A 72,089-nucleotide genomic window follows, 5' to 3' on the forward strand; every position below is an offset into this window, starting at 1 on the left:
CTAATTTGAATGTTCTTGAGTCTCATTTTTCATTATATCCTCAATCTTCCTTCTTTCTGGAATTTCTGTATGCAGATTCTTTCTATCTCTTAAATAAATAAGGATCACTTCAACTTTATTGAACATCAGGGCCAAGCCCACTTGAAACTGTAAAATAGATGATATTTATCTCTGGGGCCCTTTTATTTTTCTCTAGATAACTCACCCATCTAGTGTATCTTCATACTCTCTTCCCCTCACTCTTTCAAAATCTATTTTCAGCAAAGTTTTGATCTTTCCTGTAAAGTTTAAATGGCTTCTCTCTGTTAATACTTGATTGCTTCTTCCAGAGTTGTGTGCACTTTAATTTGGAAAAAAGCTTTAAACCAAAGGATAAATCCCTTACTACTCAATTCTAGGTAACAATAAACAGAAGAAACAGTATTTCTTGGGAATGATTATCCTCACTATTGTCCCTAAAGTTATGCTATATAAACAGTTATTTTTTCTGCCTATTATTCATGGACATATAATTTTAGAACTAAAATGGATCTGAAACTGTCATACTGAGTTTAAGTATATTATAAACTTCTACATTGTATTCATATGCTACTTTTGTTGAGCAAATTTCCCTCCTTTCCTGTTGTGGGTGCCTTTTCTAGTAGTCAAATTAGGATTATTGATTTAAACATTTTATTAGGTAGTTATAGTTCTCTCTTTAATATATGGGTAATCATACTCAGAAAATCTGAATAATTCCCTGACAAAATATGTGTTTAGAAAGGTACATTTTAATATCAAGCAAAACAAAATAAAAAAACAGTAAAATGGCCAACCTAAAGAACAGAGAAACCTTTAAAAAAAAAAAAAGGATAGAATCCTAATCTAACTAAAATGAAATTATTCTCAGGATTATGGCAAGAAATGTGGAATGAAACAAATAGGGGGAAGGATAATAGATGAGAATAGATAAATTAGAAAAACATCCTGAGCAGGTATTACCTAAAGGTTAAAAAGATATGCCTCATCTATATTTTGGGGGGCCAAAAAAAAGTGAAGAATAAAGACCACAACTAGTTGAATTATCTGTTCCTACAGGAAAGGGATAGGGAATATGCCAGGTTCATTTACAAGATAATGACCTCCTCATTTTCCAGATAATGAAACTGGAACCTAGAGGGATTAAAAAAATTTCCTCTACATCTAGTTGAGTTCAAAATTTGTCCACAGAAATATGGACCAAAGGAAATCAAGTAATCAGTAGTACAGTAAGAGTAAGTAGCAGATTGGTACCCAAGTTCCATGACTTCAAAGGCAAATAGGTGGTCAGCAGTCAATCTGGGGTTTGAACTTAGATTTCCTATCATTCCAAATCCACTATTCTTTTTATTATACAATATTACTTCTTCACATCAGCTGGTTAATAGGTAGTTAAAGAATTTTTTAAAAAGCTCAGAAAAAGAAGGAATGATTCAAGCAAAATATCTAGGTCCAGGGAGCTAAGAAAATTAGCAATAGGCAGTCACAACTTCAAAGATAAAAATTCATGAAATAATATATCCAAGGGGATTGGGCAGAAAAATGTGTTTTAAGTAGATCCAAATCTGAGAGTTAGGGGGACAGAAACAGAGACAGAGGTGTGTGTGTGTGTGTGTGTGTGTGTGTGTGTGAGTGAAGTGGGGGTCAACACAATAGTATAAAAAAAAAAGTGAAACACAGGGGGAGCACAAGGCATCAACTAAAGACAAATTATTTCAGGTAAAGAATTAGACTGAGGAAACACATTGTATTAGGAGAGCCCTATATGTAACACATTTAATATATATGGGATTGCCTTCAGATAGGGGAGGGAGTACAGGGAGGGAGGGGAAAATTTGGAAAAGTGAATACAAGGGATAATGTTATAAAAAAAATTACCCATGCATATGTACTGTCAAAAAAAATTATAATTAAAAAATTAATAAATTATTTAAAAAAAAAAAAAAAAAAAAGGAGAGCCAATCCCCTCTTACCCAAAATTCTGCTAAAGGTGACCAAAGTGTGAATGCTGACATTCTAGTTCCTCCTCGGATGTCTCTCTGTAACTCATGCTTGCTGACGGATTTTGCTGATGGAAAGCTTCTAACAGTTACCAGATGGCGGGCATCAGCATTGCCTCTTCCACCAACCTTCTTTCAATATTATTGATTTCTCCTTTTAATTTTTGTATTTCAAGTTTGATTTTTGTTTGGGGATTTTTAATTTGGTCTTTTTCTAGCTTTTTAAGTTGCAGGCCCAATTTGTTAATCTTCTCTTTCTCTATTTTGTTCAAATATTCCACCAACCTTCTTACACAGACAGGAGAACAAACTGACCCCAACACTTATGAATTGTACCTGCAAGAGATTTCATTCCTTCTCTACTTCAGAGTTTTGGCCAGTGCACCCCACTCTTTGACAATCTCCCATTCAATTTCAATTAACAACAGAGAAAAGCCAGAAAACAGCTATAATATATTTTATTAGATGTCAAAGGAAAATTGAGTTTCATCTTAGAACCTACTACCCAAATAATTCAAGAATAATATTTTAAGGTAGAAAATATGTTTTTGGTTTTCCACAATTTTTCCATGATTACTACAGGAAAATGTCAGCCTTACTCTGAGGCTTTGATATGCAAGCCTTCCCAGAAACAAAATTTCAGGTAATTCTTAGAGACTTAGCCCATAGGGGCCTTTAATATGCAAATCAGTGAAGATCTTCAGGAAAGCCTGGCTGGATAAGCTTCCAAATTCTGAATCTATAATGGGATGTTCATGTAAATCCTGTACTGGGCTGGCAAAACAACAGTAGGTTATCTTAATTTGAAATTGTCTCAAATCTGTAAGTCAGGATCATTCTGTATGTAGGGGGGAATTTCAGTGTTGTACAGGACTAGCAAAACACCAGCAAAGCTGTTATTATCTGCAATAGTCTCAAGAGGTATATATAAATTCAAGAAGAAACATTAGAAACACAAATGTTGATGTGAATCCTATATTAGACAAGACTTTAACTGGATTAATAAATACCCAGTAGCAAAGCTATTTTGATTGACAACAAATGTCACAAATAAGCTTGTGTTGAGTGGGAAATAGTTTAAAATTTCTATACTAGGTAATGCAACACAACAAAGAAAGGATGATCAAAAAGAAGAATTACTTGAACATTGATGTCACAAATAATAACTAAAGAAGGCAACGACAATGAGTAATCTCAGAAACATTCCTCTTAAATGTCAGGAAAGATTAAAACATCAAAGACCTTATTGAGATAACAGAAAGAACAAGAACAGTGATGAGTGCTACAGACAGGTGTCAGAATAGGTGCCTGCATATTTAAAATACTACTAGTAGAATTCTCTTTAGTGTTATGGATCTGGGTCTCAGTGAACATCTGTGTTTAAAACTAGAATTAAATTAACTGTGAAGAAATGAGGCAGATCATAGTTTTAAAGGACAAAACAAATAGACAAATGATAGATGAATATGATGAGGAAAAATTTTTAAATGATTATGGTCTAGAATTTCCACTAATAAAAGGAAATATGATAAAGTTTGGATAAATTGACAAGACTGAACAATATGCTATCTATAAAAACATACCTAATATAGAAGAGCCTATAGAGGTTTGAAATGGGAGATTGGGGGTGGAGAGGAAGTGTTATGCAACACCTGACTCCAGAAAATCAGAAGTCAAAGGCATGATTTCAGACAAAATTGAAATTAAATTAGAAGGAATAACAGCTGACAACTATATTAGCACTAAAAGTTCTACTGATGACTTAAGTATACCAATATTTAAAATATAAATAAATGGGAAATAGCAACTTAATTTTATAGGACTATATATATATTCAATTGTCCATACTTTAAGCAATTATGAAAAAGATAAATCAACTATAAGGGATATTGGAAAGAGCAGAGAAATGAAGCAGGTGGAATTAACTCAGAAAGTCTTCCTGAAATAAGTCTGGAGTGGCACTTGAGAAAAAATATCACGTCTGTCAGGACATGGGTGGATGGTTCTCTAGCAGGAGAGTAGGGAGAAAATCAAGCAAAAAGGCCTGAAGGTCTGGAGAAAAGTTGTCTCTGGAAACAAGAAGCAGATTAGCTTTTACTAATAGGTTGATTAAAGTTTTTCTCCTCCATAGAACTCCTAACTTCAATGTAAGCTCTTCAGGGATAGACAATGTTGATTGACTCTGATACTTGTATTGGTTTTTTTTTTTTTTAATTCCAATACATATAAGGCAGCATATAAGTAAACTGCTATTCAATAGATCATTTAAACTTGCTTATTATAAGTAGCTTCTTATTATAGTTTTTTTTGGTATCTGATGAAAATGATTGACTTACAAAATGTGCTCAGAAGTTTTAACCAATAAAATTAGAGAAGTTAATGCAGATAGATTCAACTATTCACGGAGTATGAGATTGTGGACATCACATAATCTTTAACAAACCTCTGAATTACATTACAAATATTTATTGTTATTGTTACATTCAATCCTTCTGTTGCTCTATATTTCCAGAGTACTTCACCATTCTAATGCTATTATTCCTTACAGGTTTGGAATAAAAAGGTTTTTTTCTAGGGCAATATACAAAAAGGTAATTTTAAGTAAAACATTTTAAATTACATTATTTGCAAAATAAAAACCCAAACACCATTATTTACACATTCCTAGTCTACTCACAGTTTTCCTTTTCAGTCAGATTCCATTTATTTTCCCACAACCTATTTCAGCAAAAACAAATATGAAAATCACTATCAATAAATATTCTTTTACCTACTTCTTCACTTTCTTTGTTCTTTGTTTTTCCTCCTATTTTTTCTTGGTGAGATTTGCTTTTCCTCTTTTCTTCCTGATAGCCTCAGGTCCATAATTAGTCCTCTGTGACAGTTCTTTTATCATGTCTGTCTCATTGCTAAATTATTCATTATCGTAACTATGTTGTGCCTTAATTCCAAAATATATCGATTCTCCTTTCCATTATTTTGTAGTTTCTATAATTTTTCCATATGTATAAAACCTTAGATGTTTCTTAGCTTTGTGCCCAGGAGGGTATTGCCTGAGTGTGTCTTAACAATCAATTATTTCTGTTTTTTCCCCACATCAACATTTCTTCATTCTTGGTCACTTGCCTTTAATCATTCAATTGTTTTTCCCTGGAAAGACTTCCTTCCTTGTCATTCTCCAAGCACACCTTGAACTTACTTTCAGAAAAAAAAAAATGGTTATGATTCAAGACTTCTCTATTTTTATTCTGCTTCTCATATTTTCTGTGTTTTTTTCTACTTAAAACTTACACAATTATTATGTCATGCTGTTGTTTGTAATTTTCTTTTATTGTTTTAGGTGGGGTCTTCAAATTTTATTTTATTTTCCATTGGGCCTTTCAAATATCCATTATATATTGAACAATTTCCTCTCATTTAAGATTTCTTCTTCTCATGGTATTTCTATCTTGTGGCATTCTTCACTCACTAAGACCTGACTCACTCCCATACTACATTGTATTTATTCCTGGCTGTCCTTTCCAGTAATGAATGTGCCCTAACACACTGATGTAGTAGAGTCAATATACTTCTTGCTTCCCATTTCCACTTCCAGACCTTCTTTCTTATATCATCGATCAACAATCTTTCTTCTACTGAAGTTCATTCTTTCCAAATATCTGACCAACAGTTTTCCTTTGTACCTCAAACCTCAAACTTTATACAAGGTATTACCAAGCTATATTTTTCCCTAATCCTTTCTTAGCTTCTTCAGTTCCCTTGACCAACTCCTTCACCACATTACAGCCACATATAGACTGTCACATTCTTGATCATTCACAAATGCTCTATTTCCATTATCAAGAATCTAAAATATTTTCAAAAAACTACTCAAACATACTACCATTTCATCTTCCCATTGCCTTACTTTTCCTAAAACTTCTTTGTTCTCACTTTGAATTTTAGTCTATCTACCCTCAATCTTCTCCCAGACCATCCCTCTGCTTTTGCTTCACTTCTTTCCCTTCTCAATTTTGACACTTGAGTTAACCAGTACAGCATTACTCTATCCTCTACTCTTGAATACCTGACCTCTCTTGTCCTTTGGACAATAATATCTTGCTAAACTTTAACTAATGTTATACCATCCATCCAAATCTTATATTTCAAATGTGCTGCTGAATAAACCTAGAGGAAATTACAATAAATTATAAAGAATCACATAATTTTCAAAATGTTACACTTTAACTTAGCTATTGGTATTCTAAATGTAAGATCCTTGTTCAATGAACAATAAATATACACATTTTTGAAAGGCTGCAGTATGTCAGTCCTGACACATATAAGTGACACCAGGAAACAAAAGAACATTGTAGGTAAAATAGATGGTTCACATTTTCTCCTTGGATCAAGAAATATAGTATTTGGGGCAATTGGTTACATTCATTGTGTGCCCCAAAGCAAAAAACAAATATGTAATTTCATGAGTCATTTTTGTCTCCTAATATGATGCTCAAAAGAAGTATTTGAAAAAAGAAAATAATTGCAATTTATGCATCAATATTTATGACTGTGAATTCTCAGAAAAATCTATAAACACCTTTCAAATGTAATGAATATATTATTTGATATTCAGTATCTTTAATGCAAAAGTGTGAACAGGTTAGGATAATGAAAAATATAGATCAGAAAAAAAGAAATAATCAAGTTTTCTGTGTTTTACAAAAACTTCATGCCTATACATTATGAATAATTTCTTTAAGAAAAGAATCAAAGACACTGGACATAATGAGTACTGAATATTATGTCAAAAATGAAATTGATTCTATTTTACCAGTCAAGAGATTATTCTTTATTAATGTTAAGAATTAATTCTGAATCAGCTCACTATTTATATTCATACAACTTTCTAGGGAAAAGATAAAAATTAGTACAAAGCTAGAATAAAAATAAGAAATATGGCATAAAATTAAAACAAATCTATACTGATGTATTTTTAAGTTATTTAGGATTAAAAAAAGGACACGGACAGAAGACATAACCAGAGACTGGAATAATTTCACATATTAGTTAAACCAATTTGTAACAATTACCATGACAAGAAAGCCAAAGTAAACTAAAATCACATTAGTGAGCAAAAACGTGATGTTTGTCAAATAGAGAGATATAGATGAATCCATACAAGGTATAGAAAAAAGTATTAATACATAAAAGTAATTGAGAGAACAAGAACTCTCAAACTATATTCATAAATATATATACATTATATATATATATATACATATATATATATACATATAAAATTTTTAGGAAAAGACTCTATACATGAGTGAAGAACATCCTTAATGAGGCATTAGTACAAAATAGGTAATTTTACCCAAGTGATATTCCATAAAAGAGCAAAGCTTTAGCATTCCACAGTTTATTAAAAGATACATACAATACAAGAAATGCTTACCATCAAGACAAGAACAAAAAATAAGACTGGGTGGTCTTGCAGTGAGAGTGAAGAAGGAAACTGTGTTCCAGTTTTCTTAATCTGTAAACTAAAGATACTGAACTCAATTGATATTTGAGATTCCTTCTAGCACTAATTCCAGGATCCCATGAATGAAAAAACAAACAAAACAAACCTCAAAAATTGTTACATTCTAGAAACATTTAAAACATAAAAACAAATTCTGAGTGAAAATGAAGGATTGGAATCACTTTCCTATGTTTTAAGCAATTTCCAAAAAAATTTTGCAAAACAAAATTCCAGGAGTTGAGATAATAGTTTCTAAGAGGGCAACAGTAAAGTATAACAATATCAAGAGTGAAATAACTATAAAGTACATTATGCCTTTAAAGGCACCATAGCCAGTGAAATAATATCATCAAGCATTTATGCATCATGCCATAGATCTCAATTCTCAAAATCAAAACTAAGAAAATTACAAAAAAGAAAGAAACCTAATAGTAACAACACAATAAATGTAGAGGTTTTAATATTCTTCTTCAATGATGGATAAATCTAATCAAAAACAAGGCAGAAAAAAAAAGAATTAAACATATTGTTGGAAATTTTTAAAACTAAATTTGATATATAAATAATCAAATATAAACATTTACTAAATATGAATAATAAAATAAAAAACAAACTTCTGAAGGACAAAAGAATCGCTTAAGAGAAGGAAGCATCAGACCTGAGTGAAAGGAAACTTTAAAATCAACTGGGCTAATTCTCTTCCCCCGTTTATATAATATAGGAATCAAATTCCTGCACACTCCAACATCCCCTTAACAAAATTTGAGCATCTACATCATACCAAGAAATTGAGCCATACACTAGGTATATATATATTTTTTCTTTTTTTAATAGTTTTTTATTTACCAGATACATGCATGGGCAATTTTACAACACTGTCAATTGCCAAACCTTTTGTTCTAATTTTTCCCCTTCTTCCCCCCCCCCCAGATGGCAGGTTGACCAATATATGTTAAATATGTTAGAGTCACTAGGTATATTCTTTTTTTTTTTTAATTTTTTATTTTATTTTATAATTATAACATTTTTTGACAGTACATATGCATGGGTAATTTTTTACAACATTATCCCTTGCACTTACTTCTATTCAGATTTTTTCCCTTCCTCCCCCAACCCCCTCCCCCAGATGGCAAGCAGTCTTATATATGTTAAATATATTACAGTATAATTTAGATACAATATATGTGTGTAGAACCAAATTTTTTGTTGCACAGGAAGAATTGGATTCAGAAGGTAAAAATAACAGTTTACATTCATTTCCCAGTGTTCCTTTTCTGGATGTAGCTGGTTCTGTCCATCATTAATCAATTGGAATTGGATTAGCTCTTCTCTATGTTGAAGAAATCCACTTCCATCAGCATACATCCTCGTACAGTATCATTGTTGAAGTGTATAATGATCTTTTGGTTCTGCTCGTTTCACTCAGCATCAGTTGATGTAAGTCTCTCCAAGCCTCTCTGTATTTCTCCTGTTGGTCATTTCTTATAGAACAATAATATTCCATAACATTCATATACCATAGTTTACCCAACCATTCTCCAATTGATGGACATCCATTCATCTTCCAGCTTCTAGCCACTATGAAAATGGCTGCCACAAACATTTTGGCACATACAGGACCCTTTCCCTTCTCTAGTAGTTCCTTGGGGTATAAGCCCAGTAGTAGTATGGCTGGTTCAAAGGGTATGCACATTTTGATAACTTTTTGGGCATAATTCCAGATTGCTCTCCAGAATGGTTGGATTCTTTCACAACTCCACCAACAATGCATCAGTGTCCCAGTTTTCCCACAGCCCCTCCAACATTCATCGTTATTTGTTCCTGTCATCTTAGCCAATCTGACAGGTGTGTAATGATACCTCAGAGTTGTCTTAATTTGCATTTCTCTGATCAATAGTGATTTGGAACACTCTTTCATATGAGTGGAAATAGTTTTAATTTCATCATCTGATCACTAGGTATATTCTTAAACAAACAAGGCATTGGAATGGCCAGAACATGTGAAAAGATTCTGAGATAATCAATTTTAGACAGGCTACCAAACACCCACCCCCACTCCCAGAAAGACTAGCACACTGTTGGTACCATTGTGAATTGTCCTAACTAGTAAGGAAAATAATTTGAAATTATGTTAGGAAAAAGTGACTAAAATGTATATATCATTTTATCCAGAGATTTTGCTGATAGGTTTATGTACCAAGGAGATGCAAGGCAGAAAGAAAGGCTTAATAATCAAGTTTTGTGGTACCAATTTTTATGACAGCAAAGAATGATTAAGGTATGAGCACAAAAATGTACATAACATAATGAATTATTATTTCACTGTAACTGACAAATATGAAGAACACAGAGAAACATCAGAATATTTAAATGAATTAACATAGAATGAAGGGAAACAGGAAAACAATATACAAAATGATTAAAACAATGACACTAGAAAGAATTGGAAGAAAAAAAAACCCCGAAGGTTCTATAATTATAATGCTCAAAATTGGACACATGATTTTTTTTTAAACAATGAATAAAATACACCTCCTCTTTTCTTTCTAGAAACATAAGACTTGGGGTATAAACACGAAATATATTATTAAATTCATCTAGTGTTTTAGTTTTGCTGAATTGTTTTTAATTTGCTTATTTCCCCCCACCTTCTTTGTTACAAGAAGTGGCTTGTTGGGTAAGAAGTATATAGTCAGAAATTAAAGAGATGTAGAAACAAAACATCTCAATATTTTTTAAGTTTTAAAGAATACATTTCTCAAAATACAAACACCAAAAGAAAAGCAAATTTTAAACAACCACATTTTGAAAATTTTATCTCAACCTCTAATTATAAGAGAAATGCAAATTAGGATAACTCTGAGTTTTCATCTCACAGCTAGCAAAATGGCAAAAAATAACAAAAGACAGAAATACTTAATGTTGTGAAGACCCTGGAACACAGGCGTGCTAATACATTGCTATGGAGATATGATTTAATTTAATTGCTACTGATACAATTTGGAATTGTCAGATAAATGTGACCAAACTATTTTAACCTTTTGAATAAGTCATCATATGAATGGGTTTTTACCTTTAAAAAGATCAAAGACAGAAAAAAATGTCAAATATACCAAAATATTATAGTTCTCATGTATGTGGGAGCAAATATCTAGAAACAAAGAGGATGCCACTGGGAAATCATTTTGTATACACATACACATGGAATCATTTATACATACATATATAGAGGGAAAGAGGGAGCTGTATATGAATATAATTAAATAAAATAATGCTATAAGAAATCATGAACATATGCAATTCAGAGAAACATGAAAAAATATGTATGAATTAATGTTGGTTGTTGTCCATTGTTCTCAAAGAGAATCAAAATGAAATCACTATTTTAGTTGAGTTATAGTGTATCCAACTGTGGCTGATCAGACTGGAACAAGCTCAAAATGTTCTGTCACAAGCTTGATATGAACAGTTTCTATGAATATTTGGGGTGGACTCTTTAACTTTGTGCATCTCACATTTCTTTTGAGACAATTCAATTTTGCCCGCTCACAGAACACAGCACCTTCTCTGATGCTGGCCAGTCCTGTTGCCACTGTCTTCAATTCTAAAGTTCCTGGAACAAAGAAAATAGAACAATATATACAGTACTTTTTTATATATAAATGAAAACAGTAAAAATGGAATCAGCTAAGAATAAATTTGGATTTAGCTTTGAGAAATAATGAAATATATTTCATTTTGCTAAACTGAGAAGTGGGGAACCATAGGTGAAAAAATATTGAATATACTTGTTCATAGTTGTGGTCAGTGTTTCTCTAGTTTTACTATTCCCATTTTACAAGAGATATGCTAGGAGTAGAAAGCACATGAGAATGATTGCTGTGTAAAAGAAAAAAGTATCAATAAAACTTCACAATAAAATAAAATGGAAAAAAAAAGTCCAGGCAGGGGAGCAAGCAGTTGACCTGAAGGAGGGTGAGTAGCAAATAATAGTGGACACTGCCTTAAAGAATGAAATTTCAGGGAAGGATTATGGTCTCTTTAAGGTCTTGGGGTTAGAGAGCAAGGAAGAAGACAAGATTTGAAGTAAAAGGGTAAAAGACCAAATAAGTCAGAGATTCAGTTACTAAAACTGGAATATTGTGATGACCTAGTCCAGAAGTATAAAACATGAAGCCCACGACAATCCTAAATGTGGCCAGAACCAGATTAAAATGTAGCTCCCATCTGATTTAATGTCCTGATTTATTAATACAAAAAGAGATTCATAAATATGGTGATTTTCAAAGTCAGTATGTGGCTTCTGGAGATCTTTATATATAGTGTAGTGACTTCTGTTTCTATCTGAATATGTGGCATATTTTTCAAGTGACCTAACCTTTTTTATTAGTGTCAGCTAGAGGAGAGGAAGGATGGCAAGAACTGTGTTTCCATAACAACATACAATAGCAGTTGAGGTCAGTTGGACTTAGATGAGTGAATAGATGAGTGAAACTGTTTTCTTGGTTTGGTGGTAAAAGGAGTGAAATGAACTTTTTTCATTCATAGTCAGGGAACATCAATGTATGGCTAAGAATTTATTCATTTTGCTTATTTTTTTGGGGGGGGTAGATAATTCCTTTATTCCAAGAATCTAAATGTTTGTCTGATTCTAATAAATGTTTTCTTTTTTTAAATTTTTATTATATTTTTTTTATAATATTATCCCTTGTATTCATTTTTCCAAATTATCCCCCCCTCCCTCTACTCCCTCCCCCCATGACAGGCAATCCCATACATTTTACATGTGTTACAATATAACCTAGATACAATACATGTGTGTAAATACCATTTTCTTGTTGCACAATAAGCATTAGATTCCAAAGGTACATGTAACCTGGGCAGACAGATATTAGTGCTAACAATTTACATTCACTTCCCAGTGTTTCTTCTCTGGGTGTAGCTACCTCTGTCCATCATTGATCAACTGGAAGTGAGTTGGCTTTTCTTTATGTTGAAGATTTACACTTCCATCAGAATATATCCTCATACAGTGTTGTTGTTGAAGTGTACAGTGATCTTCTGGTTCTGCTTATTTAACTCAGCATCAGTTGATGTAAGTCTCTCCAAGCCTCTCTGTATTCCTCCTGCTGGACATTTCTTACAGAGCAATAATATTCCATAACCTTCATATACCATAATTTACCCAACCATTCTCCAACTGATGGACATCCATTCATCTTCCAGTTTCTAGCTACAACAAAAAGAGCTACCACAAACATTTTGGCACATATAGGTCTCTTTCCACTCTTTAGTATTTCTTTGGGATATAAACCCAATAGTAGTACTGCTGGGTCAAAGGGTATGCACAGTTTGATAACTTTTTGGGCATAGTTCCAAATTGCTCTCCAGAATGGCTGGATTCTTTCACAACTCCACCAGTAATGTATTAGTGTCCCAGTTTTCCCACATCCCCTCCAACATTCATCATTATTTGTTCCTGTCATCTTAGCCAATCTGACAGGTGTGTAGTGGTATCTCAGAGTTGTCTTAATTTGCATTTCTCTGATCAGTAGTGATTTGGAACACTCTTTCATATGAGTGGATATAGTTTCAATCTCTTCATCTGAGAATTGTCTGTTCATATCCTTTGACCATTTATCAATTGGAGAATGGTTCGGTTTCTTATAAATTAGGGTCAGTTCTCTATATATTTTGGAAATGAGACCTTTGTCAGAACCTTTGCTTTTAAAAATATTTTCCCAATTTGTTACTTCCATTTTGCTTATTTTTAACTAGTGGCAAACATTCAATATAATTTACTGTCACTTCCCTCAGGAAGAGAATGAAAGCATAAGAAGAGATTTGCCACATTTTAAAAAATATATATAAAAATATTTGTAAGGAAAAAGTTATGTTTTGAGCTGGTCAGAGTTCAAGTTAAGAAAATTTTGTTGCTAACAAATATGAACGTGGAACAGGAAGGTAAAAGGGAAGGGGTATCGATTTGTCCTCTTCACTTAAGATTTTGTTTTTGCTTATTTTATAAGTATGACAGTCAGGGAAGGTTTGGGGGGGCAAGATAAACATCATAGTCCCAGAATCCATATAGCTGGTATGATATTTTTTTCCCCTGAGTACCACCCTATCATTTAAACAGAAGTTATATGGAACTTTTTAACCCTAAGTCAGCTTATTATCTGGAACCATGAACTTCACATTTTTTTTAAAAAAAGTATTAGTTTTCAACATTTACTTTTATAATATTTTGATTCACATTTTCTTCTTCTCTCCCTTCCCTACTCCCCAAGATGACAATCAATCTGATATAGATTATACATATTATCATATGTATCATATTAAACTAACTCCCACATTTTTCATGTTGTAAAAAAAGAATTTAAAAAAGGGAAAAGCTATAAGAAAAAATAACAACAAAGTGAAAATAATATGCTTCAATCTGCAATCAGATTTCATGGCTCTTTCTCTGGATATAGATAGTATTTTCCATCAAGTCTTTTGAAATCATCTTAGATCGTTGCATTGCTGAAAATAGCAAATAATAAAGCTGAGCATCCGAACAGTGGTTGCTATTATTACATAAAATGTTCTCCTGGTTCTGTTTACTTCACTCAGCATCAGTTCATGTAAGTCTTTCCAGGTTTTTCTAAGATCCACCTCATCATTTTTTTAAGAAATTATATTTCTTTCCTCATTTTGTTTAACCATTCCCCAATTGATGGGTCTTTTTGATTTTCAATTCTTTGTCATTGCAACTATATACATTTAATCTATTTAAGATTGCTTGTTATCTTAGGGAGGGGAGAAGGCCAGGAGAAGGAGAAAAATATGGAAACACAAGGCTTTGAATGTTGAAAACTATCTTTGCATATATTTTGAAAAATAAAATCCCATTAAAAAAAGAAGAAGCTGTCACAGGCCTTTGAGGGAGTACTGGTGGTACAATCCGTCTAATAGATTGCTTAGTGCAGACAATGTTGAGAAAAATCTATACCCTAGCCATTGTCACCTCAATAAAATACCATTTAGCCTTGGAACAGGAATAATCTAAACTATTTTACCTGATCCTTCATTACATTGACTTGTGGATGAAGAAATTGAGAGATTGTCCAGATGGAACAGAATCTGGGATCTTATAGAAAAAATTAATGTGTAAAATAAGGACTGGCCTAGAAGTCCTCTAACAGATATTTTGGCTTCATTTAAAAAAAAAAAAAAAAAGCACTGACTTTGATTCTGTGACTTAAAGTCTAATTATGACTATTTTATAAACTTTAGTATATATATTAATATTAATATATAATAATATAATTAATATATAATATATGTATATATTATATATATTATACATATATTAATATATATTAAATAATATATATACAATATATATTAATATGTATATTAATATATATTATACACTTGTTCCCTAGGGACCCAAATTTCCTTTATTTGAACAATCAGGAGTATGGACTAAGGTTCATTCCAGTTCTAAGATTAACCAAAATATATTGTCTATGATTCTGTGACTGTATAGAGGACTGGATAATTGAAAATATGGGAGAATATCTTACTAAATTTCTCATAATTGCCTGTCCTAATATTTAAATTTTTTCAATATTCTCATCAGAGGCATCAAGGAAGAGTTTCTATAAGACAAACAGAAAGATAAAAAATAAGAATCCTATTCCATATTTATTACTATTTCAATCAAGTTTGTTATTGTTTGGTTAAATTTTTTTTAATTTTTAAAAATTTTTTGTTGAGGCAATTGGGGTTACTCAAGGCCACACAGCCAAAAATGTTAAGTGTCTAAGGTCAGATTTGAACTCAGATCCTCCTGACTTTAGGGCTGGTGCTCTATCCACTGTTTTACCTAGCTGCCCCTTCAATTAGTCTTTATAAGTGACTCTTTGTAATCAATCCTATTTTAGGATTTTTTTTGGCAGAGATACTTACTAGAAGGGTTTGTCATTTCCTTCTCTAGTTTATTTTACAAATGAGGAAACTGACTCAAACAGGGTTAAGTGACTTGCCCAAGGTCACATAGATATTAAATCACATTTGAATTCAGGTCCTGACTGCATGTTCCATACCCTATCCTTACTCAGTATACTTAAGGGCTTTACTGGCCCTTACTCAGGTTATGTAACTTGCTTACAAATAAATATGTGAGCTAAGATTGTAGGGAATGCTAAAAAGTAGGGGAGAGGTTGCATAAGTTTGAAGGAGGGATGATGGTAGCAGATATATATTAAAGAACCGAATGTAAAGAAGGAAGATATTGTGCAATGGTTTTGCTCTTTTTAACTTAGTTTTTGTTCATACTTAACTTCAGGGACATTACAGTCAGCAAAGAGCCGGGGAGAAATGTTGACTCAGAATACAGAAGATTTCTATGGATTTTTTTCTTTGTGACTGAAATAATTTTTGACTACATAGGTCTTCAACCAAAGTTAAGGAGAATTTTCTATTAAAAAAAAAAAACAACAACAACAACAAAACTTTTTTTTTTTTTGCTGGGTAGGTGATTTTAAAAAAAATTTATTTTTTCCCAGTTACACATTTAAAAAAAAACTTTTTTGGTTATACATGTATGTTCATTTTTTTTACATATTTCCTTATGAATCATGTTGGGAGAGAAAAATCAGAACCCAAAAAATAAACAAAACAAAACAAAAAACAAACATGAGAGAGAAAAAGAATAGAAGAAAACAATGTAAACATAGCATATGTTGATTTACATTCAGTCTTCATAGTTTTCTCTCTGGATGCAGATGGCATTTTCCATCCAAAGTTTATTGGGATTGCTTTGGAATTGCTGAGAAGAACCAAATCTATCATAGTTCCTAACCTGAATTCTAGAACCACAAACTGGGAATCAGTAACAGGCCAGTCAAAACAAATGATTCAATAAAAAATTGTATCAAAGATAGTGACAAGAAAAGATAATATGCACCCCCATAATTTTCCACACAATGGGTAAGGACAGACATGCAAAGAGTAAACATGACCAGGGAAATTCTACCTTTAGTGCTATAAGGCCAACAATACATTCTAATGATGAATGGAATTTTGCTTTCTGCTAATACAATATTTCTTCTGAGTGAACTTGGCATCAAATCTCTTTTGTGCGTAATGTTGGTTGATGAGCTTCTCTTTGCTATCATCTGGGCTTCAGTTTTTAAGGCCATCTTCTAGGCATCTCAATCTCTTCTATTAAAGTTTAGTGACTGGAAAGCCTTTTCCTAGCAAAGATTTGTTTTCAGCTTTGTCTGTGTTTAGTGCTTATTTAAAGTCCATAGTTCTATTATGCCCAAAGAGCTATAAAACTGTGCATACCCTTTGATCAGCTATACTACTAATATATCCCAAAGACATCAAAAAAAATGGAAAATGACACACATGAACAAAAATGTTTGTAGCAATCTATTAGACGGATTGTGCCACCAGTACTCCCTCAAAGGCCTGTGACAGCTTCTTCTTTTTTTTTTTAATGGGATTTTATTTTTCAAAATATATGCAAAGATAGTTTTCAACATTCAAAGTCTTGTGTTTCCATATTTTTCTCCTTCTCCTGGCCTTCTCCCCTCCCTAAGATAACAAGCAATCTTAAATAGATTAAATGTATATAGTTCTTCTAAGCATATATCCATATTGGTCACATTGAGCAAAAAAAAAAAAAAAAAAAAAAAAAAAAAAATCAGATCAAAAGGGAAAAAAAACATAAGAAAGGAAAACAAATACAACAGAAAGAAAATATACTTTGATCCACATTCAGTCTTAACAGTTCTTTCTCTGGATGTGGACGGCACTTTCCCATCACAAGTCTACTGGAATTGCTTTAAATTATCTCACCGCTGAAAAGAACCAAGTCTATCATCACATAATCTTGTTATTGTGTATAACATTCTCTTGGTTCTGCTCACTTCATTCAGCATCAGTTCATGTAAATCTTTCAAGGATTTTCTGAAATCAGCCTGCTCATAATTTCTTATATTCCATTGCATTTGAACACCATGTTATTCAGTTCTCCAGTTGAGGGGCATCCACTCAGTTTCTAGTTCCTTGCTATAAGGAGCCAAGGTTGCTACAAACATTTTTGCACATGTGGGTCCTTTTCCCTTTTTTATGATCTCTTTGGGATATAGGATCAGTAAAAACATGGCTGGATCAAAGGGTATGCAGTTTTATAACTCTTTGGGCATAATTCCAAATTGCTTTCTATAATGGTTGGATCATTTCACAACTTCACCAGCAATGTATCAATGTCCCAGTTTTCCCACATCCCCTCCAACATTATTTTTCCCTGTCTTCTTAGCCAACCTTAGGGATATGAAGTAGTTCTTCAGTTATCTTTATTTGCATTTCTCTACTCAATAGGGACTTAGAGCATTTTTTCAAATGACTACAAATAGCTTTAATTTCAACTAAAAATTGTCTATTCATATCCTTTGATCATTTATCAATTGGAAAATGGATTGTATTCTTATAAATTTGAGTCAATTCACTCTATATTTAAGAAATTAGGCCTTTATCAGAAACACTGACTGTAAAAATCTCCCCCCCACACCAGCTTTTTGTTTCCTTTCTAATCTTGGCTGCATTGGTTTTGTTTGTGCAAAACCTTTTAACTTAATGTAATCAAAATTATCCATTTTATATTTCATAATGTGCTCTAGTTCTTCTTTGGCCATAAATTCTTTCCTTCTCCACAGATCTGAGAGTTAGATTATCTTTTGTTCTCCTAATTTGCAAGTATTACCTCTTATATCTAAATCACCAACCCATTTCAATTTTATCTTGATATAGGGTAAGAGATATTGGTCAATGCCTAGTTTCTGCCATACTGTTTTCCAGTTTTTCCAGTAATTTTTGTCAAATAGTGAGTTCTTCTCCCAGAATCTGGAGTCTTTGGGCTTATGAAACATTAATTTACTGTACTGATTGATTAATGTGTCTTGTGAACCTAACTATCCACTGATTCACTATTCTATTTCTTAGCCAATACCAAATGATTTTGATGACCACCACTTTATACTATAGTTTAGATTTGGTACAGGTAGGCCACCTTCCTTTGCATTTTTTTTTCATTAATTCCCTGAAATACTTGACCTTTTGTTCTTTCAAACGAATTTTATTAGTTTTTCTAACTCTAAAAAGTAATTTCTTGGCATGTTGATTGATATAGCACTGAATAAGTAGATTAATTTGGATAGAATTGTCATTTTTATTATGTTAGCTCAGCCTACTCATGAGGACTTGATATTCTTCCAATTGTTTGGATCTAACTTTACTTGGGAGGGGGGCGAGGGGAGGGGAAGTCAAAGTTTCTTAAGGTTAAATTTGGAGCCTACTTAAACCCCAAGATCAAAAGCAAAACAAAATCCAAAAGATATCCAGGAGCTTACAGCTAAACTGAGCATGCCTCTTAGCAACAGCCGTTTTGAACGGCATCTCCTCGATGCCTGGATCCGTACCAGCCAACCAGCGCAAGCCTCGGAGTCACATGGCAGCGCTTGATACCAACCAGAGGTCACCAGAGCACCACGTGACCACACCATGTAGATATTTAGCTTTAGTCTCATCATTTATTCCCACCTATTGCATACAGAAGACTATGAGGTTTATTCTTTTATAAAAAAATTGTCATTCTTATAAAAATTTTGCTCTCTCAAAAAAACCTGATTTATTGATCTTCTTCAAAAAAAGAAAGTTTTGGGGAAAGAGAATTAAGCAAAAACAGAAAGCTTAAGGATCTCCCAAATAAAAACATTAGCTTTACATTAGGAACTCTGCAAAATTCCATAGAATTATGTATTTACATTTAATAGTTTCTTCAATTAAAATGCCTCTGCCTCAAATAATTTAGCAATGAATAAATCATTTTTAAATATCTATTAGGTTAGGATGAAAGTTTTAAAATAGTCATAGATTTGGGGGTATGTAGTTATTATTGTAGCTTGCCCTTAGCAGTTCTCTGGTATTTCAGAGGTTTTTGCCTCAGACTACTTGCATCCTTCAGCAAAATTTCTTGATCTTCCTGGACCTTACAGTTCTCATCTATTTCATGAAGGTTTTAGTCTTTAAGCAATCTCCTTTAGAGAATGATGAAGAAGGAATTCTTCTGAAGGTATGGCTTGAATTCTCCTTACATTTTCTGTGGGAGGTGGTATGTTTTGCAATGCAAAGAAATGCTGCCTCTGGTATCAAATAACGTGGCTTAGAATCCTTGCTGTGCTATTTACTAAACATGACCTTGGCCCTCTCTGCCCTATCTTTTCATCTCTGTAAAAATGTGGGAATTACACTAGATCATCCTTATGGTTCAATCCAAATCTAAATTCTGTAAATGTGCCCAGTTTGTAGGATGGCTGCTATCACCCTCCCTTAACTCTCCCAACTCTTTTAAAGGGAAACCTATCCTTTCACACTATTTATTCTCTTATCACCATAATGACTTTGTGAGGGGCCTATACAAAATAAAACAGGAAAATAACACTATTTTATAGATATTTTACTGCTGCACTCTGATTTCACTGGTTGGTATACAGAAGACTTCATCCATTAATCAACAAATAAGCATTTAATAAGCATCTACCACGTACCAAGCACAGCACAAGGTGACACCTAAATATCTTATTAAATGGTCCTTCTGAACTGCTCTGGCCAACAAATTCTTCACAACACAGCCATTTTGAGGCTGATTCCCATCCCTCCCTCCCCCCTTGTTCTTGTTATAATGATACACAATTATTCAAGTATTTAAAGCCTTTCCATTTTATAGGTCTTTGACCCAGCCTTCAAGGTCACCTACATAAGAGGAGGCGGCAATAGGAAAAAAAAAAAAAAAGTAGAGGATTTAATAAAGGAGTAAGATTATGTAACTTGTTTTCCCAAGAAATAAGCAGTAGTTTAGAAAACAAGTTCAAGATGTGTTAATAAATGCATGTCAGATCTGCAAAATGTAAGACAACCTAGAGATGTTGGAAATCGTTTGGCATAAAGTAGACTGTACTTGGCTATCAGGACTGGGTTTGAATTCTGACTCAGCCCCTCACTAGCCACGAGGGCTTGCAACTACACCGCCCGGGTCACCGGATTAGTGTGAGGATTGAAACAAAATAACATCATAATCCTTTGTAATTAACAGCAGGAATACAAAGAAGGAAGAGGGAGGTGACTGCATAGTTTAAACAAGGGCTAAGAAAGCCTTTCGCTTTTCCTCCCGTACTCCTTTTTCACCAGCACGGTTTTCACCTTGGGGACAAGCACCACTTTCTGCAATCTTTATCCCTTAACAGCTAACCTCCCCACGGCCATCAGTTAGGCCAAATGTCGGGGAATGGTTTTTCGCAAGTCCCAAGAATCTTGTCCCTTTTACCAGAATAGGTCACAGTGACTTTTTCATCCCTGACCACCGCCCCTAAGCCCACGCCCGACTACAGCATCAAGGGAACACAAATGTTGGGCTTCTGATTGAAACTGTTTTCGGATTGGTCGAGGAGATACCTCCGTCACACCCCAACTCAATCCAGGACTGGCTTCCAGTCAGCTTCCACCTAGTATTGAGGGGTTGACTGTCTCTGGGAGATGGTGTGGTCACGTGTTGCTCGGGTGACCTCCGGTTGGTAGCAAGCGCTGCCACGTGACTCCGAGGCTTGCGCTGGTTGGCTGATACGGATCCAGGCATCGACGAGATGCCGTTCAAAACGGCTGTTGCTAAGAGGCATGCTCAGTTTAGCTGTGAGTTCTTGGAGGATCCTATTCTCCGGGCTTTAGCGACTCCCGGCACTGGGGGCGGGGGAAAAAGAGGGTGAAGCCCTAGATAAGCTTCGTGTAGGGCTGAGAGGACGGGCTGAGATGGGAGACAAGTGTCAAAGCAAGAAAGCGCGTGCGAGCCTAGACAGATGTTCTCCCTGGACCCGGAGTGACCTTCCGTGGCTCTCCCCTCACAAACAGCTTGTGGAGATGACTTCCGTGGCTGCGGGATGCATGGGATTTCCATATGCAGCTGCAGTGTCCCGAGTTTAAAAACAAGCATACAGTCACACTTGGAGAACTGTGTTTTAGGATGAGCCCGTGCCCATCTCTCTACGCCCTTTAGGAGCACTGACATCACTTCCAAACGGAGCCGGGGGTACTTTCCTCCAATCCCGCTTATTTCTCTTGGTCAAACACTAAAACTTCGACGAGTGAACGCCACACATTTCCCCTTATCCAGGCTTAGGTTTGGGTGTTCGGGGCCGGGATGGGGGAAGGATTTATTTGTTTTTCCTTCCCTTCTTCCCTTCAGAAGCTCTGGCGCTCCACAGGCTGCCCGGGGAACCGGGCGCCTCGGAGTTGCCTAGGTGACGAAGGAAGAAGGGTGGAGCTAGCGCCCATCCTGGGTGCCGGCCCCGCCCCGCCCCGCCCCGCCCCGCCCCCGGCAGCACTGCAGCTCTGGAGCTAGCGCGCCGCCCGCCGCCGGGCCGCCGTGGAGGGGAAGCGGCAGAGGAAGGAGGGGTGGGGAGCGCGGCGCGGCGGCGGCGGCGGCACTGGCATTGCGGGCCGGCGGCGACGGCTCCTGCTTCCGCTATTCGTTCCCCTCCCGGTGGTTTTCGCGGGGCTGCCTGTCCACCGAGCGCGGTCCATGCCCAGGGCCGCTGCTAGCCCTGCTGCTGCCGCCGCCGCTACCCAGGGGGCTGCCGCGGCCGCGAGGCGGTGGTGGGGGCGGCGGCAGCGGCGGCGGCAGCAGCAGCAGCAGCAGCAGCAGCAGCCGCCCGAGGACGCGGCGGCGGCGGCGCGGTCCGGGGTCCCGGCTCGGCGGGCTTAAGTCTATGTCGGCGGCCGAAGCGGCGGCGGCGGCGGGGGACGATGCGCGAGTACAAAGTGGTGGTGCTGGGCTCGGGCGGGGTGGGGAAATCCGCCCTCACCGTGCAGTTTGTGACCGGCACCTTCATCGAGAAATACGACCCCACCATCGAGGACTTTTACCGCAAGGAGATTGAGGTGGACTCGTCCCGTCCGTGCTGGAGATCCTGGACACGGCGGGCACGGAGCAGTTCGCCTCCATGCGGGATCTGTACATCAAGAACGGCCAGGGCTTCATTTTGGTCTACAGCTTGGTCAACCAGCAGAGCTTCCAGGACATCAAGCCCATGCGGGACCAGATCATCCGCGTCAAGCGGTAAGGGTCTGAGCAACCCCCCCCAACACCCACACACCCTGGGAAGTGCCTCCTACCGCGGGTCCTCCGGCCAAACCCGTCTAGTGCGGGGGGAGGGGGGAAGGTCCTGCAGACCAAGTTCGGATCGGAAATAGAGGGGAGGGGGCGGCCACCCAGGCTGGAAGCTCTGCAGCGGTTCCGAAAGGACTGAGGGGAGGGGTCGCGGTGGGCGCTCTCCCGGGTGGGTTTGTGTGCCCTTGGGGGGGTGCGGGTGCGGGTGCGTGTGGGCCTCCTGAGGATGTGGGGGGGGGGGGTGCGCGCGGGCGGGCGTGTTGTGTGGAGTGTGTTGTCCTTTCAAGTTTGCCTGCTGCTTTGTTTGGACAACTCTAACATTTTTGTCAGCATAGATGTGTCTAGTCCTTTGAGTAATGGAGCTGGCGAAGAGTCCAAAAGGGGAAAAAAAAAGTTGAAAGACTTTCCAAAGTGGGGTGTTCTGGAAAGGGGAGGAAGGGCCGGGAAGAGGTGAGTTCTGGCAGAAGAGCTTTTTTTTTTTTTTTTTTTGTAATGCAAGTGATTTGGGTTAAAAAAACAAACCAAACCAAACTTCCTTTGCTGTGTTTCACGATCGGGTAGTGCAAGATTGTTATGGTGAAAGGGCAAGAGAATTGATCCTATTTTCACTCTTTTGCCATTTTACCTTTGTGATACTCAACTTAGTAGTTTTGGACAGCGAAAGGGTGAAATAGCTACCTGCAGGCCCGGTGTATTTACAAATACATAGCCTAAATTAGTGTGAGGGCATACAAAAAGCTAATTAGAGAATCAAAACAATTGAAGTGTTTTGTTTTTTTTTTTTTAACTTATAAACAAGATTTTTCTTTTCCGGATGGTTAACAAAAAACCCAAATTCATTTCTAGTACTTGCAAGGGAAGTTTCTTTATCCCCAACATCCTTCTCAGTGCCTGGAACATATAGTAGGTGCTTAATAAATGTTGAATTGTTGAATTAAAATCCTTTTTTTATATCTTCCTCCATATTGTAGGCTATTTCAGCCATTAGAAATCTGTGTACCAAAAACCTATGCTTATACCCAATGATCTCAACATCAAATTTAGTAATTAAAAAAAAAAGTTTTTATAAATTTTTCTCATTGCCGTCCAACATTTGACTCCTTATTGTGGCATCTGCAGTCCTGCTATCTCTTCTGATTCTTATCAGTCATCAAAGTTCTTGACTTAAGAGCTATTGATAAATGTGTTGAGGTGCAATCTCTAAGGTAGCTTGATCACCGATTTGTGTTACTCAGCTATCTAGTTCAGCCTGCTGTTTCCCTCGTCCTACATAGAAGTATTAAGGTTATATATTTTAAAGAGAGCAGTAAATCTATTGTGAATACAATTGTATCCTCTTTATTCAGTGAGTACTCTGAAATATTAATTGAAAATGAGATTATCTCTAATGCAATTTTTAAGAATTGCATTAAAATTGTAAAAGCATTGTAAATTGTAAAAGAATTGTAAAAGCAGTTTTTTCAGTCACATATTCAGTAGTTAAATTAAAATGTTTAAGTTTCTTGGAGAGAGACAAACTAAAAGCTAGTTATTTTTAAGCCATATTCATAACTCTGAAAGATGTGATTCTGATTTGATTTTTTTAACCTTTCCTTATTCATTATCTTTCAGATATCCTTTATCTTTAGCTTTCCGGAGAGACTGTCTTTTTTGTGGATTACTTTAGTAGTAGTTTATATAGTCTATAAGGATTCATATTTTTAAAATGTAAAACAATAGCTAAAAACAGTTTCTAGAACAAGTTTGGTGAAATTGCCTGTTTTTATCTAGTGATTTGATACTCCCAAGTGCTTCTTTCACACTATATCAGATAAATTAATTTTTCTTCTCCCTTCCATCCAGTACCTGTATATTGTTGGAAGAGCATTGGATTGAACCTAGCTACAGATATTTTACCTTGTGGATCTTACAGTTAGGGGAAATGACATATACACAAATAACTCAATGAAAATAAATAATCATGCAGGTGGGGTGCAAACATTGGCCTTGAAAGCAGAGTCTGGGAAAAGTTTTTATTAGGGAATAGAATCAGTGAAGGGTTTAAAGGGGAAAAGGCAGCTAAGAATTCAGTAGGTAGACCAAGGCTGGAAGAGAAGAAAATTCTGGATTTGGGAAAACTGATCAAAGGCATGGAGGTAAGAAAGTGCAGAAATGGGTACATTTGAGTGGAGAACAAGAAGAAATCTGAAATTGGGAGGGACATAAAATATATGCAGGAGAGTAAATAATAAGATATTAATCTGGGAAAGTAGCTTGATAATGACTATAGAGGGATTGAAATGGCCAAGGAGTTTCAACTTTACTCTTTAGGTAATAGGGAGCTATTTTTTGAGCTTTGAGGGAAAAAAAAAAAAAAAAGCCTTTGATCAGTGGTCCTAAATGTCACAAAGTCAATACACTAGTTTTTTCACTTATTTAAAAAAAAATCCCTTACACCTTCACTCACAGTTTATTTACTCCTGTTAAGATGTAAGGCTGTTAAGTTTAAATTATCTGGTATGTAGGTTCATTGCATATTAAAAAATGAGAAAGGAAGGAGTGGAAGAACTTTTAAAGGGCCTTCTGAAGCAGGAAGACAGCAAAGGAGACAGGAAATAGAAAAACTTAATCAAGTATTTATTGTGCTATCCTAGACTCTAAGAATTCAAAAACAAAAGTGAAACAGTTCCTGTTCTCAAAGAGCTTACATTCTAGAATGTACATGTATGTATGTGTGTGTACTTGTACACATAATAAATAAAAGGTAATTTGGAGGTGTCACTAGCAACTGTGAGGATCTGGAAAACCATGCAGAAAATGATCCTTGATATCAGTCTTAAAGGGAATAGTGATTTTGCAAGGCAGAGGAAGGAAGCAATATATTAAAGACATGGGAATACAGCCAGTGCAAAGGCATAGAGAGAGGGTTGTTATGTGAGCAACAGTAAGAAGGCTAGTTTGGCTGGATTATAGAATGGAAGCAAAGTATGGCAATATATTGTTGTTAAGTCTTTTTTGAATCATGTCTGACTCTTCCTGATCTTATTTGAGATTTTCTTGGCAAAGATAATGGAATGGTTTGCTGTTTTTATAATGGAATAGTTTGCTGTTTTCTTCTCTAACTCATTTTACCTATGAGGAAACTGAGACAAACAGGGTTAAGTGACTTACTCAAGGTCATATTTCTGAAACTAAAACTGTATTTGAACTCAAGAAGATGAATCTTCCTGACCCCAGACCTGGCACTCTATCCATTGTGTCATCTAGCTGCCTGTGATAATGTGTTACTACATACACTCCAACAAGGTAAGTTAGGGCCAATTTGTGAAAGTCTTTAAATATAAAACCAAGAAATTTTTATGTGGTCCTAGAAGTAATAATGAACCACTGGTATTTTTTGAGTAAGGGAATGACCTGGTCAGATCCCATGCTTTAGAAAAAACCACTTTTGTAGGACCATTTGGCAAGGGGTAATCAAGGCCTGAGCTAGAGTGATAGATAAGGAAGTAGCTGAGAAGTGGTCAGGTGTGAGAGATGTTATGAAGGTAGAAATGACAAGACTTAGCAACTGCTTGGAAATGTGAAGGGAGGGAGGCTTGAGGACTCACATCAATCAAACTTGGATGTCTGAAAGTTAAAGTCATGAAAAAGAAAAGTTTTAAAGAGGAATAATTTTGGGGAGAAAGATTAAGTGAACAAACAAGTCTCAGTTACCTGAGTCCATTAATACGTTATATAGCATAGTTTGATTATGGAATCATGCAATTTTTAGAGTTAAAAGAGATCTCAAGTGACCATATTAATACCAAAAAAATCCAACCCATGCCCAAAAAAGAATCCCCACTAAGACATACCCAGTATGTGATTCTTCCATAGCTTCTGCTTGAAGACTTATAGTTGGGAGGAACCTACCACCACCTGAAATAACCTTTTCTATTTATTTGCAATATCTCTAATTGATAAGAAGTTTTTTCCTTATCTCAAACTTAAATTTCCCTCAAGTACAGTTATTTCTATTGTCTATATTTAATAACTTCTAACCCACTTAGGAAAAAAATCCGCTTCCAAGTATCATGTAAGCTTACCCCCAGGATGATCCATATGGAACTTTCAGAAATGAAGTTCCTCCTATTTCTACTCCCTCATCTTTTCCTCCCCAGCAGAACAAATTTATAATATTGATTCCAAGAAATTAGGAAAAGCTTACTATATATATTGTATATATATTGTAGGCTAGGATTGTGTAATACATCTTTAGTGTTTTCTGTCAAAAATGGTTAAAATAAGAAAGTTTAGGTACCTAAATAGATTTTTCAAACAAATTTGCTCCTTTTCATGAGAAGCAGCAAGAGATAGTAGTTATAGAGCTCTCTATTCAGAGTCAAAACACTAGGATTTGTATTTCATCTCTGAGCTACACCTTGTGATCTTGGCAGCAAATTCATATAACTTTTGTAAGTCTCAATTTCCTCATCTGTAAAATAGGGGCAATAATACTTTCACTCATTGTTTACTACACAGAGATAATGTATGTTGTGAAAGAATTATTTAAATGCAGTGCTTGATTATATGTGGAACATTTTTTCCTGGTCTTGATTAATGCTGGATAAATGAGAAATTGATGTTTTTGCTATGAGATTGAACATTTCTCAGGACCATAGTCTGAGTATTTCATTTTGGGAAGTATTCTTCCTTTCAAACTGCATATGATATAGTATAGATTAGAACTGACAATGGAAATTTTGCCATTACAATTTGAAATTCATTTCCTCTTCTTAGACCTGTGCCTGTGAGATCACTTCCATCATTTTTCTAGTCTCCCAGGTTCTTAACATCATTGTTATCCTTAATTCCTCATTTTGCCACTAGTAATCAAATCTTATTATTTCTAAAGCCACAGCATCTCACATCTAACCCCTTCTCTGTACTTACAAGCCACAACCTTAGTTCAAGCCCTCATTACTACTTATTCAAACTATTGTTATGAACTTTCCCTACCTCAAAACTCTGTCTACTACCACCCTTACTCCACACAACTGCCAAAGTGATTGTCAGTGCAGATGTTGCATCCCTCCACAGTACAATCTCTTGATTCTTCATCATCTCTAGGATAAAATATAAACTTCTGTATTTGGCTGTTGCCTTTTTGCAATTTGGTCCCAACTTAAGCTTCCAACTTCATTATATATTATTCCTCTTCTACACTCCACAATCCAGCCAAATTGGCCTTTTCTATATTTCTCATAAATGATATTCTGTGTTTGTCTCTCTGCCATGGTTATTTCCTTGTTCCTGTTTCCCCCACTCAGTTTCCTTTCATTCCTCATTCTGTCAAATAATTAAAGCATCATCTTCTACTTGAAGGTGATACTCACTCACTCACCCAATGCCCTTTTTCTCCATATTGTATATGTTTTGCATTTGTTCTTTATATTTATTATATGTATACTCATATATATATGCCTATGTTGTCTTTCACAGTAGAATTAAAGGTCCTTAAAAATGAGAAATTTTTTTATTTTTGTATCTTCAATGTCTTGAGAATGAGAATTTTTTTTCATTTTTGTATCCTCAATGTTTACTCTTTCTGGCACATACTGGGTGATTAATAAATGCTCATTGAACAAGGAGACTAGGAAACCAGAAACTCATTAGAATGTGTATTATTTCCTTAATTTGAATGATCCCCAAGATGTTTCATATTTAGAAATCTTAGTTTCTCTAATAAATGAAATAGTTTTTTATTGATTGAAACCGTTTTATATTTTTTTACCTCAACAAACTAAAGTAATTTGGATCTATTGGATATAATTACACATTTCTTAATTTATTTTTTAAAAATTGACTTAGTGTGATCTAGCATATGTAGTTGCAAGTTTGACATAAGAGGATTCAGTCAAATTAAACCTGAAATTCCAATACCCATTTGCAACGTTATTAGGGTCCCTTCTTTTATTTCCTACCCAAACAACCAGTAACCCTGACTTCAGAATGTCCAATAGGCATTCTATTGGAAGCTAAAGAAAAAAAGAAAAAAAAGAACTGTTTTCTTCTCCCTTTCCACCTTACTTAAAAAAAAAATACAGCTTGTATGTTATAATTTTTCCATTTTCTAAGATTGTATAGTCTTGTTGATAATACATACTACACTAACAGAAGCCACTTAATCTTTCTCTTCAGTTTCTTTATCTGTAAAATGAGGTAATTAGGTAATCTCTAAAGTAATGGCGGCATAGGACTAGATCCAAAGGCACCTCAAAGTAGTCCAAACCAACTTCCTCATTTTATAGATGAGAAACCCAGACCCAGGAAGATTAAGTGATTTGCATCCAAAATAGTAAGTTGGAGCAAGAACTTGAATGCAGTCCTGAATCCAAGGTCAGTCCTCATTTCACTATAACAGGAAACCTTTGAGATCACTTTCTGACAGGGTAATGATAGAAGATTTAATCTAAAAGGTACATTTGGCCTGGAAATTTAAGTATAGGAAGGATTTGGGGTACAAAGGAAGGCTATGTGACATTCTAGATGAAAGAAACAGCATAGGCAAAATCACAATAACAGGAAATCCAAAGTATTCTTTTTTGGGGGGGTGGTTACTAGGAAATACAGTGGTAGAATGCCAGGCTTGAAGTCAGGAAGACTCATCTTCCTGAATTTTATGCCAGCCACAGCCACTTTCTAGCTGTGTTAACCTGGGCAAGTCACTTTCTCCTATTTGCCTCAGTTTTCTTATCTGTAAGATAAGCTGAAAAAGGAAACAGCAAACCACTCTGGTATCTTTGCCAAGAAAACTCACAATGAGCTCACACGTAATCAGACACAATTGAAAAATGACTAAATGACAACTCTAGCCTACTGTAACTGGCCTAAGCTTGTGGGACAGAATAAAAAAGGAAGATAAGACCAAAAAGGTATATTGAGGTCATATTTTGGATTCTTTTGATAGACAGTGGGGAGCAATTGAAGGTGTCTAAGTAAGCAATTGTTCCTTACCTTGAATTTATGTAAGTTCATCATGAATCCTTAGAGTTATTTTGAAAGAAGGTTTGTAGTGGGTCACTCCAGGGATACATCTGTGGCTGAGTAGCATTTTTTTTTTTTTAACCAATGATTTGGATGAATATTTTTCAGACTTGTTAAGTTTACAAATGATGCAAAACTAGGAGGGCCAGTTAATACTTGGATTACAGAATCAACATCCAAATAAAAATCAACTAGTTAAAATGATAGAATGAAATTTATGGGAGAGGATTGTTAACACCCTACATTTTAAAATAAAAATTTCAAGTTAACTTATACAAGTGGGAGACCTAAGACTGGCATTGTTGATGTCACACAAATCTAGGGTTTGTTGATTGTAGGTTCAACATCATTTGATGGTACAGGCAAAAAAGGTAATGATCTTAAGAGAAACTGTGTCCCAGGAGAGATATGATAAGGCCTATTGTAGTGTACAGGTCACCCAAGTCTGGAGAATAGAAGACCTTGGAGAAATAGGATCATGGTCTTGGGTAGCTACTTTGTTTTAGGCAGATTATTGACAAGTGGAAAGGTACCACAATGGTTTAAAAAAAAAAAAAAAAAGACTGGACATCCTGATAAAAAGGATCAGTTAAAGGAATCAGAGATGTTTGGTCTGGAGAATAAAAGACCTTGGAGAAACAGGGTAATGGTTTTCAAATATTTGAAATGCTGTAATGTAGAAATTGGATTAGATTTTCTCTGCTTTATTCAAGAAAGCAAAAGCCTGAGTATGGGTTGTAATTGCAAAAAGGGCTATTTAAACTTGATTTGGGGGGGGAGGGGGGAACTTGCAAACAATTAGACCTGTCCAATGCTGCTTTGAAGGATAATGGATTTCCTATCATTGGAGGTCTTCAAGCAAAGACCATATAAAGACCATATAAATAATAGTTGGAAATGTTCTATAGAGAGGATTGAGCTAGAGAATTTTTGAAGTATTGCCCAGCTCTTTGTGAGTTTGTTTTATTTAAAGAATATTAATCTGTTATAGCTCATAAGATCAGTTATGGGCAGAGGTCTGTGGGAGTGAGATAAGTTAAGGAGTATGATAATATCAATGAAAGTAAAAAAAAAAAAAAAAAGAAAGGAATCCATGAATATCATGGAAGAAAAATCAATAAAAACCTAGTAGAAATTGTAAAGTTTTAGATGAAGATGACTGATCTTTTAGCCTCAATTTCTGGGATTACCATTAATAAATACAATTAATAAATATCATTAATAAAAATAAGGAAGCTTAAAGAGAAACTGATGTTTATGGGGAAAGGGAGGCGTAAAATTTTAACATGTTGAATTTGACGTTCAGTGTTTGTTTCTTTATTTCCGTCCTACCCCCCAATAGATATCTATTATTCAATTTAGTTATTGTGTGGTTATGCACCAGATTTAAGAGAGAGTACCTATTTTCATGAAACATAGTGACAGGACTAAAATACGAAGGTATAACTATAATACTTGATGTTTAACAAAATTGTTAGAGAATTGCAAAGTGCTCTGTGAGATTAGTAAAATGTATACTAGAATTGGAATGCATACTACTTCAGAGGTAATGTATTCTATTGCTTTTCTCCCTTTTCCCCTCCACTTTATTTCACAGATGAGGAAACTGACTCTTAAAAGAAAAGTAGCTCAGGACATTGTTGTGCAGGCAATTGTAAATGTGGGGCTAGAAATTGAGAGAGCAGGCCTAGCTAGACAGATTTGGAAATTATCTATGAGCAATATTGAAAACCTAGTAGTGAGATTAAGCCTGAAAGTGAGAAATGAAAGGTTTACAAAAGATCACTATCCTTCCTACTTATTATGTTACCCAAAGAAAATTAAAGGTGTAGGTAAGAGTTTCCAAAAGTGGCTTGAGAGCAGGTCAACAGTATTAAATGCACAGAATTAAGGATGTAGAAAAGTGCACAACTGCCATTTTTAAAACTCCTTTGTAACTTTTCATAACACTACTAAACCCTTTACATTGTAACCTCCTTGCTCCTAAAAATAGCTTAGATATTGTTTCACTTTATTTTGATTCTCAGGGTCTTTAAATCCCACTAGCCAACAAATGGGATTTAATGATCATACCTAATAATAGTTGACATTTATATAGTGCTTATTGTTTGTCAGGCTGTGTGGTGTGGTAAATATTACAATTATTTTCTCATTTCATCCTCACAGTTGCCCTAGGAAGTTGGTGCTCCTCTTATCATTTCCATTTTACAGATGAGGAAACTGAGGTTAAATGAGTTGCCCAAAGTAGCACAGTTATTAATAAGTGTCTAACATAGGATTTGAACATCTTTCTGAATCAAAAGTTCAATTCTCATATTCCCACAATCTTACCTTTCAGATCAAAGATATATAGAAAGGATATATATTCTTCTACATAGGTGCAATTGTAATTCAAGGCCTGAATATGCCAATCTATAAGATAAACAGTAAATAAACTCCAATAGCTTTTCATAGATACCAGTGAGACTGATAGACACTAATTAGATTTATAAATAAAGATTAAGTAATTTTATCTCTAAAAAAATTAGCTATATCATGAAATTATACTGGTGCAGAGAAGCCATTGGAATGTTACTGCTTTACTTTTCTGTTTCTTTTGATAGATGTGCTTATTAAATTATATTCTGCTCAGAGTATTTTTCTGATATTATGGGGAAAAATCAGATTTCTTTAAGATGCTTTTATAATAATTAAACCAAAGTCTCCTAATACTAACAGTAGTAATGATATAATGAAAAAAACATTTCAGTAAGAGTGATTAGCGTGTATGTGTGTGTGTGTGTGTGAATGAATAAATGTATAAAGAACTCTTTTCCTTCAGTATGTAAAAAATCGGTTGGTATAGATGCACACACTGAAGAAAATCAATTACAATTCCTCTTCTTCTTAGTGGACAGTCTTATAAGAATTGCTTTGGCTAAAAAAAAATTCATTACTCTGATGCCAGCCTGGTAATAACACTCTCACCAAACTTATGTAATTAACAGAGATAAAGTTCATTACCAATCTCATAGTTGAAGTTTTTCTAGTTTGGTGTAAATCCTACCAGCTTTTTTGCATTAGTACATTCTTTGAGAAGCCAGGGTCACCTTCAGAATATAATGAGACTAAGAGTGGGACTAGAGTGTGAGCTTGAGAATCTGCTATTTCAAGTATTGGTTACTTAATCAAAAATTCTTTCAAAAAAATGTATCTACCACTTCTATAACTATTTAGACTAAAACATTTGTTTGTGACATTACTATTTACAACTGCTTGACTTGTAGAAGAAAATAATTTTTAAAAATCCTGAATTACTTGATTGTTCTTAGGTTGATAATTTTTTTTTGAGGATAGCCTTTAATGAAGGCTATTATTATCTTCAATTTTAATTATCATTAAATAATGAACTTCTTAGAATTTAAGATATTCTAGTTAACTGTACTGGATATTAATTCCATGTTATACTGAAGTCATAGCTGGTATGTATAGTATACATATGTATGGAAGTATAGTAATTGTGAAATCAGCATCTTAAGTCTTTGAAAATTTGGTGTAGTTAGTTACTTAATGATAATTAAGTCTGTTAAAAATATAACTCTAATCATGATGGCTGAAAACTCTGTCTGAATAAGCTGTTTTAAATAGATTACAACATGTAAATTAAGTATACTTTTAAATTAGGCATCTTTGTTCATTTAAAATGCTCAGCTGAGTTGAATGGTAAAATTGAATATATACAATTATATATTGTGCTTTCTGTAGTAAGTTTTTGGGTTTTTTGGTGGTAAATATATTGATTTGAAATCTTTCACTTCCAAGAATCTAGTGCTGTCAATTATATTTGTTCTAAATAGCTTTCAAATTATAGTTTATTTCCTGTTTTACAGTTTATGACTCTGTACGTGTTATTAAAAGTAAAAGAATCACTCTCCTATTTAAAAGATTCAGGCAGAATTATTTATTTGCACAATGTGTTGATTCCTTCCTCTTTTCTTTCTCTCTAATCTCTAAGGCCTTTCAAAACTAATTCAGAACTGCAATGACTACTGCAGTAAATCATTAGAACATACAGTTAGTAAAGGCTATGCCTATTAGAGAAGTGGTTGTTGGGCAAAATGATGGCATATCCTGAGAGCATTTATTTTTAAATGTAATTTAGTAACACATCCTTTATTGTTTTGAATATTAGAAAGATAGATGCATACTTCTTTTTATAACATTATTCTTTGTGCAAATAAGCAGGATATCTCTTATCCACGCTGAACAAAATAGTGATATGGCCAGATATAGTGGTTACAGAAATAGAGAGAAAGGAATGGATTCAGCAGAATGTTGTGGAGGTGAAATTGATTGGGTCTTTTAGGACTGAGAAGTCAGAGGGAGCCCCCGCCCTGAACATGCAAGATGGTGCCACAAACATGGGCACCAGTGTCTCAGTATTCCTGTCTTCATCACAGTGAGACCAGCAAGCTCATGGTGCTGTTTCAGTTCATGTGGCACTTTGGCAAAATACATATTTTTTTTTTAATTAAAGCTTTTTTATTTACAAAATCATTGCAGCTATTTTTTCTTTTTTTCTTCTTTAAAAAAATTTTTTTTACATTTTTTAAATTTACAAAACATATGCATGGATAATTTTTTGACAATGACCCTTGCAAAACCTCATGTTCCAAATTTTTCCCCTCCTTCCTATCACTCCCACCCCTAGGTGTCAGGTAATCCAATAGATATTAAATATGTTAAAATGTATGTTAAATCCAATATATGTATACATATTTATACAGTTATCTTGCTGCACCAAAAAAAAAAAAAAATTGGGTCAAGAAGGAAAAGAACTAGGAAAGAAAACAAAAATTCAAGCAAACAACAGTAGAAAGAATGAAAATGCTATATGATTGTCCACACTCAGTTCCCACTCTTCTCTCTTTAGGTATAGATGGCTCTCTTCATCACAAGATTATTGGAACTAGTCTGAATCATTTCATTGTTGGGAAGAGCCACATCCATCAGAATTGATCATTATATAATCTTGTTATTGCCATATATAATGATCTTCTGGTTCTGTTTAACATTTCACTTAGCATCAGTTCATATAAATCTCCAGGTCTCTCTAAAATCATCTGCAGATTTTTTTTTTAATGGAATAGTATTCCATAACATTCCTATACTATAATTTATTCAGCCATTCTCCAACTAATGGGCATCCATTAAGTTTCCAGTTTCTTGCCACCATGAAAAGGGCTGCCACAAATATTTTTGCACGATACATAATTATCTTCTTTCTTTCTTTCACTTGTTCTGGTTCTCTTCTTTCTTGGGCATTTTTTCTCCTATCCCTTTGGCTTCTCCTCACAAAAAGGTTAATCCAATGTATAAATAAAACAGGTCTGTTTGGAGAACTTTTTTTCTTTTTTTGTAGAAAATAGACCATTCATAGAGCATCAGTTATTGTCAAACCAGACAAGAGTTGGCAGATGCCTAGGTCTAGTCAGATTCACCATAGAAGAGAACATTTCAGCAGTTGGTAGTAGTAGAATTCCATTAATATGGTTCTAAGGAATAGATAATAGTACATAGGGGCTACCTTCTGATTAGAGACCAGAGCAAAACATGCTTTCTAGAAACTTCACATAAAGAGAGCTCAGAAATGTAGGGAGCTCTTCATCTCTCATTGGCTGCATTTTAGATCTCATTCTGCTATTATTGTGCCCTGATCTTTACCATTTTTATCTTCCTTTTGTATGATATCCTCCTCCATTGGATTGTAAGCTTACCGAAGGTAAGAACTCTCTTTTCTTATCTATATGTCTGGCATTTAGCACTATGCCTAAGCCATAGAAAGTGCTTATTAAATGTTTATTGTATTATTGTGTTGTTTCGTAGTAATCTGATTGAGATTGATGTAGCCAGGAGTGTTTGAGGAGAATAATGACAACCTAATCAAAAGAACTTCGAGTTCAGGGACAAGATTCTACTCTCTGAAAGAAGCAGGGATAGTCTGGGTAGGACCCACTTCCCAGAGGTTATGGAATATTCATTATATACTTCAATGTGAGGGATACAAGATAGGGAATTAGTTACTTACTGAAAAATCCTACTAGATAGGATTGCTCATAAGAAATAAGGTCAGGGCTTTGTTCCTAGAATCAGGGTTTAGGTAGGAGTTGGATCAAAATAATACTGTGATATTTGTTTTGCCTGACCAGGCAAATCTCTCTTAGAGATCAACTGTGTCCAGAATCTAGGGAATATAGATTAGACTAGAGTCTAATAGAATTAAATAGTCTTACTTAATCATGGTGGAAAAATTTAAAAGCATGGCATATCATTATACATCTAATATTTTGAGTCCTATTTGGGGGAGGCAGGGTTTAGAGTTGGGATTTCATTTTACCCTTTCACTGTGGGCAATCAGGAATGTGAAGATATCAGATTTCCTAACTAAAGAAAGATAAAATTTACCAGATTTAAAAGTGCTTTAATTCTAAATAAGTTCTTGGTGAATGAATTTTATCTGACTTTTAAAACATTATTAAACAGTGATTAGCAGAAAAATATTTTACTTAGTAATGTGTTTACTAATTTATTTTATAAAGTGTATCAAGTGCATTATGCTAATTTTTCAATAGTTTTTGCCAAGAATTTCTATGATAGAATATCTGAAAAGATAATTTTATTATATTTCCAGAGGAAAGTTGGATGGTTTAATTTATGTGCATGTTTCTGACCATCTTGCTTTAAAAAAGTCTTTTAATGTATTTGTTGAGTTTTTTGATGTTCAATTTTTAGCTTTTATTTGGAGCAGTATCCACGTGGCCAGCACTTTTGCACATACAGATAGTCCCCAGCCTTTGAAAGATGAAAGCTGTGTTTTTCTATGTACATGTCCAAATTTAGAATAATGGCATATAATAACTATAAAGAAAGGTGCTGATAGAAATACCCTATATTAATTGTATTTTCTTACTACCTACAGCCATAGGATTTAGGATCATTTAGGATCAGTGTACTTATTTTCCACTTAAAGAAATTGAGTCTCTAAAAGATTGTGACTTTTCTAAGGGAAATCCTCTGACATCAAATCTGGTGCTCTTTCCACTATGCCTGTGAGTGATGCGAAAGAGAACAAAGAGAAGAGATTTTTGGAACAATGATTCCTAACTCTGCTTTTGTTTCTGCTTCCCTGGAGTTATGATATAATTTTCAAAAAATGATTAAACTCAATTCACATTAATTTTTAAATATGTAATTTTAATTTGAATATTTGCAGAAGGGGTGGGGCATGAATGTAAACAAGAGGTATGAAGCCCTAAAAATATTAGGAGTCACATTGATTTATGCCAGATTGAGAAGAGAGCTTCCAGGAGAACTGAATTGCCAAGCGCTTTTTCTTCCCCCTCCCTCCTAAATAAATTACTAACACAAATGTGGAGGAGAGGACCATATCTTAATTCACTTTAATATTGGCACATAATTCTTCCCATAATTGGCACTTAATATACATTTATTTTATTAAATTCAGGAAAACTTTTGAGTGTTGATAGAAAAGACCGTAGTGATGGGCTGGAAATTTTGTCTTAAAGGGATATCTCTTTCTAGCCTTTGTCTGGTGTCCTTTTGTAACTTGAAACAAACTGGACATACACTTTCCCTGAAACCTTAGTCCCAAGATTGAACTAGTAAATAATATTTACATATAACCCATGACTCTAGCTCCATAGTTGCCCCATAATCTTTATGAAATGTCTTCTCTCATCATTCCTACCCTTTCTAAACTGGTACTACATATCTATATATCTTTTAAAACCCAGCTGATATGATACTTCTCAGAAACCTCTGCTCCTGGATTTTGCAAAACTTTTCACTTAACTTCTTTCTCTTAGGCATTTAAATAGTCAAAGACAATTTGGAAAGCACCCCTACCTTTCCATCTTAGGACTTTTTCAATTCCTCCACTATTTTTCACTGCTTCCAAATACATGGAGAAAATATTTGACACACTAGCCTATAATCTTACCAATTGTTCTGTGCAAGAGTCAATCATTGTGCCTTAAACAGCCTTTTTTTTTTTTTTCTTTTTAATTTAATAGTTTTTATTTACCAGATATATGCATGGGTAATTTTGCAACATTGACAATTGCCAAACCTTTTGTTTTTATTTTTCCCCTCTTTCCTCCCTTCTCCAGATGGCAGGTTGATCAATACATGTTCAATATGTTAAAGTATAAATTAAATACAATATATGTATACATGTCCAAACAGTTGTTTTGCTGTTCAAAAAGAATCAGACTTTGAAATAGTGTACAATTAGCTTGTGAAGGAAATCCAAAATGCAGGCGGACAAAATTAGAGGGATTAGAAATTCTATGTAGTGGTTCATAGTCATCTCCCAGAGTTCTTTCGCTGGGTGTAGCTGGTTCAGTTCATTACTTCTCTATTGGAACTGATTTGGTTCATCTCATTGTTGAAATTACCACATCCATCAGAATTGATCATCATATAGTATTGTATACAATGATCTCCTGGTCCTACTCATTTTACTCAGCATCAGTTCATGCAAATCTCTCCAGGCCTTTCTGAAATCACCCTGTTGGTCATTTCTTACAGAACAATAATATTCCATAATATTCATATACCATAATTTATTCAGCCATTCTTCAATTGATGGGCATCCATGTAGTTTCCAGTTTCTGGACACTGCAAAGAGGACTGCCACAAATATTCTTGCACATACATGTCCCTTTCCCTTCTTTAAAATCTCTTTGGGATATAAGCCCAGTAGTAACACTGAACAGCCCTCTTTTCTTAGGATTTGCTGGTTAAAAGTAAATTAATATCCTGATTGTGTGAAAAAAATATTTAAGCCGAGTAGGTAATTTTCCAAGCCAACCAAAGTTTAACCCTTTGTTGCTTTAAGATAAGGAAGTTCAGCAGATGGGTACCAAATGTAGTTCAGTGCTTTAGTCTTCTGGATTGAGAATTTTAAATTTGATTATGTGGGGGTTTTTTTGTTTTTGTTTTTGTTTTTTTAATTGTCTGTGCTTCTCTTTCATTTGTGAAATTTAGTTCTGGTTGATGTTGGGTTCTTTTCCATGGAAATGTCTTCCATGTATGAGTTTTAAGTTTTGACACACACACACAGGCACACTCTCATGTGCACACACAAGCACACACATACATGCACACTTCATTAGCTGTATATAACCCTGGTCTGGTCACTTAACCTTGATCTCTGTTTTCAAAATAGGGATAATAATCACTACCTCACAGGTTTGCTGTGAAGATTCGGTAACAGTAAGTAAAGTGCTTTTGCTCTAGCAAAATACTAGCTATTGTTTTTGATTATTATGAATGTTAATTCTTATAAAGTTTGAATAGAAGGAATCCATTTATTTTGTTTCTATATTCATTCTCTTAACATGTCAAGGTGGGCTAGGTGGTGAGGTTGATAAAATACTGAGTCTGGAATCATAAAGACCTGGGTTTCAGATCCCACCTTAAGTCACCAGCTGTGTGACCTGGGCCAAGTCATTTAACCTCTTGGCTTCAGTCTTCTCAACTATAAAAGGGGGATAAGAACAGCACATCCCTTCCTCCCAAGGTTCCTGTGAAGACCAAATGAGATATTTGTAAAGTACTTAGTACCTGACACTTAAATAGACATCATACAAATGTTAGTGGTGGTAATGATAATGATTTTTGTTATAATTGCTCAAAAATTTCTTTATATGAAACCAGTAAATAAAATATTAAGGCTTTAAATATGGGTGATTGGTTAAAACTGGTGGTGTCACTGACTGAAATTGTGAAATCAGTAAGTATATTTTTTACTAAGATTCTACTCTATCTTAAATTGGAATTTACACAGAACACTCAGTAGTTGGAATCATGGAACTGGAGCTGGAGAGAGAAAAACGAGGTTAGAAATATAGAGAAAATTGATAGTCATCTACCAAGAGATAATAATTGAAGCTATGGAAATAGAATGAGATTTTCATTAAGAGAGGGGAGAAAAGAGAGGCAAGCTCCAAGGCTTGAGAAGCACCAGCATTTAAGGGAACAGCAGAGAGAGAAAGTACCAGAGCAGTACCAGAGCAAGATTGTTTAGAGAGACCGGAGAAGCAGAGAAGCATCCCCCTGTAGACTTCTAGGTTTGTGCACTCCCTGATCTTGTGACTTTGGGCAAATCGCTTAATCACGCTGATCTTCACAATGCTGTATGAACATGAAGTTATTAAGAGCAATGATGCGAATAGTAATGACAACTAGGAAATGATGTCTCAGAAATCCAGAGAAAAGATAGTTAGCAGTGTTGGTGCTTCAGAGAGGCCAAGGAAAGTAAGAACTAAGAAAAAGACTGAAGATTTTGGTAATAAGAAGCTGGCTTTCGAGAGATCACTTTAAGTGGAGTGATGGGAGTCTGGAGAAATAGAAGAAGCCAAGATTAAGGAGAAAGTAATTGATGATGAAATGGAGGTGTTACATATAGAAGGGATCTTGGAATGTTGGAAGTTGGAGAAATCCAGGGAAAACTGTTTTGTGTTTGTTTTGGTTTGGAAGTAAGATTAGGGTGACTTGAGGTAAGATATCAGATATTAGTCTTCCTAAGTAGAGAGACTTCTTCCTCTGAGAGAAAAGAGAAGAAGGAAAAATAGGTGATGCTACTGAGATATTTTGAGGAATGTATGGAAGAAGTTAAAGAAATACCTGATATTTTTCATGAAGTGTGAAGCCAGTCATCAATATACTGTAAATGTAAGGATTAGCAGTTAAGAGCAGGAAAAAATTTTAGTTACTAAGGGGAATGAGAAGGAGAAATAATACTAGAATAAAATGAGTACCAATTATTTCATAATATAATCTGAATAAATTAAGATCTAAAAACCAACATTGATTAACTAAAATGAGTTAAAGTGGTCATATCTTTAGCCCAAAAGTTCTTAACTTTTCTGTCGTTGACAATCTGATGAGGCCTACAGACTTCTAAACATGTAAAATAAAATATAAGATTACAAAGGAAATATAATATAGAAATTTTATCAAAATATATTTTTTAAAGAGTTCATATGCTTCCTGTTAAGAACCCTTACTTTATGATATTGATGGGCCTTTTAGGATAATCCTGAGAATTTAGTGTGTTCACTTAGTAGATAGATAACTACATGGTGGTTGAGTTCCAGCCATATGAAATGTATCTTACTGCAAATGTGTGTTGTCTGCTCTACCTGAAGCTATTTGTTGATTCTTCAAATACGTAGTATCTAGTTCAGAAGTACTTCCTAATCAAGTTGCCATGTTATTTTCCCTTCCTTTTGTATATGAAAATAATGATTTTTATCAAAGCCTGTGTGGTATTTTTTCAGCGTTCTGTTCATTAGTGTCCACCATGACCTTATTCAGAATATTTCTTATTGATGTTGAGCTGATCTTGGTTTCTCAAAAGCTGTGCTTGTAGAGCACAAGTTCAGAGGACTCCTGCATCTTTGAGCATAGATTTCATAACTTTTTTACTGGTTTCCTCTCATCTAAGGACCAGCCTAGATAATTTTGGAGCGACTTAATAAAATACTGGCTGGTTGAAATGGTAATTTTTTTCACCCATAACAACTCACAAACACTGCCCATTGATGATGTTGTGGAAGCATGATCTTCAACAATGGAGAAAATACCTACTCTGATGAAATCATTGAGCCTTAAAATTAATGCCAAAATGTCAGTTATCTACACATTTTTAAAAGTTTATAGACATAAGTAAATAAGCCAGCAAGTATTCAATAAATATAATCTAAGAAATTTAAAATGTATCATGCTATCAGACCTAGAACCTTTGTTGTTGAGTATTTTTACTTTAAAAAGAAAAGTTTTATGGATGTATTTTGTTTTTACTTATATTTACAGAGTTCTCCTAGTTCACAAATGGTCTTTTGTAACAAAGTGAAACTAATGATAGTGATATCATCTGAAAATGCATGAAACATTTAACATTTGTAACACACCCCTCTCCATTAAAAAAAAAAAAAAACCCACAACATTTTCTTTAATTTCTACCTCCCTGCAAGGTGAGAAGAATGAGGAACAAAAACAAAATAAGATTTTTTTCCCAATACATGCATAGTTAGATTTTTAAAAATCCCTCAGTAATTATATAAAGAATTTTTACTTCTTCAGAAATTGAAATAAAATCTGAATCATTGTGTTTTGTTAGGATCTCTCCATTTCATAAACACTTATCCATCTGGAATAAAAGTTCCTTTTAGTTAAAGATTATGTGTTTATTATGTCCTTCATTTCTTTCTGTATTCCTAAACACTTAATACATAACAGAGCCTTATACATAATCACATGGTGACTATTTTTACTTTGCTTTGAAAATGGAAGGTATGACTGCATGTTTGGGTTTATAATGGTTTTAATTACTTTTTGGTAATTTTACAGGTGAAAAAAGTGAGCCCATTTTACTTTTGATTGGTTAATACAAGTGATGAACATAGTGATGGATGGTAGAAAGAAATATATTGAATTCTCAGATGTGACTGGTGATTTGGTTTGCTGAACTGAACACGTTGCAAGGCAGGGCTTCTATTTGAGAATGGGGAGGAAAAAGAATAGCTTTGTGTGTGGGTGGAGATATATCCAAAAAAGAGCTATCAATAAAACATTTTAAAATAGATGCAGAAAAATAAAAAGCCATGTAGTAGGAGATTAAACAGAAAAATTTTGTTACTATATTATTTAATCTATGCATCTTTTTTAAAAAAATTCCCTGGCAGTTCACACTTACACAGTCTTTTTTCTTAATTTTTGTATATTGAAATATGTGTTTGATGGTTTACTTTACAATTTACAATGGTGATTTGTAAAAACATATAAAGTTGCATAAAAGGTACAGAATCAGAGGAGTAAATCAGCAGGAATAAGAGATTGGGGTGATAGCAAAGGATCAATGACCCCTTAATTCTATTACCAACAATTTTTAAAATTTGTTTTATTAATTTTATAATTATAACATTTTTTGACAGTACATATGCATAGGTAATTTTTTTTATAACATTATCCCTTGTACTCCCTTCTGTTCTGAATTTTCCCCTCCTTCCCTCCACCACCTCCCCTAGATGGCAGGCATTCCCATACATATTAAATATGTTATAGTATATCCTAGGTACAATATATATGTGCAGAACCGAATTTTGTTGTTGAAAAGGAAGAATTGGATTCGAAAGGTTATTTTTACAAAAATGCTAACAGTTTACACTCATTTCCCAGTGTTCCTTCTCTGGGTGTAGCTGATTCTGTCCATCATTGATCAATTGGAATTGGATTAGCTCTTCTTTATGTTGAAGTTATCCACTTCCATCAGAGTACGTCATTATATAGTATTGTTGTTGAAGTGTATAATAATCTTCTGGTTCTGCTCATTTCATTCAGCATCAGTTCATGTAAGTCTCTCCAAGCCTCTCTGTAATCATCCTGCTGGTCATTTCTTACAGAACAATAATATTCCATAACATTCATATACCATAATTACCCAACCATTCTCCAACTGATGGACATCCGTTCATTTTCCAGTTTCTAGCCACTACAAAAAGGGCTGCCACAAACATTTTGGCACATACAGGTCCCTTTCCCTTTAGTATTTCTTTTGGGATATAAGCACTGCTGGATCAAAGGTATGCACATTTTGATAACTTTTTGGGCATAATTTCAAATTACTGTCCAGAATGGTTGTATTCTTTCACAACTCCACCAACAATGTATTAGTGTCCCAGTTTTCCCACATCCCCTCCAACATTCATCATTATTTTTTCCTGTCATCTTAGCCAATCTGACAGGTGTGTAGTGGTATCTCAGAGTTGTCTTAATTTGTATTTCTCTGATCAATAGTAATTTAGAACACTCTTTCATATGAGTATAAATAGTTTCAATTTCATCATCTGAAAATTGTTCATATCCTTTGACCATTTATCAATTGGAGAATGGCCGAATTTCTTATATCTATTCTGTGATCAATAATGATCTCTAGTTTTCCTTTGGTCACAAATTCCTTCCTCCTCCACAAGTCTGAGAGGTAAACTATCCTATGTTCCTCTAATTTATTTATGATCTCGTTCTTTATGCCTAAATCATGGACCTATTTTGATCTTATCTTAAAGGTATGCGGTGTTAAGTGTGGGTCCATGCCTAGTTTCTGCCATACTAATTTCCAGTTTTCCCAGCAGTTTTTGTCAAATAATGAATTCTTATCCCAAAAGTTGGGATCTTTGGGTTTGTCAAACACTAGATTGCTATTTTTATTCACTATCTTGTCCTGTGAACCTAACCTATTCCACTGATCAACTAGTCTATTTCTTAGCCAATACAAAATGGTTTTGGTGACTACTGCTTTATAATATAGTTTTAGATCAGGTACAGCTAGACCACCTTCATTTGATTTTTTTTTTCATTAATTCCCTTGAAATTCTTGACCTTTTGTTCTTCCATATGAATTTTGTTGTTATTTTTTCTAGGTCATTAAAATGGTTTCTTGGGAGTCTGATTGGTATAGCACTAAATAAATAGATTAGTTTAGGGAGTATTGTCATCTTTATTATATTCGCTCGGCCTATCCAAGAGCACTTAATATTTTTCCAATTATTTAAATCTGACTTTATTTTTGTGGCAAGTGTTTTGTAATTTTGCTCATATAACTCCTGACTTTCCTTTGGTAGATATATTCCCAAATATTTTATACTATCGACAGTTATTTTGAATAGAATTTCTCTTTGTATCTCTTGCTGTGTTGGATTGTGTTATTACCAACAATTTTAAGCAAGCAACTGCCTCAGGCTCCAGGTTTCAGGGGAGGTGCTGAAAATGGAGGGGCTTCCTCGTATGGAATTAATTATGCCCTTGAAATCAGTCCAGTCTTTATCACTATACATGAACTTAACCATCAACACAGATGAACCCAGTTCACAAAAGGTCAGAAAAAAATATTGGTAGATGATAAGCTCCATTTTTGTATTTGTCTTTCCAGGCCAGGAGACTACAGGGGATAGAGCCTTGGGCCCTAAGAGTCTGGAAACTATGAGTTCAGATTTGACCTCCCATACTTATTAGTTGTGTGACCTTGGATGTGTCCCTTAATCTGTCTTCTTCAGTTTTCTCATCTATAAAATGAGTTAGTAATAGCACCTACCTCCCAAGGTTATTGTAAGGTTCAAATATGATCTTTGTAAAAGCACAGTTCTCAGTATTTGGCAGGCACTTAAATGCTTATTTTTTTTTCCATTTTAGTGGCTGACACATGGTAGGTGCTTAATGAATTCTTATTGATTTATTAATGGAATCGTAATCACTTTGGTTGGTGTATATTAATTTGAACACAAAACTAGTTCCTCCTTGTTCCTCCTTTTGAACTTCTTTCTGTTCTTTTCTATGTATTTTTTCATGTCTCAATGATTCTTCTTTGTCCTCATAGTCATTATTCACCAGCTTCCCATCTCTGAAACTAGAAACACCTTTTCCTTAACAAATAATTATAGTCAAGCAAAACAAATCAATATGTTGTCAGTCTAAAAATGTAGGCCTCTTTTTGCTTCTCTGATCTGTTAATTCTCAATCCACATGTAACATACTTCAACAACACTTTTCAAAAGTCTTGATAGTTGCTGCCCTGAGCCTTTTGAAGTCTTTCAGAGAGCAGTTTTTCATATTATCTGGTTATTATTTTTTTAATTGTTTCACTTCATTACATCTGTTCTTATGTATCTTCTCATGTTTCTCTGCATCTGTCATGTTTACAATTTCTTACAGTGAAATAATATTCCATTATATTTATGTACCATAATTTGTTCAGCCACCTCATAATGGATGCGTACTCACTTTGTTTTAAGTTATTTTCTACAACAAAAAGTGCTGTCATAAATAATTTTGTATATTTTGGTCCTTTCTTTCTGTCTTTGTCCTTTTTGGGGTATATAACTTATCAATGATATTGTTGGATAAAAGAGTATGTCCTAGTTACTAAACCTTGAGGATTTGAAATCCAAATTGTTTTCCAAAACAGTTGTACCAATTCACAGCTCTCCTAGCTCACTTTATATGATATACAGCAACCCCTCCAACAATTTCCATTTTCCTCTCATAACTTGATGGAACTTTAGGGTTTTTTTTTTCCATACAGGATCATATTTTTAAATTTTATTGAGTTTGCTCTTTTAAAGTAAATTTATATGGATATGTTGATATCAAATTTATTTTATCCTATCAATATGATATCATATTGATGTTTATTTAAATATCACCTACATTACCCAGTGTATCTAGCATATCATATCATAAAATATATCAAACGATGTAGAGGACTGAAACTCTGAAAAGGTGTACTTGAATCTGAGACAGCAGAGCATTTAATTACCTATTCTATGTGAGATAATGGTTCTATATACATCTATATAGATGAGATGGTGATATAATGGCTCTCCTCACAATTGATGCTTGCTGAATGTGTGGTGGTGAGGTAATTGTAGGCAAGTATTGGAAGGCTGAGGGAAAGAGGTCAGTTTCTCTGCCATAGGGGGAGGAGGAGAGAGACTTCAGGCTCCGGAGTCCAGAGTCCAGGATTCATCTTTGGCAAGCTGCATGACAGCTTGCCTGCCTCCTTCATTTCTTTTTTTTTTTTTTTTTTTTTTCCTCCCCCTGAGGCTGGGGTTAAGTGACTTGCCCAGGGTCACACAGCTAGGAAGTGTTAAGTGTCTGAGACCACATTTGAACTCTGGTCCTCCTGAATTCAGGGCTGGTGCTCTATCCACTGCACCACCTAGCTGCCCCCACTTCTCCTCCTAAAGACCAAGGACTTTGACTGATCCTGACTCTGATCCTGAGGCCCTCCAGAGAGCTACCTTGGACATTATAAAACCCAAATATTATAAAAGCCAAAATTATGTTCATTGTTTCATTCTCATAGTCTTTCATTTCTGCAGAGAAGTAAGGAAAACAAGAGATGCCTTCTCATAGTTTTTTTTTTTTGGAACCAAGCTATTGTTATTATTTCATAGTATTTATTTTCCATTCTTTTCTTGATATTCTTTCCATTTACATTTTTCTCATTTGTTTGTTTTTTCCACTTTGTACTTTATTTTACTTCCCAAATTATTTTGTATTCCTTTTCTGCATTGTTTCTTATTGCATAGAAATATTCCATTACATTGAAATACTATAACTTGTTTAGCCCTTACCCAATTAATAAGCATAAGAGCATCTGGTTTTGGTTTATATAGGACCGTTTATATAGGACCGTTCTTTTTTTCACTTACCTCTTTTGGAGAGATGCCAAGATTTAGAAAATTTGTCTAAAAGGGGCATAAGTAGTTTAATAATTTTCTTGGCATAATTGAAAACTGCTTTCCAGATGGCTTGGACCAATCCATAGTTCCATTAATAGTCCATTAATGTGTCTGGCTTTCTACAACCAGTACCAACTATTAACACCTTTTGTCATCTTTGCCAAATTTATGGTATGAGGTAAAACCTCATATTTGTTTTTATTTATATTTCTTTCAATATTAGTGATCAAAAGAATTTTTTCATGTACTTGATGATAGTTGCATTCCTTCTTTTGAAAACCGAATATGTCCTTTGAGAAATTATTACTGAAGAATAACTCTTGTTCTTGTATTTATATCAAGTTTTTGTATTTTCCCAAAAATCTTAGTACAGTTTTAAGTTTTAGTAATTTAATCTCATATCAGACACTTACTAGATATGTGACCTTGAGGTAAACTCAGTAAAGACTTTTGGGACTCTCTGTGTATCTTGGATATTAGATTTTTATATGATTTTTGTGTGAGTGGAATTGTCTTTAATTATTATGATCAATCCTTGTTTTAAGAATTCACCTCATGAATAATTATGAAAGATCTTTCTTTCCTTTCTGATTTGTTTGTATGGGTTTTTTTTTAATATTTAGAAATGTATGCATTGATGTATATAAATCAAAAAAGAGCAGAAAATAATTCCTGTTCTTCAGGAACCACAATCTAATGGGGCTATAGTAAATTATGTACAAATAACAAATATACAGAATTAATTGAGGGAAGGCTCTAAGATTAAGGAGGAGTGGCAAAGGCTTCTTGAATAAGTGGGACTTTAGTTGATATTTGAAAGAATCCAGGGATTCTGGAAGGCAGAGATGTGCAGAGAGAACATTCCAACATGAGTCCGTGAAAATTCTCAGAGCTGAGAGATGGAGATTTGAACTTAGGTCTTCTTGACCAGGTCCTGGTCCAGCATATTAGACACTGTGATCTAACTGCCTATACTTTTTCCCCCCGAGGCAATTGGGGTTAAGTTTTTGCCCAGAGTCTGAGGTCACATTTGAACTCAGACCCTCCTGACTTCAGGGCTGGTGCTCTATCCACTGCACCATCTGTATAGCTGCCCCTTAACTGCCTATACTTTTCAAATTTTTTTACATCTGTTTCATTTAATCTCATCTCAGACACTTTAGGGCAGCTATGTGGCAATGGACAGAGTTTTGGGCCTGACTGGAAGACATCTTTCTAGTTCAAATCCCATCTCACCTGGGAAGATCATTTAGCCCTGTTTATTACCGTTTCCTCTCCTGTAAAATGAGCTAGAGAACCAACAGGCAAAGTACCTCCGATATCTTTGTTAAGAAAATCCAAATGGGATCACAAAGAGATTCTCTAGTTTGTATGTTATTCCCCATCTCCCCTGTTAGAAACAGCTGTTTATTGGAAGGGATAGTAACGATTTTGGGAAGGTAGGTTGACAAAATGATTTAATAGAATTGAGTAATAAACTGGCGTTTATGAGCCCTGGCATATCAAGTCTTAACTGACACTAAACCTTGGATAAATCATCTCTGGGACTATTTCCCAAGGTGTAAAATAAGAGATGGGTCTGAAAAAGAATCCATAAGATTCTTTCTGATCCTAAGTTCTGAAATTATAATTTACAAGTTTTTCTTACATGCTAAAAGATAATTTTTATCATTTAAATGGAATGAAATGAAATGGGAAATTAGTTGTTTTCTTGAGTCCCAGAATTCAACTAAAAAAAAATCAATTTTATTTTATTTAGGTTTGTATTCATTTCACCTGTACAACAGGACATTCTAAGTACATTGTATGTGAAGTGTATTACTCTCATTAGAGAAATAAAATGCAAATACATTGCTAGTAGAACATAAATCAGTAGCTGTAGTTGTCTGGTTTGACACTTATTGAAAGTGTTATTTCACCATGCCATATTTCGCATGTGCTCAGTTTTTTTCAGTAGGTCTTGCTAGTGAAATAGCTTATATGTGATACTTTGTGATGGAGTGTCTTTCATGCTGAGACTTGCCCTTCCTGAGGCTAAATTGCTTACATAATGAATTGACTTACCTGTATTTAAGGTACTTGTCACTAATGGAGAATGAATGTTCCAAAGAGAAGGATTGCTACCACTCATTCCATTAGGGATAAACTCAAGAGGAACTGTTGAAATTCTTTTATTATAGTGAAATTTGTTGAATCAAATATTTTATGATTTAACAGTTGGGCCATTGGCTAGTCCTTGAAAATCTTTAAAACACAGATTTTATAGTGTTTGTTAATGGTGTTAATATTAGAGAGATGGCTTTGAATTCAAGAGGAATTGCTGAACATACATCCATTTTTATACGCTTATTTGTGCTGTAATTTTCTATCAAGCCAGCCTCTTTATATTTTTTTAATAAACCCATCAAAAATAGGTGTGTATTTACATAATCACTGCAAAAATACAGGGAAAATGGCTATCTTAAAGACATTAGATGAGGTATGAAAAATAAACCACCAAATAGCACCTTGGGTTAGAAAAAATAGTATTGACCTTAGAATCAGAAGTCCTGTCTTTGTCATTTACTGTCTCTAATTCTGTTTCCTTGTCTGTCCAAGGGGAGCATTCCCTGGCCTGCTTCTGCTTCCCCTTGTGAGTTTTGCCATGGGGATCAAATGAGATTATGTATGCAGTGTTTTTAAAACTGTTATTCACTAGACATTAGTAATTGTTATCTTTTAAAGTTACATGATTAGAAAATTTATATTCAAAGGTTTCATTATGCAATAATAAAAATTTGACACAAGTTGATTTAGGACTTTGAAACAAGGTACTTCTAAAATATACATCATTTTAGAACCTTAAAATTTCTATATTAAAAAAAAAAAAACTTGGTTTAATTTAAAATTGATAATCCCTTTCTCAAATGTGTTAAATATCAAGAATAAAATGAAAATTAGCGGTACTGAACATTAACTTTTACAAAGAGATTTACTGTGAAGGTAAACCAGAAGGTCCAGTGCATTTCTCTTTCCTGAAATGGTGTGGGAGGGTTCACACTTCCTTTTAAATAAATCCCTTAGAAGAGTGGGTTCACACTTAAGTTATTTGCTTCAAAGTATTCATTTTACCTAGCTGATGTTTCTACAATTGCTAGGATGGCTTGAATAGGTTTTTGTTTGGGGTGAGGCTGCTTCTTCAGTTGTGTGCTCAGCCATCCACAAATTCTGGCTTGGAGTCCAGTCATTGGATTCCAGGCACTTGCTACAGATTTTTCAAAGTTTGTAAGCTTGTAAGCTATCTCCAGGACTCCACCTGAAAGCAGGAAGAAACACAACAGAGATAAACTGCAGTTTTTTGCTCTTCTCTTGATTATTACAAACCAGGAAAGAGAGAAAGAGACCCAATTTTGCCAGTTAGTGTTTTTTGAAAGCACCCATTTCCAACTCAGAGCCAAATGATGGTCCATCTATTCACCATTCATTGACAGAATATTGAGCCTTGTAATCAATAAGCAAGGCCCTTCCATTCTAGATAAGAAGGCAACCTAACCTCCTTTCCATGGGCTGGCATTCAGCAGAGCATTGTTGCATAAGCTCTGGAAGTGGAATTCCATTGTGTAATTGTAAATGCATTTCAGATACCTTAATGATGCATGTTCTTGAAATTTTGCCCAATATAGTTCTTCACCTTGCTGCTTCTCTTTCCTTGTGTTTCAAAATTTTCCTCCTCTTCCCCATCCCGCCTTTTCCAGATATTTCTTGTGCAGCAAGAGAATTTTCTCCTCCTTCCCTCATCCCCTCCCTTAGATGGCAAGCAATCCAATATATGTTATACATGTTAAAATATGTGTTAAATCCAATATGTGTAAACACATTTATACAATTCTCTTGCTGCCCAAGAAAAATCAGATCAAAAAGGAAAGTGAATGAGTAAGAAAACAAAATGCGAGTAAACAACAACAAAAAAGAGTGAAAATGTTATGTTGTGACCCACATTCAGTTTCCACAGTCTTCTCTTTGGTTGTAGATGACTCTTTTCTTCACAAGATCATTGTAACTGGCATCAGTCATCTCTTTTCAAAGAGTCATGCTCATTAGAATTGATTGTCCTATAATATTGATGTTACCGTGTACAATGATCTCCTCTCTTCTCACTTCACTTAAGCATTAGTTCATCTAAGTCTCTCCAGGGCTCTCTGAAATCATCTGTTGGCCATTTCTTATAGAGCAATACTGTTCCATAACATTTCATGTACCATAACTTATTCAGCCATTCTCCAACTGATGGGCATCCATTCAGTTTCCAGTTTCTTGCCACCATGAAAAGGGGTGCCACAAACATTTTTGCACATGTGGGTCCCTTTCCTTTGCAAAGGATCATTTATGACTTTTTTTTTTCCCCTTTTCCTCAATGTATATTGTGTGCAAGAGCATAATGTATTATTATAAGAAGTCCAGCATTAGAGTGGAGTTAAGATAACTTCAGTCTGAGCATCAGCTCTAGGCAAGGGAGTTGTATAAATGTGTTTATACATATTGGATTTAACATATTTTCACATGTTTAACATATATTGGATTGCTTGCCAACCAAGGGAGGGAATGGGGGAAGGAGGAGAAAATCTGAAAAAATTTTGTCTGCAAGAAGATAACATTGCCCAATGTAGGGTTTTTCCTTGTTGATCTTACATAAACTAGCAATGAGAGGAAATAACTACAGGGGTAGAGTGAACTCATCTGTTCCATGCCAATAGTTTAAGGATAGAAGTGAGAAAAGAAATCTGAGCTGTTATATCAGAGGACTACTGCCATTAGCAGAGCCAGATGTTTTTCAGAATGTTAATAAATTCATTTTAAAAGTTGATTTACTTCTGGCTTGTTAGCATTCTTAAATGGATTTGTGCTACATAACTGAAAGTCTCTCTTAACTCAGTCTGATATTAAGCAGTCCTTTTTATTAATTTGTTAGAATGTAAGTTCACTTAACAAATGCTGACTGGTTGGTAGATTGGCTGACATTTCATTTCCAAGCCTGCCTTTTATCTGTTTTGTGAAGATAAAATGTGGGTAAAATATTTTGAACCCTTTAAAGTAAAATGTTTTATAAATAGAAGAAATATACCAAGATGCTAAATGGAATCAACATATATTCCTCAGTCTTGAAATAATGAGAACTTTTCCGCTTCCATTTTGTTTTCTTACTCATTTACTTTTCTTTTTTTGATCTTCTTGTGCAGCAAGGGAGTTGTATAAATGTGTTTATACATATTGGATTTAACATATTTTCACATGTTTAACATATATTGGATTGCTTGCCAACCAAGGGAGGGAATGGGGGAAGGAGGAGAAAATCTGAAATACAAGTCTATGCAAGGTCAATGTCAAATTATCTGTGCATATATTTTGAAAATAAAAAGCTTCATAAAATAAGTAAATGAATAAATAAATAGAACTTTTTTATACAACTTAAATCTTAGTTTGTAGCATTTTAAACAAACAACAAAAAACAAAATTTTAAACATTTAAACAAAATTAAGGTGGAATTATAGAAAAGATTAGCACAAAAATGTTAATATATATTTGAAAATGTCAATTACAGTAAAAAAAGGAAATATGTTGGAATGTTACATAAAAAAAACTTTTTCAGCATTGGTTATTGAATAAAGTAAGCACTTAGATTTTTTTAAGAAAATAGTGTCATGTGTATGTATGTGTGTATGTGTTGTATGACTGACACACACACACCACATATACACACAGACAGACAGACAGAAAATTATTTCCTGTTTAGCAGTGGGATCATTCTGGGTTTTTGGAAATAAAGCCATATGCAGTTTTTGCTAATATCCATTATAAGCATGATTGTGACATCCATTCTATTTAACTGAAAATGTAGAGCAACTTCAAAAAGTCATTTGATCCAGGCTCCCAACCATTAACTTTAGAGAGTCAGATATACATTAAGGCATATGAGTCAGAAATCAAGGATAGACCAATTTGACCATAATGGAAGGATCACTATCATCAACCAATGGCTATTAGTTGTTTTTTTCAAAGTTATGCTGCACTTATTAAAACTGGCTTTCTCTTCTACTACTTGATTAGGATACCTGTTTGCCAATTTGTAAAAATTTTGGTAGTCTTTTCAGAAAAAAAAATTACTTTTTTTTAAATGATCACTTTTTTTATATCATATTCCGAATATAATTTCTTGCTCCCACCTCATTTTCCCTATCCCCTCATTTTAAAAAGAGAGAAAGAAAGAAAGAAAAAAAAATCAGGTTAGTAAAACTAGCTAGCACAATGACCATGTCAGAAAGTATATGTAATATTCCATAACCATAGTCTTCTACCTGTTACAAAAGGGATGGGAGAGTTTATGTTCTCAACCTTTCTCTGTTGCAAAATTTGGTCATTCTAACATAGTCTTTGAGCTTTTTTTTTATTCTTTTCATTTATGTTGTATATGTTTCTCTTGTTCTGCTTACTTTATTTTATTAGTTCTTACACATCTTCCCATGTTCTCTGAATTCTTCACATGGTCTTTCTTAATAACAGTCATATTTCATTATATTCATATACCTTAATGTGTTTAGCTATGCCCAATCAGTAAGTACCTACTTGATTTCTAGTTGTTTGCCTTCCCCCCCTATTTCATTTTATTCATTCATTCATTTGTTTCAAAGTAAAGCTATCTTGTTTTTATATCACCTTTCATCTCCAAATATAGAAGCCTCTTCAGCCACCACCCAGCAAGCCATTCCCTGTAACAAAGAAAAAGAAAAAAAAATTAAGGGGGAAAAAAGAAAGTAGTTCAGCAAAAGTAACCAATCCATCTATACATGAAATGTTCCATTCCTTTCATCTCCACCTTTAACAAAGAAAGTAGTATATTTTCTGATATCTTCTCCATACCTAAGTTTGATAATTATAATTACACACAGCCTTAAGTCTCAGTTTAGGTTTCTTTTTTGTTTATTTGTTTTACAATTATATTCTTCTTGTCATATATATTATTTTTCTGTTTTTACCTTTCTTTTCCTACATGAGAAGCAATTCTCTTAATTATCTTTTCTTATGACACAATATTCAGTTTCATACAGTAATTGTTTCTGTGACCTGTTATTATTTAGAATGTCATTATTAAATCCCCATATGCCCATGCATCCTAGATTCAATCAGTTGGTGATATCTCATTCTTCTTTTGTATTTGTATATCTTAGTTTGATTAGATTATAATATTCTCAAAAGCAGGATTTTTTCTTTCTTAGAGTGTCTTGCTTAGTTTAGATATTAAAGTGTTTTATCATGGCCCCATCTTTATTTTCTTCTCATTGTCTGCTTCTTAAAAACATACCTAGGCCTCTCTCATCTTTAAAAACCCCTGCATTTGATCCTACCATCCCCTTAGGCTAATTTTCTGTAGTCTCCCAATAATTTTTGCTACCACTACTACTTCATTTCTCATTCTTTCCTAAATCCCTTGCAGTCTGGGTTATTTCATGATGCTACAGACTCTTAGTGTTGCTTCTATCTCCTCCTTCTTCTTTCTTGTTTGGTGTATCACCAGCTGCTCCCTGTCCTTCCTATCAGGGATGTCCTTAAGCCTCTTCATATTTTCTCTTGTGGTTTTATTAACTCCCAAAGACTCAACAGTCTATATAGCTGACTCCTAAATATGTATGTCCAGCTTGAGTTCTTGTCACCAACTGTATGCATGGTACCTACATCTCATTGTACCAAATCAGCAGCTCAAAGTAAATCTAGCCAAAATGAAATTATTAACCCTGTCTTCTAAATGTGTCCTTCTTCTAAATTTTCCTATTTTATCATTCATTCATAACTTTGATTTCATTTCTGATCACACAATTTTCAGTGAGTCTCTACTTCCTTAAAATAGGAGCATAGATTGAGATCTCCCACCCTTCACCCCCTTTTCTCCACTGTCACCCCTCAACTTTACACATAATGGTAATAGATACTTAGTGTTTGTTGAATTGCAGTAAAACATAATTTTTTATCTATCCACTGTTCTGAATAGAATGGATAAGATTCCTCAAATTTATTATATTGTAGTAATATTGTTAATCTATATTATGGTCAAAGAATTTATCACCTACCATTTAAACTAGGCTTGTCCTTGAATAGCAGTCTGTCACAGTGGTCAAACTCAACTTGATAGCACTGTTATTCAGTTTGATAAAACTTGTCAGGATTTGAATTCTACTAGCATATTCTTGGGAAACCAAAGGTCACTTTCCTCCTAGTGAAAAAAAAAATTTGTATTAAGGTTTTTGTGGAGCAATATTAATAGTAATAATCAGTACACTTTTGTGAAGAAAAAAAAAGTATAACTGGCTATATTATACTATAGCTAGTAAAATCGCTAACATTAAACTGTAAATGACCAAAATGTAGTTAACAAGAATAACAGTATAAATTATTATTATTATTATTATTGATGTACATGTTTATTTAAAGGTGAAAGTTGAGAATAAACTAATAAAAATTGCTAGCTGATATTTGTGTATCATTAAAGAGGTAGTTGTACAAAATTGATTTACATGTTTCGGAAGTTAAATACTTTTTTATATCACATTTCATGATGTGCATAGATGTTTAATTCTCATCTTTTGAGTTGCCTACTTAGAGATTAAAGGAGAATTTAGTTTATATGATTGGATTTATTTCTATAATTTAAGAAGTTATGTACTTTAGAAATAAAAGAGTTGATTTTAGGTGTTCAGTATTAATTTAAATATAGGTTTAATATAGGTTAAATATAGGTAAAGATAGGAATTCTATCTACTCTTGACCTACTATAAAGCAGTTTGCAGATATTCATTAGATCAAGGTGTTAGAAGTACCTGATTCCACACATGTTTTTAAAGGTATTTACAGTTAAAGGAATTCATTTGAAAAAAGAAAAAAATAAAACCTACTTTTTCTGTGTAACTTTGTTAATTCATGGTGTTTGTGTTTGTTTTTTCATAGGTATGAGAAAGTACCAGTGATCTTGGTTGGAAACAAAGTAGACCTGGAAAGTGAGAGAGAAGTATCTTCAAATGAGGGAAGAGCCTTGGCTGAAGAATGGGGCTGCCCCTTTATGGAGACATCTGCTAAAAGTAAAACAATGGTGGATGAGCTTTTTGCAGAAATTGTTAGACAAATGAACTATGCCGCTCAGCCAGACAAAGATGATCCATGCTGTTCTGCGTGTAACATACAATAGCATTTACAAATGGACATATCCTGGACTCAGTTTACTCAACTTTTGTAGGTGGTAAATCCTGTCTGCTTTACTGCCCAATTTGCAAGAATGTGTGGAATCTACAGTAAAGTTACAGTACTTATTCAGAGCTAAGCAGTGATTGTCAATCAGTGTCTCTGAATACATTTGGGTTCAGTAACTACATTTTTTACTACCATCCTCAGTCTCCCTTATGCACCTGCAAATCAATGGCATAGCCATTCAATCTACAGGGTGATCTAATTTGAAAGATATGTTGGCATTGTCCCAGACAGAAGCAACTATTACATAAATTGGAAATATTCTTGAGGGAGCAATGAGAAGACCTGCAATGATCATTTGCAATTAAAATATTTGGGTTTTTTTGTTTTTTTTTTTTTGTTATTGTTGTTGTTGTTAGTTTTTTGTTTTGTTTTTTTTTGTTTTTTTTCTTAAGAGAGAATCATTCATGAATACTGAATTTTAGGACTTGTAATTATAGTGCTTCTGGCCAAGTTAACTCAGTCAAATAAAGCAGATCAACCATACTGCTTGACAGCGTTACAGGGGACATTCTCTACAAGGCTGGTGTATTATTTTCTGTTTGCAAAATCGATGCTGTTAGTTGTATATTTTTTCTTAGTCTATGAAATGGAATTCATTGCACCAGTCCTTGAAAATGGAGAGATCTGAACAGGTTGGGTGGAAAATGCAGTCTGGTTTTATAATGTGTTAAATCATCTGCTTTTGCTATTGAAAATGGAAGATTTCTTCAGATTTTGTTCAGACAAAAAAATAAGCAAACAAACCTCTGTTTACAAAGCAGGAAATGTCTTTATCACTTTACTGAACATGGAGGAAGCAACTATGATGAAAAGAAAGTGCTTAGCCTTACTAACAAGGAGCATTTTAGTAGATTAACTAGTACCATCTTGTAAGGAAAATGAAGCCATGTTGCATCCAGATGTTCCCATTTGCTGAAATCTCATGGGACAGTACAAATATTCTGCATTTTTAAGTTTAAGACAACAAATTCCTTTTTGCCTTTAAGGGCTATGGTTTTTGGTGTGATCCCAAGCTAACTTTCTTTCAAAATCAAGTTTGCTATTTCAGAGCTTTAATGTTGACATTTTAAAAAATTGGATAACCATGTGAAACAATTCTGGCTTAAAGGTAGGATATAAGTTATAGGATAATGAGTAAGGGATGAAAAACCTTTTATCTCTAATTTTCCTGATGTACTCTACAAAGGTTCTCCTGCAACAGTTTTGCCCTGATTACTGAAGTGGCAAATAGAGTGGGAGTGAATATTTTGTTTTGAAAAGGTGCTCAAGCTCTGACATTTTTAGTTTTCATAGCCGTGAAGTATTTATCATTTGCATGACTAATGGCACAGAAATGCCTATTCAGAGTTTTACAATCAAGTGTAAATGATTTTTTTCAATTTTAAGCTTCAGAGTTTTAAATATTGAAGAGTTTACCTTGAGTTGGCCCTCTGTAGATATAAATTTGGCTTTCAAAAGTGCAAAATCGTCAAGCCTGTGGTCTACATGCCACCTTGCATTTCATTGGTGTCACAATCTCATGCAGTAACTCTAGTCTTTTGTTAGGTAATTGAGAGGATGTGTGCTATATGTGTGCATATGTATGTTATTTGCCTTCTAAAACTTGGCACAAACTTGAGAGACACTAGCTTCTTCTAAAAACCTAGACTTAGATTTGTCTGACAGATTATATTAGCTTTATTTCTTAAATGATTTAGAATATTTTTGAATTGAACAAATTCCCATGCTTTATGTAATTAACTTATATCAGAGTATTTAGTGACTGACAAAAATTCAGCAGATAGACAAGACGGGTCAGATTATTCTCAATCAAATTTTCTCTTTTCTGAGAAAATGGAAGGAATGTACGTGTAAAGTCAATATTTAGTCCTACTCAATTTTTCTGAATTTTTAGTCTCAAGTTGCTTTCTTTTATGTAGCCTTCATTGCCCTCAATTTTGAAGCACCTTGTTCATATAAAAATTTCAGCCCTTTATACTGAACCCAATTTTAAGACCTAAGTATCCAGGAGAATGAAGATATTAAGAATACCACTTATCTCCTGCGTAGAAATATGTGCCAGTGGATTAAATTTCACATCCTATAACTTTTTAAAATTTTTCCTATTTTACATATTTCCAGATTCAGATAATTGAATAGCATTGATAGTTCAGAATGCATTTAGGTGTACTCTGTAAAGATCCTACAGTCATGTCATAGATTGCTATGCAGACGATAGAAAACGGGCAAAAATAGCCGGAGGGATCTTGCAAAATCTAAAGAGCAAAGGATTATCTAAAATTTCAATCATGTAGTTAAGAATTTGTTACATAAAAAGTCACATGGGCCTTTTGATATGCACATCTTTAGTAATCCGTGAATTGGCCACCTGGTCCTGTGTTTCATCACAGACCTATGTGTTTAGTGACAAAACAACATCCATTGTCACACAAAAAAATGTGAATGCTGTTGTGCTCTCTGTCTTGTGGTTCTCAAATTCTGATGCATTCTTGGTATTTCATCCGATGAGAACATACTTTGGCTTGAGTGAATGAGATGTTGGCAAAAAGTTTGAGAACAGGAAGACTAACCTTAAGGGGCCACGTGAAAGGATTAGTGACCATCTTTTCCAGCAAAGGTTAGTAACCTTGGCTCACTCTCTTTTGTACCCTGATCAGACTAGCAATTATTGTCAATGGAAATTTTTCTAACATGCCTTAAAAATATTATGGTTTAATCCAAAGACCCACTTTTACTTTAGCTGTTCTTGTAAGGTTTTATATTTTCTTATAAAAACAGCATGTTTTTTTTTTCTTTTAAGTTTTACTGACTTTTCCTTTAATGTTGCAAGTTTAATTCTTGTAAGCTGTAATAGTGATGGTAACTGTTGCCTTTCATTTTGTTCAGCCTGTGCAGAACAAGCCAGCATCTGATCAAAAGTATTACACAAAAGTCTTTCTTAAACATTTGAAAGGTGCTTTGATCACATTTTTCTTTGGTTTGTACAATTAGAATTAGTTTTTCTGACTAGTAGAACCACAGTTGCCATCACTTATTTATGGGAAAACTACTGGTATCTGCTCTCCTGTGTAAAGAATGTTGCCTAAAGATGTCTGCCATTTGTTTTTCAGAGGATTGTATGTTATGTGAGACTATGTGTGCATGTGTGTACGTATGTGGATTTTTATTATTATTATTTTGTTCTGATCAGTGTCCTGTCTTAACACTGATTAGGCTTTAATTGTGAAGCTCCCCAACCAATCAAATGTTAAAAGATGATGGGAGGTTTTTTAGTTTTTGTTTTTCTGTTTTTCTGTTTTTCTGTGTCATTGTGCATATGTTAAATCTCGATCAGGGTTTCAAGAGTGACTGCAGTGGGTTTTGGAAACAGACTTAACATTATTGATTTGGGGTTTCCCAGAGATTAATTAAAGATAGTTCACAGTTAATTGTTGAGCTCTAATACAACTGACCATTTAAAATTGAACAACAGTTTATTGTTTTGTAACAATGTCAGTTGTTAAACCTCGCTGTTTGGGATAAAACAAGAATTGTACATAGAACTCAATGCAAATTCAACAGTTGTATTTGGAGTTAAATTATTTTAACAAATAAATTTATTTAATGAAACTTTCTTTGGATTTCTTTGTACTATCTGCGTCCAAAAATGAACTTGCAAGGGCTATGCAGTTATTTCATGTACAATGAATTTTCTTTCCATGAAGAAATTAAGTTTCTAAACAATAACCTGCCCAAGTAAAAGTGCTTATGGTTAATACTGGTTATATGTTCAAATAGCAAAAAAACAGAATCCAACATAGGTTTAGATTCTAAAACACAATGACCAGGTTTTCATATCTACATCCTAAAGTTGTGATGTTTTTAAGGTTTTGAATTGGAAAATTTCATTTTTCCAAAGAAGCCTGATTATATCTCCTAGAAATGATAGTTTGAACAGTCATGATGCTCATGTTAACAGGATTGTTCTAGATAATTGACATGATTAGAGGTTTCATTATAGAGATGCCAGTATCACTGAAATGCACCATTGTGCTCCCTGGTGACGGGCTTCAGGCTGGCTTTTTGTCTCCAGGTCATGTGGATCTTAAGGTGCCAGAAGCTGGAGGCTGGTCCTCTGTAGAGACCACTTGTTCTATAGAGAATTCTATGACTGTTGACAAATGCTGTTAATTGTACCCAGCCTTCAGCTGCTCTAGACACTGATAACTAGCTCATTCATTCTATAAACCAATTTAAACTATGCCTTTTGGTTATGTTGCCATTGGACAATGTTGAAAGCCTTTGGCAAAATTCCACTAATTTAGTAGTTTCTTTGTTTTAGTGTATAAGAGAATAATTACAAGGATGTAACAGAAGCACTATGGAAAAACTTTAGGATGTTTAAAGCAAAAAGGCCGTGTGTACACACACACTCACACACACACTTTTTTTAAAATTAATTTTATAATTATAACATTGATAGTACATATACATAGGTAATTTTTTACAACATTATCCCTTGTACTCCCTTCTGTTTCAAATTTTCCCCTACTTCCCTCCACCCCTTCTCCTAGATGACAGGCATTCCCATATATATTAAATATGTTATAGTATATCCTAGGTACAATATATATGTGTAGAACCGAATTTTTTTGTTGTTGTTGTTGCAAAGGAAGAATTGGATTCGGAAGGTAAAAATAACCTGGGGAGAAAAACAAAAAAATGCTAACAGTTTACACTCATTTCCCAGTGTTCCTTCTCTGGGTGTAGCTGATTTTATCCATCATTGATCAATTGGAATTGGATTAGCTCTTCTCTATGTTGAAGATATCCACTTTCATCAGAGTACATCATCATATAGTATCATTGTTAAAGTGTATAATGATCTTCTGGTTCTGCTCATTTCACTCAGCATCAGTTCATGTAAGTCTCTCCAAACCTCTCTATTCATCCTGTTGGTCATTTCTTACAGAACAATAATATTCCATAACATTCATCTGCCATAATTTACCCAACCATTCTCCAGTTGATGGGCATCCATTCATTTTCCAGTTTCTAGCCACTACAAAAAGGGCTGCCACAAACATTTTGGCACATACAGGTCCCTTTCCCTTCTTTAGTATTTCCTTGGGATATAAGCCCAAGTAATAACACTGTTGGGTCAAAGGGTATGCACATTTTGATAACTTTTTGGGCATAATTCCAGATTGCTCTCCAGAATGGTTGGATTCTTTCACAACTCTACCAACAATGTATTAGTGTCCCAGTTTTCCCACAGCCCCTCTAACATTCATCATTATTTGTTCCTGTCATCTTAGCCAATCTGACAGATGTGTAGTGGTATCTCAGAGTTGTCTTAGTTTGCATTTCTCTGATCAGTAGTGATTTGGAACACTTTCATATGAGTGGAAATAGTTTCAATTTCATCATCTGAAAATTGTTCATATCCTTTGACCATTTATCAATTGGAGAATGGCTTGATTTCTTATAAATTAGAGTCAATTCTCTGTATATTTTGGAGATGAGGCCTTTACCAGAACCTTTAACTGTAAAAATGTTTTCCCAATTTGTTACTTCCCTTTTAATCTTGTTTGCATTAGTTTGGTTTGTACAAAAGCTTTTTAATTTGATGTAATCAAAATTTTCTATTTTGTGATCAAATAATATTCTCTAGTTCTCCTTTGTTCACAAATTCCTTTCTCCTCCACAAGTCTGAGAGGTAAACTATGTTCCTCTAATTTATGATCTTGTTCTTTATGCCCTAAATCATGGACCCATTTTGATCTTATCTTAAAGGTATGTGGTATTAAGTGTGGGTCCATGCCTAGTTTCTGCCATACTAATTTCCAGTTTTTCCAGCAGACACACACATATTTTTAAAATAAAATTGTTTAACTTCATATTGTTGTGCTGAATGGAAGGTTTTGAGACTAAAAAATGTTGCTTTGGAATTCACCCAACATACAAATAACTTAAAAGACCTAGTACTCAATAAATTTTGATGAATTATGGAAGCACATATAAGCAGATTCAGTGGGAAATATCAGTAAGCTGAAAGAATAGGAAGATTTAGGTCTGGATCAGAATAAACACCAACTGACCCCCCTAGGCTTTTGAAGCAAAGTACACTAAGGGAATTTAACTGGGTAGAAAGGAAGCAAATGAATGATATTACTTACTTTGCTTGTTTAAATGAAAAAATATCATAAGGAGGTTGGCATATAAATCCTAACAAAAAAATGCCTTGCTCCTATTACGCTCAAAAACTATTGATTAGATAATTTCAATGCAGTTCTAAACTTTTGTTTGTATTTCCAGATCTTAGTTTTTGGCACACAAAATTATTTAATAAGGATTTTTTCATTCAATCTGAAACCCATCATAAAAATCTACAACATAACTTATGAAAGTTGATATTTCATACCCATATGTGAAACCCAGGGAATTTTCAATAGCATCATATTTTCTTTATCCTCTTATTGTAAAACAGTGTTTTTCTCATTTTTTCTGAAGCAATCTCATAGTAAAATCCTTCAAAGGATCTATATGAGATATTTTCTCCACTAGAATAAATATTCTCTCCACTTTAGTAGATGGTTCTTCAAGAGATGGTATGAGCAAAAACAAACTTCTACAAAGTTCTCTTTCTCCTTTTTTTACTCTCCCTTCCTCTCTCCCTCCCTCCTCTCTTCCCCCTCCCCCCCACAGACAACCCCCTCTATCATCAAGAATGTATTTGAAGCATTTCCAAAAGCTTCCAGAGTTTACTCCACTACTATAGTACAGGATCATCCCAAGTCATAATGACAAATGAAGTTCAGTAAAGACTAATGAGATCATACAATGATAACTTAAGTGAGTGTATGACCAAACATTTGACTATCAGTTAATGATTGCTATTGTTTATTTTATGTTGAATTCATTTCTATTTTACTTGACTCTTAGATTTATTCATATTACAAATATTTACTTAATAAAGGAAAATCTCCTTGGATTCTCTCCTTCAATTTTTTTTTCTGCCTGAATCTTGCCCTGTTTGTTCAATTCCCATGGCAAAAAGCTGAATGTTGTTGTACTTAAAAGACAGGTTAATAAATGTTCACGATAATTTAACATAAAAAGAAATTTTGAAAATTATTCCTACTTATTGATACTGCTGTTTTAGGAAATAAGGGGTAAATGGGTTGAAAAACTGACTTAATTTAATGCTATTCTTACCATGCTGTAATCAGCAGCATCTTCTTTGATTTCTGATATAGTAGATTAAAACATCCAGGTTCTTTGCAAAAACACTATATTTCTTTGATGCTGCCCTGCTAACAAGATAGGTTTAGGCTTCCCTTATGATTGGAAAGAGACATTAGGAAAAAATTATTGGTCAAAATAGAAAATAAGAGTTACAAGAGACTGAGATGCCATCTAATCTCACCTTATACCCAATATAGGAATCTCCATTACTGGTCATTCTGTCATAGTTTCAATTTAGTCAAATTGTCTATTAGGTCTCAAGTGCTATCCTGGATTATGAGGACTCAAAGATAAGATTTTTTTGTCTTCAGGAAGTTTATATTCTCCTGGCTTGAACATTTGCATTTGTGAGGAATTCACTATCCAACAAAACACCAATTTTTTTTTTCAGCAACTATAATTAATTATGAATGTATTTCCATGTTCAAAATGAAAATATGCTTTTGTCACTTCTACTTTTGGCTCTAGCTAGCCCTCTTTCTCTGGAACTCTACAAAATGAGTAACTCCTATTTATATGTGTGTGTATATATACACACACACACACACACACACATATATATTATATATATATACTGCTTTTTATTTCCTGTTCATAAATGCTTATTATTGATGGCCCGTGTCTATCTCTATTCTATTCTCAGAACAGAACACAATTCCAGATTTGTTCTGGACACATGGTATTAGCAAAGCTCCTTTGAACAAAATAATTTTTAATATAACCTAAAAAGGCTTTGGATTTTTAAATAGTTTGAAAAAGCTGGCTCATCTTGAACCATATCTTCAAATGAAATCCCATGGGTTTTTGTTTTTTTTTTTTTTTTAATCTTGCTCACTTGGACTCATTGTTTCAGTTGAATCCTTTTAAATCTTCATTCTTTTACCCAATAATGTATCTATTTCCTCTCTTATGTCATCTTCAAATATTACAGTGGTAATACATTATAACCTATGATAATAATGGTTAATATTTATTATAAAGTACTTGAAGATTTGCAAAACAATTTACATATATTATCCTATTTGATCCTCAGAGCCACCCTATGAGGTGATTGCTCTTATTGGCCCATTTTACAGATAAAGAAACTAAAATTGAGTAGATTAAGGGCCTTGCTCAGGGTCACATGGTTAATGAAACATGTAACATGCCCACCTGGCAGTTACAATTACTAGTCTGCCCTAGGCCCAAAAAGAATACTTTTGACCACTGACCTTTGCAGTGTCAACTCTACCCGGCTCGCCTCCTCTGAGGCCTTCAAAGGTCTCTGGCCATGATCTCTTGAATCTATAGTTCAATAACCGGTAGCACTCTCAAGAACAGCCACGTGTAATCTTAAAAGCCTTTATTATACCTACTCACATAATCCCCTGACTGATGCCCTGACTTGTTGGTTCCTGAGTGAGCACCTGGTCAGAAGATCCACGTGTTCACTACCAAAATCCTTATCTCTTTTGGCTATCCATCTTGGCTTGGCCACCCAGGCTAGGGAGCCAGGGTAAAGAGCGCCAGGTTAAAGAGAGCGACTGCTATCTGCAGTGGGTTTATATAGGGCCTGTGAGGTCACACACACAGCCAATCAGTGAGAGAGTCACCCATTACGAAGCTATCTCAGTATGGCCAAGATCCCACCTACAAGGCAGTCCTAATATCCACAGAGATTTCTTCCAGGCCTCAATCTCCCGTTGCACAGTGTCCACCCATTTAAAGGGCCCTAACAGAAACAGAATTTGAATACAAGTCCTAGTGACTCCAAATGCAATTTTCTATTGACTGCCACCTAGTTATAGCATGTCAACATCAGTAATGACATTCAAGCTAAATATAGTTATGTGGTTTCCCTCAAGTTGACATGGTCCATTAATCAGCAGTTTGTGGCTTTCAGCATTCTATGAATCCATTTAACTTCTGTTATCCAGCCCACATCATGTTATTCTCCCTTTGGGCATATCATGATAGAATCTGGCAAATGCCTTTGTGAAATCTAAATATACGGGACAGCTCCCTAATCTTTCCAGTCAAATTTTGTCATTTTACAGCAAAAGAAACTTGAAGAGCAATTGAATTTACAGCAACAGATTTGAACCCAAATCCTGTGACTTAAAACTCCACACTCTTTACATGTATTAATATCTTATGTTTAGCCATGTTTGCATCTTGCATCATGTCAGAAGATCATGTCTTGGGTAAATTTTTAATCATACCCAGGGCCTTTTACCCCACTTTGCACACACAGAGCACTTATTGTTTGTTTAATAGACAATTGAAATAGACTTCATACTGCCCCGAGCTAGTAATTTCCCATCTCCATTTAACCTGGCACTGGCCAAAAGGCCACCATTGTTCCTTCCCACATTCATACCCAAATACAACCCTTCATGCTTTCTTCTTGTTCAGATTAGTCAATCTAGACAGCTATATAGCTTTATAGAAGTTCCTGCTTGCAATCCACAAAGGGTTAATCAATGACAAAAATTAATTTGGTAAAAACAATACATATCTACAAGAGTCTAAAATTATAGTTAATGCCTAACTTTCTCACTCCAAACATAGACAGTCAATATGTTAGATACAGCTCTTTTTTCCTCTGACTTTTCTTATTCTGGGGGAAATTATAACAATCCACTGAGCCTGGTGCCAAATATGGTCAAAAACCCAGTATTTTCTCTAGTTCATACTGTTGATATATTTGTTAGAAATTATCCTTAAGATAGTGTTAGAATACATACTGACCTGTTCTTTAAGTCCACATGTGCAATAAATTGCTGTTACAAATAATCACGGTGCCAGAAGACTGGTGGATTGCCAACCTGGCTTCCATCCATAAGAAAGACTTGGGAGCTACAGACTACTGAGACTCACTTTAAAACCGAGCAAGCTTGTAGAATTTGTAACAGGTTGCTGAAAACCTAAGTGAGCAGAACATATTAAGGAAGCGGCAACATAATTTCTGTGAGGGGAAATTGGGCTTCACTGAAATTCTCTGAGGAAGCATTGAGAACACAACATACTGTGCCAAGCAAGGAACTGGGGTATTACCTGAACAAAACCTGTTCACCATATTAGAGGGACTGTCATTTGAAGAGGGTTAGATTTGACCATTTGACTGTAGGAGATCAGCTTTAACAGCAGTAGGCAGAAGACAAATTTAAGCTTAATATAATAGCTTCCTAACAATTGGAGGCATCCAAGAGGGGTTTCTAATGCCACAGGAAGTGATAATGCCCCTCCCTCATTAACAGGACCATCGGTTTAGAGCTGGAAGAGATCAAGGAGTTACCTTGTCCAGCTCCCTTATTTTCCAGGTAAAAAAACAAAGGCTCAACTACATCTGGCAAAAGGTTATATAAGTGGTAAGTGTCCGAGTGACCCCAAGTGCAAACTGGACAATCATTTGTTCGGGATGATATATAGAGGAAATTCTTGGAAAACGTACAAATAGGATTAAAGATCTCACATCCCTTTTGACATAGTTCTTTATAATTAAGGGTGGATCTGGATTAAATTTATGTAGGTTTTTCCAAGTTTCTTGACACAACTTGCACACCAAGTGACTGCAGTGGGCTTATATAGGGAAACTGGATGTATATAAAGAAAGAGAAACTTAGAGATAAGCAACAATTGAGAAAAATCAACTGTTTGAATTGAGTACTAATTAGATGCTTCTGGAATTAATATTTTGGCACAGAATTATTAACATTTATTATAAGTAACTAGAGTATTTGCAGGAGAACTAAAAAGGTGTTCACAACTAATTCCCATCTCCCTATAAACTACCTCAAAATATGTATCCAGTGCATTCAACAAAAGGACAAACAAAAGTTGACAGGAAAAAAAATCCCTCACTGGAAAATTTAGTAAAAGGTCTTATTAATGAATAAATACTATGGCTTAAAAGACTAAAAAGAAAAAATCTCTAGTGAAAAAGAATAAGCTAAAACAGTAACTATGCCTCTACCATAAAAAAGCATTTATTTTCTAGTCTGGGGAATCTCCAGGGAAATACATGTTCACAGAAAAATGCAGAGTATGTGCAAAATAACATTTATGTAAGCAATACTCATCAGGAAAGGTTTCTAGATGGAGGTAGCTTTTGAGCTGAACCTTGAATGGAAAAAGGGATTCCTAGAGGAGGAGAGGTAAGGAGAGGAAGGCATGATACGCAACTAGGACAAAAGTATAGACATGGAAGATTACTTATCTCCTGTAACAGAAAAGGCCAGTTTGTAAGAGGTTGGAAAGATAGATGCAGAACTTGCCAGGACTTCTGATGTACAAAATGATTAATTAGCTGAAATCTAACAATGTATTCCAATTTTTAATGAAATTAATGAGTAAAACATGACTCAATGTTTACTTTCTGTCAGGAGACAATAAGTAGACTATCTTTTGTGTTATATGTTATAAATCCAAGAATTTGAAAGAAGAAAGTCTTGTAATGGGTCTTAGAATTTTAGACAATCAGAAGGAAGGAAAGCAATGAAAAATAAATTTTTTTGAAAGTAGGATTAAGGGAAAATGGAAGACAACTTGGTCTTTATGACTAGGAGAAGAGTGGATAAGATTGGACTGTAGAAAAATTGGGTGAGTTTTATCTTTTTTTTTGATTAGGGGAATATCAATTTACATAAGTGTAGGATTGAGAAAATAAAATTAAAATAAAGGAGATCCTTAAAAGATCATGGAGTAAGGGGATAATCTAGGGATAGCTCTCCTCATATATAGAACCATAAAGTACAAAACTCTGTAATGTCAGGAAGATGAAATGTAAAAGTACCTGCCATTTGTTAATTCTTACAAAAAATTAAATGATCAAAACATTTGTAAAGGGATTTGTGAGAAATTAAGTTTGGACTGACATTTTATATCATGTACCACAATAAACTCAAATTGTGAAGAGAACAAGATCAAATATCATAATTGACTATAGGAAGAATTCTTAACTAAACAGGGATTGAAGAAATAATAAAGCATAAGAGAACATTTTTACTATGGAAAATAATTTTAAAATTTCCAGTAAAATTTTTTAAAAGATAAAAGATAAATACCAGACTGGGGAAATGTTTACATCAAACTTCCAAAAAATAAAATAAATCCATTTTATAGACATAGGAAAAATAATTATGGAATTGATCTAGAGAAACAAAATATCTCAAAGGCAATAATAAATCAGCATTCCTACTTTTTTTCTATCATTACATCTTAAACTTAAAATTCAGACACATGGTTTTTTACCTATTTTCTAGGGCTTTCACTAGTTTTTAAATTAGTCAGAGTCGACTTGTTTTGAGTGTTTTTTTTTTCATTTACACTATTGATACACAATTTGTTTTTCTATTTGTTACACTTTTTGTAACTGTTATTTTCCTGTTTAGCTTCTTTTGCTACATGTAAGTTCATACAAATGTTTTTCTCATTTGCACACATTTTTAGTTTCTTATTGTGAAATTTCATTACACTAATATATTATAGTTTTTTAGCCATATGAATGTATAAGTAGATATAGAAACAAGCTTTTGACAATATACATCACCTATTCTGCTAAAATAATAGAAAAAGCAGTAAAAATAATGCTTATTATAATAAGTAATATCTATCTAAAACCAAGAGTCAGAATTACATATAATGAGAATTCAAATGAGACCAGAGGTAAAGCTAGTTTGTCTATTATCTTTCCTTTAATTTGATAGAGCATTAGAAAAGCTAACTATTAATACAACAAAGAAATTGAAGACAGAGACAAAGGGGGGCGGGGATTATCCCTTCCTGCAAAGGATTTGATAGAATATTTACAGAACCTTAGAGAATCAACTAAAAATTAATTGAAACAATTATTTTCTACCATACTAAAGGGTTAAGTTTACAAAACTAGAAAAAAAATTAAGAAATTAAGCTGAGGCAACATAAGATTAAGGAAAAATGAAAGGGGAGGAATAGTGAAACAGCAAAGATAGATAAAATTAAAAGGGATAAGTAGGCAAATCATATCATGACTAAAAATACCATTGATGATGAAAAGATATTAAAATTAAATAGGTATATTCTAAATGGCATACATTCCTGAATCTTAAAAAAAAAAAAAAAAAAGGTAAAAACCAACCAGATCTAACAGATTAAACACTAATTAAGCCGACCATAAATGTTTCTCTTTTTCTTACTAAATCACCAAAACAAAAAGTTACAAACTGGAATAAGAAATTGGAAAAATTTATTTGATCAAAACTTGAAAACAAGAATATCCTCAGGTTCCCATCAGACATTAAAATTAAAAGAAATTGATAATGTGTTGGCCACAAAGAATTCATACATAAGATAGAAAGACACAAAAGATTGTAAATAATAAAGCAAATATTAACAAAAAGATTCAGACTTAACAGAGCCTCCAGCTCTCCCACCATATTAAAAAAAATTAATGGATAGGTCAATAGCAAAATTATAGAAATTATTTTTTTAAATTATATTGTAGAGAATTTTTATAATGAGACAACATACCAAAATGTGTGGAATGTAAAAACATTATGTAGAATAAAATGTATGTCTCTGTATCCTTATTAACAATATTTTTTAAAGAAGACTTAAACTGCATATGCAATTTTAAAAACTGGAAAATAAAAATTAAATCTTCAAACTAGGATATTTTGAAAAATTAAAGTGAGATATTAAAATTTTAAAATTAGAAATAAACTTCTGGGTCACATGACCAAGCAAATGTAGGACCAGACAATTTCTCTGATCCTTATAACCATTTTTAAAAAAGAAATTAGAAATTATGTGCCAGGGATAAAACAATTTCAGCTGGTCAAAGACAACAAGAATCTTCAAATGGTAAAAATTCCATGAACTAATGCATTCACTCAGCACTGCATTTCCTACTGATCATCACACTCCAAGTATCAAGGGCATACAATCCAGCCTGACCCAAGGACAGCAATACAGAAAACTCCATATCCCTTCCTCCTCAGCCCTTTTCAATGTTGGGCTAATTTAAATTCAAATTTAAATTCAAAATGACAAAAATTTTCTCAAAAGCCAAACAATACAGCAGTCTTAATCAGTGCACTGAGAATAGAATTCTGCAAGAATTGTAGGGTGAGTAGGAAATGGGGTATTCCACTAAGCCTGAGAGAGAGCTAGACCCAGTTCCGGGCCTGCAAAAGTCACTTGTGAGAAACATAGCAGATGAACTATGAATTGTCCAGCAGGTGAGGAGATGCTTTAAGGTCCAACCCCTTGGGGATGGAAATCAGAATGGGGGAAAAAGGAGAGAAGAGAAAACTGAAAGACCTCAGGAATAAGAAAACACAAAAGATATTGAATGTGAAGAGATAAATCAAAAAAGAAAGACATTAACTACAGAAGAAAATAAGAGTCTCCAGATCTGGGAAATTAATTCAGATATCCACAAATAAATACTAAAAAACAAAGAAAATTATTTAACACCTGATTGAGCAAAAGATTGGATTTTTTAGGGAACATGGAGCCATCACACATTATTGCTAAGTGGTTAAAAAGAGAAATAAAAATTGTGAGAAGAATATACAGCAGAAATAATTGGCAGAATAGAAAAATTTGAAGTCACCAATTGCAGGTCTCACCAAAGGGAAAAAATAGAATTGATTAAGAAAATAAATATATGGAAATGAAAGTCAATCTGGAAGAAAAGAAGCAAAAGGAGTAACATTAAAAGAAAATATGCTTTCCATACAAGAAAAAACCTAATATCTCAAAGACAGGAAGCAGAGAAACAAATTAAAGATTATAGGTGTCCCAGAAGATCATGACAAGTCAAAAAATATGAACACTATAATACAATTAATAATCTGAGAAAATTGTCCTGAACTTCTGAACACAGAAAACAAAGTGCCAATTTAAAGAATCTCCAGGAAAAAAAAAAAAAAAGCAACACTAGGAAGAAAAAAAAAACAGCCATGATTGCGAACTTCAAGATACATAGGGCTCAAATTTAAGCAATTCCTTTGAGATGCAACAAATTTTGCACATGAGAAAGAGAAAGTCTTTCAAGTATAAACAAAATTGTAATAACACAAAACTCTTCTACACCCATCAGAAAACACAGGAAGGAACAGAATAATGTTTTTTGAAGAATACTGGACTTTAAGGTGCACTTGAAGGAAAGCTATTCTACAAATAGGAGCTTAGCCCATAAGTGAATAAAGATAGACCTTCAATAATAAAGAGGTGTTGATAAATTAGTAGAGAGAAGTCCAGAGTTGAAGAGATTATTTGCTTTTCAAATATCCTAAGTAATAGAAATGCTCAAAAAATGGATCAATGATAGCAATAATTATCAGAGTGACAGCAGAGAGATCAATAAGAAATTTCTTTTTAAACATAAATAAAGAGACCAGGATAAAAGATGAAATGAGGTGGGAGTGACGGTGAAGAGAAGGGCTTGTGTTTTTTAGTGAACTTAAATTACAAAATGGAAGGGTATTTGGAAACAGGGAGCTATGGGGGAGTATAGAGAACTAGCTGGAACTACAAAGCAAAGCACTGGCAGAAGCTAAGGTCAGAATGTT

General features: G+C 34.3%; 1 protein-coding gene across 1 annotated transcript; it reads left to right on the forward strand.

Annotated features, from left to right (window-relative positions):
* The first annotated feature begins 22,275 nt into the window (after positions 1-22,275).
* On the forward strand, positions 22,276-56,390 carry RAP2A (RAP2A, member of RAS oncogene family). The gene is given in 3 exon segments (XM_074299388.1): positions 22,276-22,525; positions 22,528-22,690; positions 56,026-56,390. Coding segments are annotated over 3 exon segments (549 nt in total). The 5' UTR covers positions 22,276-22,377; the 3' UTR covers positions 56,264-56,390.
* Positions 56,391-72,089: the final 15,699 nt, after the last annotated feature.

This window comes from Sminthopsis crassicaudata, chromosome 3 (genome assembly GCF_048593235.1).
Source record: "Sminthopsis crassicaudata isolate SCR6 chromosome 3, ASM4859323v1, whole genome shotgun sequence".
Classification (NCBI taxonomy): Eukaryota; Metazoa; Chordata; class Mammalia; order Dasyuromorphia; family Dasyuridae; genus Sminthopsis; species Sminthopsis crassicaudata.